The sequence below is a fragment of the Symsagittifera roscoffensis genome, chromosome 4 (assembly GCF_963678635.1).
Source record: "Symsagittifera roscoffensis chromosome 4, txSymRosc1.1, whole genome shotgun sequence".
Taxonomy (NCBI): Eukaryota; Metazoa; Xenacoelomorpha; order Acoela; family Convolutidae; genus Symsagittifera; species Symsagittifera roscoffensis.
In genome coordinates, this window is record NC_087065.1 from 56562225 (window position 1) to 56634313 (window position 72089).

General features: G+C 34.5%; 3 protein-coding genes across 4 annotated transcripts in view; 2 read left to right on the forward strand and 1 right to left on the reverse strand.

Moving 5' to 3' along the window:
- The first annotated feature begins 7831 nt into the window (after positions 1-7831).
- Positions 7832-11682, forward strand: LOC134844330 (solute carrier family 7 member 14-like). The gene is made up of 2 exons (XM_063860965.1): positions 7832-8714; positions 10379-11682. Exons 1-2 carry the CDS (start codon positions 8204-8206, stop codon positions 11569-11571), a joined length of 1704 nt encoding a protein of 567 aa, XP_063717035.1. The 5' UTR covers positions 7832-8203; the 3' UTR covers positions 11572-11682.
- Positions 11683-17635: 5953 nt separating this feature from the next.
- On the forward strand, positions 17636-49850 carry LOC134844173 (solute carrier family 7 member 14-like). 2 transcript variants are annotated; one of them, XM_063860725.1, is made up of 2 exons: positions 17636-18518; positions 48547-49850. In XM_063860725.1, the coding sequence occupies exons 1-2, from the start codon at positions 18008-18010 to the stop codon at positions 49737-49739; spliced, it is 1704 nt and encodes a 567-aa protein (XP_063716795.1). In that variant the 5' UTR covers positions 17636-18007; the 3' UTR covers positions 49740-49850. The 2 variants fall into 2 exon arrangements, with proteins under 2 accessions (XP_063716795.1, XP_063716796.1); XM_063860726.1 differs by having other exon boundaries at positions 17636-18365.
- An 11542-nt stretch (positions 49851-61392) lies between these two features.
- The window catches only part of LOC134843648 (elongation factor 2-like), a 13574-nt gene continuing 2877 nt past the window's right edge, over positions 61393-72089 (reverse strand). Inside the window, 6 exon segments of the mRNA XM_063859841.1 lie at positions 61393-61877; positions 62579-62894; positions 68981-69740; positions 69907-70171; positions 70174-70345; positions 70816-71270. Of these exon segments, the coding sequence (XP_063715911.1) occupies positions 61636-61877; positions 62579-62894; positions 68981-69740; positions 69907-70171; positions 70174-70345; positions 70816-71270 (2210 nt within the window). The 3' untranslated portion in view covers positions 61393-61635.

Consider the following 72089-nt stretch of genomic DNA (forward strand, 5'->3'; position numbering starts at 1 on the left):
TCGACTATTCTTCGATGTATGGCCGGGATTTTTTGAACTTCTGTTCAAATTAACATTTGTAATTTCTGTTTGAAATATGCTTCGAATTCGAGGGCGAGACTAAGTTTTTCCGGACGAAAGTTTTTTGGCCGAACAGCAATCATCTTTCATCAGAGTGATAGAACGCTTCAATTGACAACGTAAGCGGCAAACCTTCGTCTCTGCTGTGTCGTCAGTTTTCATAATCATTATTTATCAAAAGTTTTCTTCTCAAGGTGAAACTTGAATACTCTCACTGCCTTTCAACGTGTTTGATAGAATTTTTTGGTTAAAAAGGTATGCAGTTTTGAAACGAAGTTTTCCAATGAAAATTTTTTTGATGGAAATATTTCAGGTTTTTTGACAATATTTCTCCTGAATCCAATGATTATTACAAAAAGATAAATTTTGCCCCTTGTTGCGAATCTTACCATTCGTCTTATTTCATTTATTTAGTCTTAAAGTATCTTAACTGGTTAATTTAGATTTGACCTTGTTATCTTCATTCTCTCCGACGGAGATAATGACCGCTCACTTTTTAATGTTTTAATTTAGAGATTATTTCACTTTTTAAACATATATTATTTGTAACTAAGTAGAATTATCCGTAACAAAGAAACATTTTATCATGGCGCAGTCAAACAGCAACGAATCAAACGTGAGAGGTATACCTTCATTTTGACAAAACCACACAGTGGACCCACCAATTCCATGGGAAGAGTGGAGGGATCTATTCCAGCTAGCAATAATCGCAAAGGAGAATATCGATATCGAAAATCTCTTGAATCCATCGGAACGATATCAACCACTTCCCCCAACATTGGAAAATCCGCCGGAAAATGAATCCGACGCTCAAAAACATCTCGCATCGAGAGGAATATTCGAGAACAAAAGAGATTCGATGATGAAGAAATGGCCTCAATAAAGTCAGAAACCAAGAAATTCAACAGCATGAGACTGGAAGAGGCGGAAAAAAAACTCAGATCCATACTCTATCTAGCCCTCGGAAACGAAGGAAAGAAAATTTTCGGCCAAAAGTTCACGAGAGTTAAGGTTTTACAAGTTTCTTTCAAAGAATTTTGGGAAAATTTGTCCGTAGCTTTTGTGAGAAAGACAAACATAACCTTCGAAAGACACAAGCTATTAAACAGAAAACAGAGGGACAGAGAATCATTAGAACAATTCTGGGGGGCACTTGCAGAAATGGCAAAAAGATGTAATATTCCCACAGGAGAAGATGAATGGATTCGAGATATTTTTATCAATAACATGAAGAACTCGGACATCCAACGGAAACTTCTCACGGAAACCCTACCTCCACTAGAAGCCTTAAATGCAGCCCTGAGTGACGAAAAAGGAATAACAAACCACATCAAAATGACGAGTACTTTTAAATCCAACGGATATTCTTCCAAAAAATATTTTAATCATTTTAATGTAAAAAGAGAACCCACCCTAAACATCGAAAGAACTAACACATGTATGAAATGCGGCGGAAATTTTACAAAAGGACATCTAGTGGTTTGCCCCGCTAAAGATACGACTTGTACGACTTGTAAATATCGAGGACATTTTACTAGACTCTGTAAATCACGCCGTAAAAATGTAAATATTGTGGATAATACAAATTGTAAATAATACAGATCATAATTATCCTTCGGAACAACCGGATGTACATATCGACCACGCTAATAGAGAATGCTGTGGAATAATCAACGCATGGTCGGAGTCCGGACAGAGCGATAACGATGTTAACTCTGTATTAAACGTAACAACTATCTACGACGATCAAAGAAAGGAACTGAAGAAACTACTAAATATCCGCTTAGGAAATGAAAACCGAGAAATTCTCAATATACAGGTGGATTCAGCAAGCCCTATAAGCTTCCTTAAACAGAATGTGTTACACGAGTTGAAGTTACGAGACCCTTATGTGAAAATATATCCAGTGGATGAAGCGACTAAAGAACTCTATTGCGGATTTACGAACAATGCAATAAATATCACTGGAAAGGTAATCGTCCCAATTTTCTCAAATGGATGGTCCCACAAGGAATGCAACTTCTTCTTAACTCAAGGCCATGAAAGAAACATCTTGGGAAACGACAATTTACCAAAAGTCGGAATCGAAGTTTCACAAAAACAATACACAACACTCACCAACAAGAGAATTTGTAAGTCTATCAATTCAGTTACCTCACTTGACCCAGATAATGAAATAGAAATGATTTCCAAAACCTTCAAACAATTATTCCTTCGGATTGAAAAAATAAAAAATCAAACAAAAATAACACACTTTCACGAACCACTAAAGCCAATTCAACTAAAAGGCAGGAGGGTCCCCTTACACTTACTGGATTCAGTAAAATCAGAATTATACAGACTTAAATCTGAAGGATACATCAAAAAATTAGAAAACTGTGACGAGGACAGATTTTTTAGTCCGATAGTTATCACTTGTAAAAAAGACAAATCGATAAAGATAGCTCTAGATTCAAAATTTATCAACAAACAAATTTACAAGAACAAATATCAGATGCCCAAAATACACGAATTAGTGGATAACGTAGCGGCTCAAATTTCAAACAATTCCGCCGGAGAAGTATGGTTTACAAGTCTAGACCTAAAGAATGCATATAGTCAACTCCGCTAGACAATTTTACTAGCAGCCATTGCAATTTTAGCCTAGTTGGCGGAGATATAACAGGCACTTATCAATTTTTAACCGGTTTTTACGGACTCGGCGATATGCCAAACGAGTTTCAAAGAGTCATGGACTCAACTCTGGGAAATATTCCTTTTACAAATTGTTACCTTGACGACATATTAGTCGCTTCCAAAGGAAGTTTTAACGATCACAAGAAAATTGTTCATAAAATTTTATCAACGCTAGATAGTTACAATTTCGCAGTTAAATGGTCGAAATGCAAATTCTTCCAAAAAGAAATTGAATGGCTCGGCTTTAAAATATCGAAATCCGGAATCGGCCCACTGTTCGATAAAACCAAGGCAATCAAAGATATTCCAATTCCAAAGAATCTAAAAGAATTAAGATCATTCTTCGGGTCAACTAATCAGTACATTAAATTTGTACCAAATTTAGCATCCCTCGGAAGCCCGCTTAGACCTCTTTTAAACATGAAGTCAATTTTCCTTTGGAACGAAGATCACTCAAAATCATTCGATAAGATTAAATCAGAAATAGTAAATATTACTGAAAACACCCACTTCGAGGTAAAAAAAGCCCACGAGAGTAAAAATCGATGCTTCACATAATGGGTTAGGTACATCCCTTGAACTCCATGAGAACGTTTGGAAAACAGTGTCATTTGCTTCAAGATTTTAAAATCCTCATGAATCCAAATATTCAACAAACGAATTAGAGTTATTAGGAGTTGTATGGGCGGTGGAACATTACAAAATTTATCTCTACGGCTCCGAATTCGAAATTATTACCGACCACAAAGCTCTCCTTTCCACTTTTTCACCTAATCACGGAAACAAAACGTACCATAGCCGATTGACAAGATGGGTAGATCGTCTTCTACCAATCAATTTTACTATCAAGCATTTAGCGGGAAAAGATATGGGTTTTACCGACTTAATTTCAAGAACTCCTTCGGGTAAAGCAATTCCCCCATCACATTAAGACGAAGAATTCGTAGTTGCAACTACCAAAAAATATATAATGCACTCAATCCTTTGGATAATGAAAATCCATTACGTAATTCAATTAATTCAATTTCGGAAAGTTCCCAGTACACGAAATTACGAAATCACGTAATAATTACAGCATTGAATTTCGTCAATTCTTCCATCTCAATCTGCAATCAAAAACACTATAGAACAGAATTTTGTAACTCTAAATGTATTCCCTCGGATTTCTCAAGTTTCCAAATTTCCTCAGAGCACAAAAAGTTAGTAACTAAATTTCGAGAAAACCTCAAGTTACCTGAAAGACCTTTGGATTTAAATACATTATTCAATGCAAAGTTGGTTGCTTTATTAACGGAAGATGATGAGATGTTAAACCCAATTGTGAAGGCTTTACAGAAAAAAGTAAAAAACATCAACGCCAATTCCCGTTATTTACACCAATTTTCGAAAGACCTTCATGAATCCGACGGACTATTATATATGGATGGAAAATTGGTTATTCCGTTTACACTTAGAAACGCCCTTTCAAAAACTTTACATGAATCTCACCCTAGCCAATTCGGTATGAAATACCTGGCACAAAATCTTTGGTGGCCACATATAAACCGGCAAATTTACTTCCACGGGATTAATTGCACACAATGCACCCAAACCGGTAAGAATATAAAAAGCATCATACCAACTACACAAATTAGCGAACTTCCCGCTTTATTTGAACCTAATGAGGAATTAAACCTAGATTTTGCCGGCCCATTAGATAACAACTGGGGAAACAATAAATACATCTTATTATGTATAGATCGTTTTTCAAAATTCCCATCAGCAAAAATTACATCTTCAACGTCATCAAACACGGTAATCGAATTCCTGCAAGATTATTTTTATCTCCATGGGATTCCTAACTCTATTTGTGTTGACCACGCATCCTGTTTTACTAGTCAGAATTTTAAATGATTTTGTAATTCTCTTAATATCAAATTAATATTTTGTACAGTTGGGGACCATCGTTCTAACGGTCTTGTAGAAAAACTTGTTCATACTGTAAAAATCAAGTTATTAGCAATGTCTTTAGAACAACAAAAACCTACATTACAAACTGCCATCTCGAAAATCATTTGGAATTTACGATCTTCCTTTCAATCAAAAATAAAACGCTCACCGTTCGAAATACACTTTAATAGAAAACCGAACACGATCTGGAAGCAATTGGCATCTAGTAAATTATCCGGTGGATTTTTAGACAAAGGGAAGTCGATCTTAAGCAGAGAAAGGGCCCTTGACTGGAACGCTGACGATCGGATAGAGGACGGATACAAAGACTTTCTTGTACCGAAAAAGAACCAGTCACCATTGGAGAAAGTCTACGATTCAGACCTTCCTACAACCTCAAAACCTTCATCTTGTTGAGTGTCCTTAAACAGTCCGTTTAAAGGTAATTTACTACAAAAAACCAACGGAAGTATAAACGGAAATCCCTTCTATAAACAATTAGGCCAGAAAAAAATAAACTCAACAAAATCCACGGTTGAACTATCCGACGGAAAAATCATTAGAAAATCGGACATCGCCATCCCAAAGTCTAAACCCTCTACAATCCGTTCATTCAAAGGAAATATCTCTTTTCCCTCTTTTTCTAACAGTGATTTACAAGTAGGTCCAAGAAAGACAAACAAATCGAAGACGCGGAAACTAGTCACTAAGACAGGACGACACACAGAGTCTTTCACCCCGGTCACCACCAGATCTAGAGGAACGAAACAGCCTACTAAATTCAACAAATCGAAGCGAAACCGAAATAAAGCCTCGACTTCGAACACAGGATACTTAGCAGGTGATGAATCCATGTTCATTCCGTCGGATACGTCGGACATTAGTGATTGGGAATGGATTGCGGGAGGTTTTCCATGCAGAGAAATGATAAAAAAACGCTTCATTTCAGATAACCTCATTTTTAATGAAGAACCTATCCCATCATTAGATCCTCAAACATATCAAACTAATATAAAATCTGACATTTTAGACGAACAACTTCAATCTACAGATACAGCGGAATGCCCAATTAGTATAAAGCCAGCACCTCAAACTACCTCACACCCACCTGGCGAATCTTCTACCGCTACGACAACAGAGGGCCCAAACACTCCTTCGGATTCAACAAAAGCATTGGAAGGAGAAAATCCGGTCGAATTTCGAGTCTTTGAGATAGAGGACCCCTTTGACCAAATTGCAACTAGTGAGGAAAAACATCCTAAAGAAATCACTATCACCGGTAATGAATTTAAATTAAGTCGTTCAAGTCGAAATGTTTGTCCCCCACAATTCCATGGCAAGCGATATTACATAGATATTATAGATGAGTTCGAAAACCAACCAGGCTCCGCTAATAACCCTATATCTCTGGACGAGGGTAACAGCTCGGGCTCCCCCACACAAACCTTCAGAGAGAATCTCTCGGATAACCAGACCCACATTTGCGACACTCTACCGGAGGACCGTGCACCGGGCCCAGCGTACCCTCCATCTCCTGATCAATTCTCCATCGCCTCTACTGACGAATCCCTAAAGATGCGGTGAATAGTTTCGACAACTACATCGACTTAGACAGTGAAATTTTTAACGCCGAGCTAGAAAAATTCATGGAAGGGGACAACTAAACTCAATCAAAAACTTGAAAACTCGCATTTAGTCATTTATAATCGTACTAGTATTTTGTTTCAGCGCAGTTAGAGTTTACCTATTTATAACTAGGGATTGTAATCCGCCGGAATTAGGAATTATATCATTCTTTCTAATTCAGTCATTCCTTCGGAGCACTAAAATTTCATTTGTTATATCGTGCAGTATTTAATTTTCAATCCTTGTTGGACTTCTCGAGAGGGAGAAAAAGGGTTAGATAACATGTTATGTATCATGGCGCTTGGTACTTCAATTTTTTTCCCACTAAGGGGAATGTTGCGAATCTTACCATTCGTCTTATTTCATTTAATTAGTCTTAAAGTATCTTAACTGGTTAATTTAGATTTGACCTTGTTATCTTCATTCTCTCCGACGGAGAGAATGACCGCTCACTTTTTAATGTTTTAATTTAGAGATTATTTCACTTTTTAAACATATCTTATTTGTAACTAAGTAGAACTATCCGTAACAAAGAAACATTTTATCACCCCTAAAAATGCAATATTTGAATCACTTAGCTGGTCATAATTTTGAGCCGTCTACGTATTGACAGAAAATTGGAAACTGTGCGAATTATATATTTCATTTAGCAGCTTTCAAAACAATAGATTTACAAAAAAAGTCGCAGATGAAATGAATTTTGAGCTTAGGGCTTTTACTCTTTTAGACGAGGCAACAATTTGGTCAATAAATCGAGCAAAAAAAATTGGCAAAAAAACAACGAGCACAAATCCGTCTTTTATTTCGAAAGTCGGACCGATTACCAAATTATTTGGAAATAAAATGGAGCTGTTTCAACTAATGTTTTAAAAGCAGAATCGGTGCTTAAGTGGTCTCAACAATTTCAATTTTCGAGCGACCAGTTATGGAAAAAAAAATTTCGGTGAAGTGAATCGAAAATTTTTGAAAAAAAAATCGGTCCTTTTTCTGGTGAAAACGTTTTTGGTATACGAAAAAAATAGCTTCAGCCTAAAAAAGAGTATTGGACGTTATGGAGAAAGTGGCAGCCTGAGTCGAGCTGGGTTGCGGCGGTGACCACTCCCCTTTCATGAATTTATAACACAAAGTATTTCAAATGGTTGCAAAACTCTTTGATTGGCATAAATAACAATTCCAATTAATAAATAAGTAAATAGCTCAGTAAGTTTAAGTCGACGTTCATTCTTGGAACAAAAATTGATTTTTTTTGCGAAAGTCAGCTTGTTTTTTTTTGTACTTTTGCTTTGACCTCACCTTCGATTCGGGGATATCAATGGTTGATTTTACTTATCATTATTATCCATTTCCTGGGACCAAATTTTGCTTTTCCGTTTCCTTAGCACTCGGAAATCCTTAATGTGATTGTTGGCCACAATAAACAACAACCAGCCCTTAGATATTCAATTATCAGAGAACATGGACAGCAAATAAACCAGCAATTTCCATTATTGTTTTACAGCACTTTTTAAAAAGTTATCGGCGATAAAGTTTAACAGCACGATTCAACAGCAGGCTGAAAATAAATAGATGAAAAGTTTTAATGCTTTTAACTACCACTTTCAGCTATCAGTTTATTATGTAGCTCTTGAAAAATCGTTTCAATAAAATGTGTGCGACATATGGTTAACACGCATTGTTTTATTTGAATGAACTATTTTTTTAAAAGATAGCTGCATGCTGTCAAAACATCATTCCATGATAAATACATTGAAGCAGACGTCACTTGAAGCCTCAGAGATTGAAAAGCCATGTTTTGGAAATTTTATTACAATTGCCCTAGATTTTTCAATATCTGTTTATAGAGAAAGAAAGTATTTCATTTAATTTTCTAGTCTTTATTCCAATATCAGTATTACATACCAGTAAAATAAGTATGATTTCGGCGCTCGGATCGAGGTTGTTCCGGCGGAAAACACTCGAAGCCGACGTTATGAAAACCGAGCTGAACCGATGTCTGAAAACTTCCGACTTGGTTCTAATCGGAATCGGATCTATGGTTGGCAGTGGAATGTACGTTCTAACCGGGGAAATCACTCACACTACAACCGGACCTGCAATCGTCCTCTCGTTCCTAGTCGCCGGGCTCGTGTCGGGTCTCTCGGCTTGGTGCTATGCCGAGTTCGGATCTCAAGTGCCGAAGGCTGGTTCGGCATATGTCTACACGTACTTGACAATCGGAGAGTTTGCGGCTTTCGTGATTGGCTGGAATCTCATTCTCGAGCACGTGATAGGTGCGGCAGCTATTGTTCGGGGGTTAATGGGTTACATCAATGAGATTTCGAACGAATGGTTTGAGAACTCTCTTCCAGAAACTTTTCAGGATCAGAAGTTTGATCCCTATACAAGCGTTATTGTTCTGGTCATATGCTGTCTAGTTTGTCTAGGTGAGTCCTGAAAAACTTTAAAATTTGTTGATTGATTTCATTAAAACTTAAAAGATTTAGCATTTTTCAAAGTCACAATTTGAAAATACATAATCAAAATTCCAAAGTTCAAAAAGACAAGAGCGCATATAGGACTTTCTTGAAGGGCATTTTAAGGGAAGTTTAGAAAAACAGACAAAAGCAATGTTTTTAAGCTTTTATTGGAAGGTTTTGACTAACAAATTGTGTCAGGCGAGGGTTCAAATTCTTGAATAGAGATGCGTACGCCTTTTCTCTTCACGAAATTGGCTACTGCAAAGGAGAGATAACAAGAATCATAATAAATTGTTTCCCAACGATATCAAATTACAGAATTATTTTTAAAAAAATACAAACACAAATCTGAATCGTAATGGCAGAACACCATTAAATACGGCCCGTTTTCAGGTGTCTAATCGAGCGGAAAACAAATAAATAGTTAAATTCTTAGATCCAATTGATTGTTCTACGCTTTTCCTAAAAAACAAAACACTTTTTGTTTTCTTGGTCAATCAGAAATTTAAAAAATATCAGAGCCTGCCCAATATGGTCGCATTTCCTAGAATGTAGTTTTCCAATAACTTCTGAATAAAACTCTTCAATTGAATCAAAGAAGCTCCTATCAAAAAACTGACCCAGGTGAGAAAAAGTTTCAAACAATATTAAACATTTTTCGAACTTTAGCTCTTTTCGACCCTCTGGTGACTTTTTTTTCTATTTATAGCTAATGTTTGATTTGGTTTAGACTTTGTATATATGGTGTTTATGAGATACTAAGTCGCTGATTGTCAATCAAAAGCCCGGTAATGTGAGTCTCCGTCAAATTTCGTTCCTTGATTGTGGAATCAACGACAATTTTTTTTGCTTTTTTTGTAATCAAATTCATCCCTATTCTTGATAATGTGGACTTAGAGATTGTTTTCATTCGATTCTGTAGGTAATACAGCATCACTTGAAAATTGGATTGGAGATTTCAGAGATAATATCTCCGAGGAAAAAATATTTTTGTTCCCTTCAATAAAAATGGGGAGGACCCTGCATTCGGGTGTGTTTTAGTTATTTTTTCCTTTTTCTTTTTTTTTTGTTTTCCACGTAAAATCAAGTACCACAAATGAACATCGGAAAGTGATATATCATAATAAAGACCTTTCAGTTGTGATTCGAAGGACAATACAAAATTTGAAGATAAATATCTCAATGTCGGAAACAAACCATTTGAAATTTTTGATTTTTGATCTGGTTTAGAGTGAATAAGTTGAGCGAGCGTGCTTAAAATAGCTATTTATGCTTAATTCTAACCGCGAAAACTTAATTTTACTGGAATAAAGTTAGTTTTTAGAGTTAGTTTGCGACATTTTTGGAATCAAAATTTCCAAAAAAAATTTTCAAAACATTTCTGCTAAAAAATGGAAAAATTTTAAATTTTTTTTTGATTTTTTAATGATTTTTTGTTTTCTGACTCTATTCATTTTTTTTCAAATACTGTTTTCCAGTTTGCCTTTTTTATCATGACTGTCGAATATGCCCAAGTTCCAGAGAACTTAGCTTGTAAATCTTAAGACTATGATCGGAACATTCTGTGCTATTGGCTATCCTTGTTCCTAATCGTTTTCATATCAATTTCTTAAACGTCAGTATTGTTTCAGGCGTAAAAGAGTCAGTCTTGGCCAACAATTTCCTCACATTAATCAATATCTCAGTCGCTTTCTTCGTCATCTTCGGAGGTATCTATTTCTTCAACTGGTCCAACTTCTCCTCGCCAGATGGATTCTTTCCTTTTGGTGTGGGGTCTATTCTAGATGGAGCAGCCCAGGCATATTTCGCCTTCGTTGGCTACGACTCAATTGCAATAGCAAGTGAAGAGGCTCTCACGCCTTCGTTTTCGATTCCGTTCGCACTCGCTTTCGACGTCCTGTTTGTCGGCTCGTTGTACTGCGCCGTATCCTTCTCGTTGATTCTTCTCGTGCCGTACGATAAAGTCGACGAAGACGCCGCCTTCGCTTCGGCTTTCAAGTACAATGGGTGGCAGTGGGCAGCGTACGTCGTGTCTATAGGGGCCATAGCGGCCATGACTTGCGCTATGCTTGGAACTGTGTTCACGATGCCAAGATGCATTTACGCTATGGCCAACGACGGTCTGATTTTCAGATCCCTCGCCAAAGTCAGTCCAAAAACTCAAACTCCAATTATAGCCACAATTCTGGGTTCTCTTGGGATTGCAGTTTTTGCGTTCTTTTTAACCTTGAACGAACTTGCTGAATTTATGTCAATCGGAACTTTACTCGCCTATATAATAATCGCCCTGGCTGTTATTGTGCTCCGTTATTCGCCAAACAGTTTGCTCAAACATTCGGATTTGGACTTGAGTATAAATGAAGGACCTCGCTTGGGAAAGGCTCAAATAAACAGTCTTTCACTTTTTGTAGTTATGGTTATGGCCACTAATCTTTTTATTGCATGTGCTTCTTGGGTCTCTGACGAGTATTTATGGCCGATGGTTGCTGTTATTTCCATTTCAAGTATTATAACCTTTGTTATTTTGATTTACTTGGATGCTATTTCAACGGAAAACCCTAATTTGAATGAGTTCAGGGTTCCCTTTGTTCCTTATTTACCTGGATTGTCAGTATTTATTAACTTTCAACTCATGACCCGGCTGAACTATTTCACGTGGATTCGCTTTGCCCTGTGGATGCTGGTCGGTTTTGTAGTTTATTTTCTATATGGAATGCGCAATAGCTCTTTGTGTCGAGAAAAAGTGGAAAATAATCAAAAAGTTTATGGATCGACGGATGAAACCAAACATCTGCATGAAGAATCTTCGATTACGAGCGAGTAGAATTAATGCTCACGAGAGCTGCAAAATCTAAATTGGTGCACTTGATTCCAAATCAAATGACCTTAAATTGTATTTATTTAATTAATTCTTGAAATAGAAACGTATATTTAATTTTCTACTTCTAAGTTAAACATAAAACAAAGGTCTTTTCATATCTGACATAATGAATTCGAAGCAGTATTTGAAATTGTTTTCAGCGGTTTCAAATCAACAAGTTTTGTGTTTGAATCAACCTCTGCTGTTTTGAAGTGAATATCTATACCCCCACATGTTCGCATATTCTTTAAACAATCACCCGATATACTTGTATACCCACCAACACTTGCTATTTTTGCATATTTTAAGGCTGGCCTTCGAGACATTAAACTCGGGGTAATGCAAGGGTTTTCCTCAGCATTTTTATTGAGTTAATTGAAGGCGGAAAATAGAAACTGAATAAAAACTTTGTTAAATCAAAATTTTTACATGTTTTCTATATCAAAACTCTAATACTACTCTCGGTTGATATGCTGCAAATGTTTGAAGGTTTTCATCTGAAAATAGATTTTGACATTTTTTTCGCGCATGGCTTGTCTTTTTGATGAAATCCGGTTCCGTATTCTTTGTTTTTGACCTAACCTGCCGCAAAAATTCATAAAACGACTGACCAGCTGCACTTTAAGCAAGCTGCTTGTTGAGGGGAGGAGGTGCATCAGATGGCTGCGGCGCATAGGCAGTTGGAGTTGCGAGTTGCGAGTATCCAGTGTTTCCACAGTGTCCAGAATGATACTGTGGGTATGCTCCAACGTTTGCATTCCTCATCCTAAAACTTTTGTCAAGAGACAATTTAGGCAATAAACAAACAATCATATTACATAATTGTTTAATTAAAAACGAACTGTACAATCTGGTAATTAAACCTCACAAATAAACAATAGGATATATCAGGTCGAAAAGACAAACACGCAAGAAGACAATAATAACAAAACAAAATCAAATTATCAAAAAACGAGTTTCAAAAATACGAAACGCAGTTTCAGAATCAGATACAAACACGATACCAGAACTTCAGGTAATAAAAGACTCGATAAACACGAAAAAACCGCTAGAAAAGCAAAGACATATTGAAAGTTACACATTAACAGTCTAAAGATACAAAAAATGATCGAATACAACAAAAATATCGAAGACAAATTAATACTCCCAATTTTTATTTTACTTAATTATAAATTCAATTGAAAAAGGTTACAGCCCATGTAAACAGGAATTTCCCGAAATGAGAATAAAAAGACAAATCCTTGACCACTACCTCAAAGCAATATGTAATATAACATCCCAATATGGTATATTTACAATAGAAATATTTTCACCAAAACCAAACCATCCTATACATCAAATACAAACAGATGACATAGATGCAGAATTCTCAAAAGTTTTCACAGAATATATAAAAAATATAAAACACCAAAATTCACAAAGAGCAAATTTAGTCTTTACAAATGATTTCTTTTTACTTATTTACAGCTATATATTTATATTGGAATTGAAAGAAACACAGAGTCTATCACCACTTCAAACATCTGGACATTCAATTGTAAGACATAAAATGAATATTTTCTCAAAAATTCTAGATCCAAACCGTGAAAATTTTTTAAAAGAAATTCACAAAATGTCAAACACGACCTACAAAAAATCTTAGCATGGTTTATAATTGATTACTTTTTTCACAATATCGATTTCATAAGGCAACCAAAAAAAAATTTTCGATAAAAAAACTCAGATGACGAAACGGTATTAGCAGATGAAACAGATTAAGTTTGGGACCCTGATTGTTCTCATCCATCAATTATTAAAATAACAACAGATGAATAAATTGCAGCAATTACAACTAACTCCGTAGATAGTAATACGTTAAATTAACTCCACTAACTTTTGATGCAAACTATTTCAAACTTTAATACGATAGTTAACGATAGGACAGGAAATAATAGTCTAAACTCCACATTTATTAATACACAAAAAAATTAAATGGAACAAGGAAATTTACACAAAAAGGTATTCAAACTCCATCACACTTTGTTAATGAAGAAATAGTAGAAACAATGCTAACGACAACACAACAAAGCATTTCTCCTATTCACCTCGGATTTCAACACAACAAAGTTTCCAAATTTCCTCAGAGCACAAAAAGTTAGTAACTAAATTTCGAGAAAACCTCAAGTTACCTGAAAGACCTTTGGATTTAAATACATTATTCAATGCAAAGTTGGTTGCTTTATTAACGGAAGATGATGAGATGTTAAACCCAATTGTGAAGGCTTTACAGAAAAAAGTAAAAAACATCAACGCCAATTCCCGTTATTTACACCAATTTTCGAAAGACCTTCATGAATCCGACGGACTATTATATATGGATGGAAAATTGGTTATTCCGTTTACACTTAGAAACGCCCTTTCAAAAACTTTACATGAATCTCACCCTAGCCAATTCGGTATGAAATACCTGGCACAAAATTTTTGGTGGCCACATATAAACCGGCAAATTTACTTCCACGGGATTAATTGCACACAATGCACCCAAACCGGTAAGAATATAAAAAGCATCATACCAACTACACAAATTAGCGAACTTCCCGCTTTATTTGAACCTAATGAGGAATTAAACCTAGATTTTGCCGGCCCATTAGATAACAACTGGGGAAACAATAAATACATCTTATTATGTATAGATCGTTTTTCAAAATTCCCATCAGCAAAAATTACATCTTCAACGTCATCAAACACGGTAATCGAATTCCTGCAAGATTATTTTTATCTCCATGGGATTCCTAACTCTATTTGTGTTGACCACGCATCCTGTTTTACTAGTCAGAATTTTAAATGATTTTGTAATTCTCTTAATATCAAATTAATATTTTGTACAGTTGGGGACCATCGTTCTAACGGTCTTGTAGAAAAACTTGTTCATACTGTAAAAATCAAGTTATTAGCAATGTCTTTAGAACAACAAAAACCTACATTACAAACTGCCATCTCGAAAATCATTTGGAATTTACGATCTTCCTTTCAATCAAAAATAAAACGCTCACCGTTCGAAATACACTTTAATAGAAAACCGAACACGATCTGGAAGCAATTGGCATCTAGTAAATTATCCGGTGGATTTTTAGACAAAGGGAAGTCGATCTTAAGCAGAGAAAGGGCCCTTGACTGGAACGCTGACGATCGGATAGAGGACGGATACAAAGACTTTCTTGTACCGAAAAAGAACCAGTCACCATTGGAGAAAGTCTACGATTCAGACCTTCCTACAACCTCAAAACCTTCATCTTGTTGAGTGTCCTTAAACAGTCCGTTTAAAGGTAATTTACTACAAAAAACCAACGGAAGTATAAACGGAAATCCCTTCTATAAACAATTAGGCCAGAAAAAAATAAACTCAACAAAATCCACGGTTGAACTATCCGACGGAAAAATCATTAGAAAATCGGACATCGCCATCCCAAAGTCTAAACCCTCTACAATCCGTTCATTCAAAGGAAATATCTCTTTTCCCTCTTTTTCTAACAGTGATTTACAAGTAGGTCCAAGAAAGACAAACAAATCGAAGACGCGGAAACTAGTCACTAAGACAGGACGACACACAGAGTCTTTCACCCCGGTCACCACCAGATCTAGAGGAACGAAACAGCCTACTAAATTCAACAAATCGAAGCGAAACCGAAATAAAGCCTCGACTTCGAACACAGGATACTTAGCAGGTGATGAATCCATGTTCATTCCGTCGGATACGTCGGACATTAGTGATTGGGAATGGATTGCGGGAGGTTTTCCATGCAGAGAAATGATAAAAAAACGCTTCATTTCAGATAACCTCATTTTTAATGAAGAACCTATCCCATCATTAGATCCTCAAACATATCAAACTAATATAAAATCTGACATTTTAGACGAACAACTTCAATCTACAGATACAGCGGAATGCCCAATTAGTATAAAGCCAGCACCTCAAACTACCTCACACCCACCTGGCGAATCTTCTACCGCTACGACAACAGAGGGCCCAAACACTCCTTCGGATTCAACAAAAGCATTGGAAGGAGAAAATCCGGTCGAATTTCGAGTCTTTGAGATAGAGGACTCCTTTGACCAAATTGCAACTAGTGAGGAAAAACATCCTAAAGAAATCACTATCACCGGTAATGAATTTAAATTAAGACGTTCAAGTCGAAATGTTTGTCCCCCACAATTCCATGGCAAGCGATATTACATAGATATTATAGATGAGTTCGAAAACCAACCAGGCTCCGCTAATAACCCTATATCTCTGGACGAGGGTAACAGCTCGGGCTCCCCCACACAAACCTTCAGAGAGAATCTCTCGGATAACCAGACCCACATTTGCGACACTCTACCGGAGGACCGTGCACCGGGCCCAGCGTACCCTCCATCTCCTGATCAATTCTCCATCGCCTCTACTGACGAATCCCTAAAGATGCGGTGAATAGTTTCGACAACTACATCGACTTAGACAGTGAAATTTTTAACGCCGAGCTAGAAAAATTCATGGAAGGGGACAACTAAACTCAATCAAAAACTTGAAAACTCGCATTTAGTCATTTATAATCGTACTAGTATTTTGTTTCAGCGCAGTTAGAGTTTACCTATTTATAACTAGGGATTGTAATCCGCCGGAATTAGGAATTATATCATTCTTTCTAATTCAGTCATTCCTTCGGAGCACTAAAATTTCATTTGTTATATCGTGCAGTATTTAATTTTCAATCCTTGTTGGACTTCTCGAGAGGGAGAAAAAGGGTTAGATAACATGTTATGTATCATGGCGCTTGGTACTTCAATTTTTTTCCCACTAAGGGGAATGTTGCGAATCTTACCATTCGTCTTATTTCATTTAATTAGTCTTAAAGTATCTTAACTGGTTAATTTAGATTTGACCTTGTTATCTTCATTCTCTCCGACGGAGAGAATGACCGCTCACTTTTTAATGTTTTAATTTAGAGATTATTTCACTTTTTAAACATATCTTATTTGTAACTAAGTAGAACTATCCGTAACAAAGAAACATTTTATCACCCCTAAAAATGCAATATTTGAATCACTTAGCTGGTCATAATTTTGAGCCGTCTACGTATTGACAGAAAATTGGAAACTGTGCGAATTATATATTTCATTTAGCAGCTTTCAAAACAATAGATTTACAAAAAAAGTCGCAGATGAAATGAATTTTGAGCTTAGGGCTTTTACTCTTTTAGACGAGGCAACAATTTGGTCAATAAATCGAGCAAAAAAAATTGGCAAAAAAACAACGAGCACAAATCCGTCTTTTATTTCGAAAGTCGGACCGATTACCAAATTATTTGGAAATAAAATGGAGCTGTTTCAACTAATGTTTTAAAAGCAGAATCGGTGCTTAAGTGGTCTCAACAATTTCAATTTTCGAGCGACCAGTTATGGAAAAAAAAATTTCGGTGAAGTGAATCGAAAATTTTTGAAAAAAAAATCGGTCCTTTTTCTGGTGAAAACGTTTTTGGTATACGAAAAAAATAGCTTCAGCCTAAAAAAGAGTATTGGACGTTATGGAGAAAGTGGCAGCCTGAGTCGAGCTGGGTTGCGGCGGTGACCACTCCCCTTTCATGAATTTATAACACAAAGTATTTCAAATGGTTGCAAAACTCTTTGATTGGCATAAATAACAATTCCAATTAATAAATAAGTAAATAGCTCAGTAAGTTTAAGTCGACGTTCATTCTTGGAACAAAAATTGATTTTTTTTGCGAAAGTCAGCTTGTTTTTTTTGTACTTTTGCTTTGACCTCACCTTCGATTCGGGGATATCAATGGTTGATTTTACTTATCATTATTATCCATTTCCTGGGACCAAATTTTGCTTTTCCGTTTCCTTAGCACTCGGAAATCCTTAATGTGATTGTTGGCCACAATAAACAACAACCAGCCCTTAGATATTCAATTATCAGAGAACATGGACAGCAAATAAACCAGCAATTTCCATTATTGTTTTACAGCACTTTTTAAAAAGTTATCGGCGATAAAGTTTAACAGCACGATTCAACAGCAGGCTGAAAATAAATCGATGAAAAGTTTTTATGCTTTTAACTACCACTTTCAGCTATCAGTTTATTATGTAGCTCTTGAAAAATCGTTTCAATAAAATGTGTGCGACATATGGTTAACACGCATTGTTTTATTTGAATGAACTATTTTTTTAAAAGATAGCTGCATGCTGTCAAAACATCATTCCATGATAAATACATTGAAGCAGACGTCACTTGAAGCCTCAGAGATTGAAAAGCCATGTTTTGGAAATTTTATTACAATTGCCCTAGATTTTTCAATATCTGTTTATAGAGAAAGAAAGTATTTCATTTAATTTTCTAGTCTTTATTCCAATATCAGTATTACATACCAGTAGAATAAGTATGATTTCGGCGCTCGGATCGAGGTTGTTCCGGCGGAAAACACTCGAAGCCGACGTTATGAAAACCGAGCTGAACCGATGTCTGAAAACTTCCGACTTGGTTCTAATCGGAATCGGATCTATGGTTGGCAGTGGAATGTACGTTCTAACCGGGGAAATCACTCACACTACAACCGGACCTGCAATCGTCCTCTCGTTCCTAGTCGCCGGGCTCGTGTCCGGTCTCTCGGCTTGGTGCTATGCCGAGTTCGGATCTCAAGTGCCGAAGGCTGGTTCGGCATATGTCTACACGTACTTGACAATCGGAGAGTTTGCGGCTTTCGTGATTGGCTGGAATCTCATTCTCGAGCACGTGATAGGTGCGGCAGCTATTGTTCGGGGGTTAATGGGTTACATCAATGAGATTTCGAACGAATGGTTTGAGAACTCTCTTCCAGAAACTTTTCAGGATCAGAAGTTTGATCCCTATACAAGCGTTATTGTTCTGGTCATATGCTGTCTAGTTTGTCTAGGTGAGTCCTGAAAAACTTTAAAATTTGTTGATTGATTTCATTAAAACTTAAAAGATTTAGCATTTTTCAAAGTCACAATTTGAAAATACATAATCAAAATTCCAAAGTTCAAAAAGACAAGAGCGCATATAGGACTTTCTTGAAGGGCATTTTAAGGGAAGTTTAGAAAAACAGACAAAAGAAATGTTTTTAAGCTTTTATTGGAAGGTTTTGACTAACAAATTGTGTCAGGCGAGGGTTCAAATTCTTGAATAGAGATGCGTACGCCTTTTCTCTTCACGAAATTGGCTACTGCAAAGGAGAGATAACAAGAATCATAATAAATTGTTTCCCAACGATATCAAATTACAGAATTATTTTTAAAAAAATACAAACACAAATCTGAATCGTAATGGCAGAACACCATTAAATACGGCCCGTTTTCAGGTGTCTAATCGAGCGGAAAACAAATAAATAGTTAAATTCTTAGATCCAATTGATTGTTCTACGCTTTTCCTAAAAAACAAAACACTTTTTGTTTTCTTGGTCAATCAGAAATTTAAAAAATATCAGAGCCTGCCCAATATGGTCGCATTTCCTAGAATGTAGTTTTCCAATAACTTCTGAATAAAACTCTTCAATTGAATCAAAGAAGCTCCTATCAAAAAACTGACCCAGGTGAGAAAAAGTTTCAAACAATATTAAAAATTTTTCGAACTTTATGAGTTATGACCGATGGGTATAACTCATAGAGTAATTTCGGATAGGGTACACCGTCTGCTCGTCACGCTATCTTATTTTCGGCCGGATAGATTCGTGCAACTTCTTAGTCTAATACCGATCCTAATCTTACTCTTATACTATCTAGTCTCAGGTTGTTTAACTAGTCTCTGCTAGGCTCAATAGATCTAGGGTATACTGGTTTATTGCGGTTGCTGAAGTCTTCTTGGAGAGTCAACTAATTTCTAAGTTAAATTCAAATCTCTCTGGTGCTGAAATTACAAGTAATTCCAGCACTTACAAATAAGTGGGTTGTTAGTTAGATGGATCATGATTGGTTAATATTAAATACTTTACATTGGTAAAATATCTAATTTATCCAATCATAAAATGTAGTTTAGATCAGGTTCCACCCATCCGGGTTTTACAGAGTTTTTTAGAATAGTCTTTCTGCAATTCAAAGGATGGATGATGGACGTTGGTATTTGGCGAACATCATATTTCTTCTGGGTTCTTCTTGTTAGAGAAGTTCCAGGTTCGATCGTTGTGTCATCTCATGACAACGACTGGGTTTTCGCAACAAACTCAAATCTGATTTCAGAATGGTTGGCTATGTCAGGTTTTTCTGTTTCATTGATGAGAACTTCTTTGTGTTTTATCTTGTCTGGGAATGGCGTGGAGATTGTGCGTGGAGGGGATGCCTGGTTACTCGGATCTGTACGTATACTTGAACATCGAGGTGGTCATTGGTCTAGTTCAATGAAGTCCTTTTCTGCGAAGTCAAGTCGTACTCTAAATCCTTTGAGTTGTGATTGTGGGCGGCATATTGATTGTGGTTGGCCATTCTTTTTCGAGTGTAGTGGGGTCGTTTTGTCTTTGGATGTTCGTCCTTGGTGTTGTGTGCTGATCTATATATTGCATAATATAATTTACATTTTATAAAACTTTTATTAGTTTAATATTTTTTAATTATGATTTAGTTAGTTGTTTTCACAAAAGCTTTTTGTTTTAGTTCAGTTATTTTGAAGAGTTACTCACCCTTGAGTAGCTCTTATTAAAAATAGGAGTGTGGTCACAAAGCGTGGATGTAGCGCGGTGGGTTAGGCCGGCTATAGAGCATGCTCAGGACGTCCTTCCTGGTGGGTTAGGCCAGGAGTGGGAGTATGATTGCATGCGGTTTTTGTGAGAGGTCCTGTTATGTGACAACGTTTTATGTTGGGTTTGTTGTGGTTTTTCTTATGTTTTGTTGGTTGTGTCCTTTTTTCAAAAATCAAATTGTTTGTGGTATGGGTTTGTCTTTCGACTTTTTTTGTGTTTTATTATTTCTTTCTAAGACTTTATAATAGTCTTCAAAAGAATAAATTATCCAGTTTTAAACTGGGTTAATCCGGTTTGGGTACCGTTGGTTTCCTTTTCTTAGTCATGCTGTTATGCTATGTGTTGTGGTGTTTAGTAAGCTGCATTGGTTAGTTTTGTTTAGTATATAATTCCTTTCCAACCGGGTTAAAGGAAAGTTTGAAACTTGTTATCGTGTGTTAGAGTTGTTGAGTTGTGAAAGCTTGAAACTGAAAATCATTATTTAAACAATTCTTCGTGGGCGAGCTGTGCGAGTTTGGATAGAATTCTTGTGCGAGTGAATGAAAATATATCAAAAGGTTAGTACTGCATTTGCTTCTTATTAATTTACTACATAGAACTTTTAATTTTACTGCTAGTTGTTGGGGAAAATTAAGTTACAAATTTTCATCATTTTTAGATTTACTGCTTGTGGGGGGAAAATTTATAAATTAAATTACTGCATTGGTATTATATTTATTTAATTATTTGGTGTAAAAATTAATAGAGTTTTAAACAGTTTGAAGAAGTTTTCAATTTTTATTGTCTTTTGTGAATTTTTCAGATGATCGTTGGGTGAAGGCTAAAATTCTAAAGAATACATGGATAAAGAATGGTGAGTTTCTAATATTTTAATTAGTTAGTAATATGTATAATTCATACTTAGCTGTTAGTCGTCGGGGAAGAAACCGTGGGGGAAGATGTCGTGGATGAGATCTGAAGTTGTTAGTAATTTAGCTAAAATGCGGATGATATTTTTAGTTTGAAGTAGTGGCCAAAGCAATTGAAGTGCTTTAATGGTGGTTAGTTCTTCAGTGCCAACTGCAAATTCATAAGGTGTGTTTTGGATTAGATTATATAATTTGTGATTGAATTTAGTGTTATGGATGAATTCTAAAATGGGGATTTCTATAGGTTGTACAAACTCGTGTGGGATAAGGAAGGGTCGGGATTCTTCTGCGTTGAAGGTCTTGGTGATGGGACAAAAAATATACATTTGGGTTATGGGATCATAATTTCGAAGAATACCATGAAGATTAGTATCTTTAATGCAATATGTGAAGTTAAGAAAGAATGGTGAGGTGTATTTGGAATTGATGAATTGAAAACGATGGTGTGGTTGTCTGGAGGGAGTGTGTAGGTCAAAGTGATTTTGGATAAAACGATAATAAATATATGTGTGTGTTTGTTTAGTGCGCAACATAATATCGTGTGAGCAGTGCAAATCTCTTTCATGTGGTGCAAGGAAATGAAAGGTTAGTGAAAATATTTGGAAGCGTTCTTTAAAACTTTCGTAGGCTTGTGTGTCTGTTAGTGCTTCTGAAATAATGTGGTCAAACTTACGATCGAAGATATTTAGTGTAAATACATATGGTGTTTTAATGAAAAATTTCTCGGTGATTTGTGGGTTAGCGAAGCGATCGTCGTCTAAGAATTGATCTTGGTTAGTTCTGATGATGTTATGATCGTAATATTCTAGTGTATATTCATTTGCTCGGGGTGCAGTGTGTGTTTTTAGTGATTTTTTATATCCAATGTAAGTAAATTGTCTAGATGTTAGTGGTGTAGTGAGTCGATATAGCATGTCCTTATTTCGTTCTATATCGATGTGAGTGCTAGATAAAGGTAAGCAAAGGGGATTAGTAAAATGATAATATGAGGTCCAAGGAAGGGTAGGCATTAAAACGTATTCGTCTACAAAGTTACGTGTTTCGTTAGTGTCGTGAGGGGTGTTTAGGGTGTATTGTGGAAATGAGGGTAAGGTGATAGCTAAAAATTCTTTTGTGTTAGTGTGTTTTGGATGGTTGATATATTCACGGGCTGTTCCTGGTTTCGCTGGGAAAGGATGGTTGGGGAACTTTCTTTTAAAAGTGCGGTAAGCTCTATTAGTGCTGAGTGAAGATTCAGTAGTTGTGGATGATGGTGCTAATGATTCAGTATAAATTGAAGAGGCTGTAGGGGTAGGAGGGTTGGATGAATCTATTGTGGATGAGATTTGGTTTATGGTTGGGATGTCAAGGTGATAGGGTTGTTGTTGTAGGGTAATGAAATTATCTAGTTCTGGGGAGATTTGGGGGGTGTCTGGAGAATTGGATGATCGGTCTGAATGATGTGAAGAATAGGTTGGAGTCACTTGGGAAGCATAAGAGGGTGTAGAATTGGTGGGGACGGGGTTATTTGGTAGCATTGGTTGAAAAGGGGGGTGGGAAAAAATTGAGGGGTTGGTGTGAAAATTATTGGATGGAGATGGTTCAGAGTCGGCAAATTCATCGGGGGTTTCAATATTCGGGTTATTGAGTTGTGATGTGCAATATAAAACTGAGATGTGTGAATTAGTATCGGAATTCATGCCTGATGTTACATTACTGGTTGGGAAATCGGGTGGCGGGAAAGCAAAAAGTGGTATTATTGGGATTGGAGTGGTGAGGTTGGTTGGGTGGGAATTTGAACGGTGTAAGGATCCAAGTTGTCGGCTCATCGTGGGCTAAAAAAATTATTATTTTGAGACTGAAAAGCGGTGGTATGGGGTTGTTCTATAATTTGTTCATAAGTATTTTCATCTTGTGAGTGGTGTGGCATTATATGTCGGATGGGACTTTGTGATATGGTTGGTCTAAAATTTTGATTATGTGTTATGGCTAAATTTCGAAAATTACGTGGGACTAGGGATAATGGATGGTTATGTGGTAGGGGTGGTAACTGTGGTGCTGTTGGTGTTGTGTCTACATTGTTATGTTCTTCGTCGTATGTGTTCTGTCTTGTTGCTATTTTTGTGTTATATTCTTTTATTTGTGCATCTAAAAGATTTTTGTTTATAGATGTAGAAAAGATTCCAAAAAATCCTGCAAATAGTATGCGTGCTACACTTGCTTGTCTATTGACTTGTGTGTGTATAGCACATGTGTTATAGATTCCTTTTAAGAGTGAAAAAAGAAATCCAATAAAGTTAAACATTGCGTATAAAATAGTCAGTTTTTCTAAGATTTAGTAGGGCCATCCTAGAAAATCAAGAATTTCATTCTTGAGTGTAACAAAGCTAAAAATATTGATAGGTGATATATCTTGGGGACGGTATTTTTCACCGTTTAGATATATATAATCTTTAATGTCTTTAAAATATCCGCTATAGTCTTGCGTATAGATGTCTGCAAATCCTGCGGTTTCGGCAAGTTTGCGTAAGTTTTGGTCAATTGATTGTCTTTGTATTGTGTCCATTTGTGTTAACAATTCTTGGAATTGTTGTGTTCTAATGTGATGTTGAATATCTGATTTTGAATATATTCCTATTGATTGTAAGTCTATATTTGGGTTTCGAGCGATAGCGCGAATGCTTTCTGGTGAAAATCTTTTGAGTGATTGCATTAAAGTGGGATATGGGGTGAGAAGGTAATATTTATCTTCATCAGGGTTTAGTTGTACTACGTTGTGGCTATTTTCTGATCCACATGGGACTGCGGTATCCCAGAAATAGGTTCTTCGTGAAAGTGTGTCAACGAAATGTACTTTATTCTTATAAAAGATAGGGATTCTTTTATAGCATCGTTTATCTTCAAAAACGTATAGTGGTGATACTTTTTTAGTACAAGTATAAAACCATAAGATGTTTCCTTCATAGTCTAAAAAATTTGATCTATTTCCTGATAGTAAATATCCTGCGTAGGGTATTTTTAATACTGCTAGTGCAAGTGATTGTAATATTTGTGTTCTTTCTAATTCGCATAGTTGGTATAGTGTTTCTAATTCGGAGAGTGACATTTCTTGAAAAATTCGGCTAATCGTGTAGTCTAGTTTCATATCTAAGTGAATATCATAGTGGATATTACCAAAATATGTACTATTCATTAGTGATAGTTCTTGTAAACGTGTGCTTTGAGCGTCTTGGGGTTTTAGATGTCCACCAGGTTGACCTGTATTCTTTTGAAAATTAACTGGTATGTATGATGTTCCTTCATTTAGAGGATGACTTGTGGCGTATGGGTCGACTTTTATTTTTCCAGTGGTCATGTCGAATCCATTTTCGTATTCAACTAATATTTCAGAGTATTGTGTTTTGTGAAGTGGGTTTCTGTATTTACATGCAAGTTCTGTTTCTTGATATATTTGAAAACGTGTTAATTTATTTTCTATATTATGGATGTTTCTAAAATTAGAACTTATTTTTCGTAATGGATTTACTTGTTCATATGGTATTGATTGTATAAAATATTTTTCGTGAAATTTTATCATACGAGCGTGTATTTTTGCTACTTGAAATGTTGTACATGTGTCTTCGGGGAACCAAACAATTGTTGCTTGTGTTCTTGTTGTAGGGTCGCAATAACCTTGGTCGTTTTTACAAGGTAATCTAATTCCTTGATAGATCATTGTGTTGTCTGATAAATCTCGTGTGAGTTGAATTTTTTCGAGTTGTATTTTCCAATCGAAAAACATTATTTCTTGGTATCCTTTATTTTTTGTGTCTGCTTTGCAGTTTGATGGGTCATTTATACCAATTTGTGGTATCCAGTGTTTATCGTGTATATCATAAGTTAATCGTCCGTGTGCGCCGTTATATGGGTATTTTTCATCTAGTTTTATATGTCCTTGATATCTTTCAAGTTCTGCTTGATGTACAGAATCTGAAAAAACTTGGAAATATACTAACTTTCTATCTGTGTTTTTATTTTTTGTGATGTTTAGTCGGAGTAACTCGTTTTTACAATCTTCGGGATTGAGATGTAAAAGTCGTTCTATATTACTCTGGTAGAATGATTCGTGGTCAAGTCGGTTTTTGTTTCCGTTTGAGACTTGTGAACAATGTACTTTCTTTTCAGAAAATGTTGCTGTGAATTTATATCCTATAACTGTAGTTGCTCGGGCTTTTGAATAAAGTGTTGCTATTACATTCGTAGTTTCTATGGCTTGGGGTTCTGTTTCGCATTGTGATACTTGATTTATTGCATATTTGTGTAGTGTTTTTTGTTCGTTTTCTTCACAATCGTAATGTGTTACTAATAAATCTTGGGGTCTTGTGCGGGGAGAAGGGTTTATGTTTTGATTTGAGGTTATCAGAAAAAGGAGTTGGAGAAAAATTAAAATTTTTAGAATATACATGTGTATGACAATCCTGAGTATGGGTTATAAAATGTGATGTAACCAATCGTCTTTTTGGTATATCTGTCGTATTTGTATATTACTTCAGTTGTTATAAATGGTGGTGGTAGGGATTGAGCTGTTATATTTGGTGGATTTAATGGATAGGGATGTTGAGTAATGTTGTTTAATTTAACCGTGATTTCAAATTTTAATTGTAAACTGTTTTGTTGGAGTATTTGGATATTGTGATCACGGATATCGTCGTGAATGTCTTGTAGGTATTGTAATCTATTAAGTGCCCAGTTGTGAAGGCGATTATTTTCTAGATGTTGTCCAAATAATGGTGGAGGGGCTGTAAATGTATTCCAATCTAGTCTTAAAGGGATATTTGTTGATGATTGTTCTCGATATCTGGCGTCGAGATTATTTGGAAAATTTAAGTTAAAAGGTGGTGGTGAAATCTGGCTTATTGATGGTGTTGATGGTAGTGATAATGTTTCTGGTAGTGATGAGGATGTTGTTGTATCCGTAGAAATATCTATTGGGTCATTGACTAAATTTAGTTCACCTTGTGTAAATGAATGTGTTGTCCAATATGGTAGTCGTGATGCCTGGTTTGGGGGGTTAAAGGGATTTTCACGTATTTGTTCAGATGTTGGTGTTGAACCTAAGTAATCTGATGGTAGGCTTGAGGTGCTACGTTGTGAAAGAAGCGTAGGGGTTTCTGGTAATATACCAATGGGGTTTTCTGGAGTGTTTTGTGATGGGGATTGAGGTATATCAAAATGAACTCGGGGAGTTTGAAAATTTCTGTTTCGTCGAGGATGTATAATTTGTCTATTTATTTCGACTGTATTTTGGTTTTGACTAGGATTTCTTATTCTACTTAACTCTTGTGGTAGTGTTGGGTATAAGTTATATGTTGGTTCGCTTAGAGGTGCTTGTCGTTGAACTGGTTCTAGTGGTTCTGATAAGCGAGCGTGTCGTTCTTCAAAAGTATATGGGTTATCTTGAAAAGAAATTCGTGTAGATGTTTGGGGGTTTTGGGTAGTTGAAAGTGGTGTCGGGTTTTCTTGGGATGATGTCGGTGAAGACTGACTTTGTGACTGTTGGGTAGCAATTTTTGATAGCTTTTTGGTCGATTCTTTTAGTGAAAAAGTTTATGTTTATTATAGTATTCTTCTAAAAAAAGAATTAGGAGGATTGTTGCTAGAGCGAATGTGATGATTGCTTTCTTTATACATTTGCATATGGTCAAAATGAGGGATGATAGAAATGTTATGAAAATTACAAATAGTAGAAAAATATCAGTTCTACTGAAAATAGTTCGTATCATTTAGACAAGTTGTATAAATCGTACCTGTGGATATAATCAAGGGTTTTTGAAAGTTGGAGAAATAGTTCGAATATAGTGTAGAAAATTAAAAAAATATTACAAAAAATGATTAAGATTATTGGAAAAGATTCAAGGATATCAAAAAGAAATATTATGAAAGTTTTAAGTATCGTAAAAAATTGTTTAGGTTTGTGATAATTTTAGTGACTGTTTGATAGAAGAGCATTTAAGAAATGACTTCGTGATCGAATATTTTTTGTTGTTTGGGGCAATTTTCAAGTGTGGTCGGATTATTTATTAGTTTTTTGACAAGTGGGTTGAGTTTTGTAAAAAATTGTTGGGGGCAATTTTTATGGTGATCGGGAGGTCTTCTTTGTCTTTATTTTCATTTGTCAAATGATCTGGGGTATTTTTGAGACTTTTATACTTTAGGCTAATTAAAATGGTCGTTCTTTTACTTTAGGCTAATTTAACATATTTGTTTGGGGGGTATTTGAGGTCTGAGTTGGGGAAATATTGTTGATCTTTGGTTTATCAGATAAGGGAGGGTTATGATATTATGGTGATATTTATTTTAGTTGTCAAGTTGGAGTGGTTTGCTTATTTTTGACCTGGAGGTCGTAAAGTTATAGTTATAGATATGCCTGGAGTTTAATATTTTTCGTCTAGTTGGTTTGTGTTAGAGTTATAGAAGGTGACGGATTGGATGAATCCTATTGGCTAATTTTGAACTAGAATCGCTGCGTGTTTGTCAGCATGTTATTTTGAAAAATGAAAGTGTAAAATGTTTCAGAGGTGCAAAGATTATTAAATGTAGAATTAAAGTTGTTTTTGAAATTCAACTTTCTTTAATATTTTAGATTGTGGGATGAATAATTTATAATTTTTACGTGGTTGGTTTCTAAGTCGTGAAGACTCTCTATGTTCTGATTTGTCGATTTGTTCTTGGGGTATTATTTGTTCTGTCAATTTTCTATTTTTTCTTTCTTTTTGAGATGTATTTTGATCTAGATTTTTTGTATTGTTTTTTGTGGTGGTTGATTTTGTATTTTGGTTTTTGAGGTGAAAATCTTTTTGTTCCTTTGTTGTATTTTCCGTATGTGGGTCATTTTGATTAACTTGTAAACCTGTAAAAGAATATAATTGAGTTAGTTCGCGGAGTGCGTATTCTTTTGGATAATAAGGTAATAGGTTATTTCGGTGTTGAACGATTTCTTTTTTGTCTGAGTCGGTGATTTTATATGTGACATCAGTGGGTTTTGCAATTATTTGGTATGGTCCTTTACGAAGGGGTTGTAAATTTTTTGAAATTACTTTTTGAGTATTAAAATTGGGTATTAATACAAATGTTCCAATTTTTAAATCGGAGGCTGGTGTAAAGCGTGAATTTATTTGTTCATTAATATTTTGCCTTTGTAACAACTTTTTTGTTACTTTTTGGTAAATTTCATTGTGTTTTTTTATCTCTGTTTAAAATCCATTCGGTGTGTGTACCGGAGGTTAATTTAAGAATTTGTGGGTGATGAAAATGATCTTCATCGTGTGTATGTAAAGGTAGGTTATAACAGATTGAGTCTTTATTTGGTTGACAATAACCTTGTGCGTTTTTATGAGAGTTTGCTGTAAACATTATTGGTTTGCGTGGCTTTTGGTTAAAAACCATTTCATATGGTGACATTCCTAAAGTTGTCGTGATTTGTGAATTATATGCTAAGGGAAATAGTTTTACATCTGCTGACCATTCGGTATATCTTGTATCATTGCCATTGATGATACATCTGAGATATTCTTGTAATGAACGGTTCATACCTTCGACTAAGCCGTTTGTCCAAGGTGCGTGAGATGTACGTGGTTTGTGTTTAATGTTATATAAATGACATAGTGTGATGATTTCATTATTTATGAATTCTGTACCGTTGTCTGTAACTAAAATTTCTGGTAGTCCGAATTTTGCTATCCAGTGTTCATAAAGCGTTGTGTAAGCATAATAAGCGTTACAATGTGGTACTGGGTTAAGTGCTACATAATGTGTAAATGCGTCAACAATTACCATAATGTAGGAGTTTCCTTCGGATGAGGGTGAAATTGGTCCTTTAGTATCAAATGAGATACGATGGTTAAAGTACAAACTTTTTCCTTTAAAATCTTGTTTTTGTGCTATTTGTTTTTGATTTGGATAAGGTTTATTTAGTTGACATACTATACTATCATTGCATAGTACTTTTATCCAAATTGGTGCATTTGGGAAATAAAAGTTTTGTATAAAATTTGAATATGTTTTCTCTGATCCAGAGTGTCCTTTAATATTTTGTGTATGTGAAATATTAAAAGCTATGAGAATCATACTTAGAGGGAGACAGGGAACTGTAGATTCATTTAATTTGTATTCTAGAAGGTCTGTGTTTTCGTTAATTGTTGTATTATTGAATTTTCGAAAATATCGGAGGAGTGTTTTATTTCCTAAAATAGTTGTATCTGCCTTGACGGGTTTAGTTTTATATTTGTGCCATGATTTTAGTTGTCTAATTACTGGGTCAAGATTTTGGTATTGTTTCAATGTTGAAATTGTAATTGTTTCTGTTGGGGGGAGAAAAATGTTTTCTATTTCTAATTTAGATAAGGGTATTGTATCAAGTGGGTCATGGAGGTCAAAAACTTGATTTATTGTGTATTTTGAATCGTTTGTTTGTGGTCCTGATAAGTTTATTTTATCAGTTAAATTTTCTTTTTCAATTAGTGGAAAATGGTCTTTCTTAGACGGTTGTTGCTTTATTCTTTTTTGTTGGGTGTTATTTTTTATCCATTGTGAATATGGGATTGGTTTAAAAGTTGATGTTCCAAGTAGATCAACTTCATAGTGATTATTTTGACAATCTAAATAAAGTGGGAAGTGTTGTAGATTGTTTATCTGTGATTGTTCAACGTCAGTTTTTACTGCATATTTGCATTCTAGTCGGGGTGATGTTTCGTTTTTTGCAAGGTAGAATTTTATATTTTTGGGTATTTCAACTGTGGTTTTACGTGTAAGTAATTCAGGTGGTGTATTTCGACTTAATGTGTCTGGTAATGCAAGATTTTTTCCTGCGGTCCAAACTATTTGTAAGTTTGGGAATTTCATTAAAATTAATTGAAATCTATAAACTCGGTGATTTGGATTAGATTTTTGTGTAAAGAGAAAAATGATTGGTTTGTGATCTGTGAATAGAACTGTTGGATGTTTTGATCCAAGTATCAGAAATTCATATTCTGTAAGTGTATAGATTATGGCTGTACATTCTCTCATTAGGGTTGAGAGTCGTAGCTCTGCTTGAGTGAATAATCGAGAATTTGCTGATATGAGGTTCATTTTATTTGTACCATTATGTGATTGTAATAATGCTGCGCCGATGCCAAAGTTCGAAGCATCGCACATTGCATAAAATGGTTGATTTGAGTCTGGAATTGTGTTTGAAATTTGTTCAGTTAGAAGTTTTTTAATTTCTTCAAATCGTGCTTGATGTTCTGTATTTTATTCAAAATTATTTTGTTGTCTAAGTATGTTATAGAATGGTCGTAGATATAATTGCATTTTATAAACATATTTGCTTAAAAAGTTTAACATTCCAAGGAATTCTTGGATTTTCTTTTTATTTGTTGGTGGTTGGAGTTTTTGAATAGCGTCTATACGTGATTTCAATGGAGTGATTGTTTTGCTTTCTATATTATGTCCTAAGAATTTTACTCTTGTCAAAAAGAAGTGTGATTTATCGGGGGCGGCCTTCAGATTTTCGTTCTGAAGTATTTGGTGATATTGTTCTAAAACATTGAACATTTCCATTTTGTCTGTGATTGCATAAAAACATCGTCTAAATAGGTGATTGCGTTTTTCTTGAGTATTAGTGGTCGAAAAATTTTGCTCATAAAAGCTGAAAATGCTGCTGGTCCTATGGATATTCCATAGAATAAGCGGTTGAATTCGTATTGTTGGTTTCCAATAACAAATTGTGTTAAACGTCGTGATTGTTCATCTAATGGCATTTGATTGTATGCACTATTCATGTCTGCGGTTGTGAAATATTTTCCGTTTATTTTTGTTAAAATAACTTGTATTGGTTCAATAGGCCAATTACACTTTGATTCATCTATGAGTGAGTTGAGGTATCTAGCGTCGAGAACGATTTTTAATGATTCTCCTTTGGCTAGAATGATAACAGGGTTGATAAATGTGTTGCCTTTTGGTTGTTCTTCTTTGTTTACTGGTGATATAATGTTGTATTGTTCTAAAATGTCGAGTAATCTGTTCACTTTATCGTGTAAGTGAATTGGTACTTTACTTGCTCTTTGTTTTTTGAAAACTGCGTCTGGTTTTAATGGGAGATGTAGTGATGAGCTGATTTTGCCAACATCAAATTTGGATGTTGCATAGACTGATGAATATTTAATTAGCTGTTTGGCTAATTTTTCAAATTCGTCTTGTGTTATTTGTGAATGTTGGAAATTAAACATTGTTAAAAATTTCTGTTGATTCTCTGTGTAGTTTTTTATGTTGAATGTCGGTTTGAAATATGGGGTTTTTGTGAAATAATCCGTATTTCTTTTTTCGTTACTTATTATATTATTTATAGATAATTCTTCATTAAGGATTGTGGATTGGCAAATATCTAGTAATTGGAGTATATTATTTACACGATATGCTTTTTCGTGTATTGGTGATATTGTAGCGTTGGTTTCGCAATAGCCTAAAAGTCCTAAAGGTAATGTTACTTGGTAAGGTGTATTGTTGTATACATGTAAGGAAATAATATCTGAATTCGAGTTTTTCAAATATTTTATTGATGAGATTGTGATTTTGAAAAATTTATGAATAGGTTTGAATTCAAAATCTGACATATAAAATTTTTCTTTGTTTTGTTTTTTATCATATTGGTGAACTTGTTTGATTGAAAAATTATAGATGTTTCCTGATAGTGGTTTCAGGTGTTTTCTTTGTTGGTTATATATTGGATAAAATTTTGAAAAGAATGGTGGTTGTTTATTTAATCTTTGAAAAAATGTTAGGGATGTATCTTTTGCTTTTGTATATTTATCTTTGATTAATATTTTACTATTCAAGATGTTGATTGTTGGTATATATTTAGAGATAAATGGTATTCCAATGATATTGTGTTTAATATCAGTGATATGGAATATTTGTTTAAATGGTTTGGTTAAAATTTTGTTTTGCTCCATTGTTCTTGTGGGGAGAAGAAATAATTGAATTTTTCCGTAGTTTATTAATGTTGATCCTTGTGCTGTTGCTAGTTTGCTGGAGGTTTCGAGAGGTGTTAGCTTTGGGTGTAAGGTTTTTATTTCATTCCATGTGGGAATGTTTATTATATTTGATTCTGCTCCTGAATCAATTAGAAAATCAATTTCAAGATCTGGTGGTTGAAATTCTTTGCTTCTTGGACTTTCTAAAAGAAATGGTATTGTCCAAATTTTTTCTTTGGGTTGTTCTTTTTGTATGTTTTGATAGATGTGATTTGTATTCAAGCATTTTGTTTTGTCATTTTCATTGGGTTGATTTGTAGTGTTAATTTCATTAGTTTTTTGCGTCGTCGGTGTGGAATGGATGGGTTCAATATAATAATCGTGAAGGAGTTCTGATTGATTCTCATATATGTGTGATGAAAAAGGTTGTTCATATATAACAGGTTCATAGTCATTTTCGACTTTTATCATATTGATGGAGAGAGTGTTTTCTGCATCGCTTTCTGAATCTGATGATCCACAGTTTATTTGATTGAGTTGTAACGTATCAGTTACTGTGTCATCAATACCTGGAGGGTCTGATGTTGTTTCTGGATTAGATTGTACTTGAAGAATTTTGTTTATAGATGTAGAAAAGATTCCAAAAAATCCTGCAAATAGTATGCGTGCTACACTTGCTTGTCTATTGACTTGTGTGTGTATAGCACATGTGTTATAGATTCCTTTTAAGAGTGAAAAAAGAAATCCAATAAAGTTAAACATTGCGTATAAAATAGTCAGTTTTTCTAAGATGTAGTAGGGCCATCCTAGAAAATCAAGAATTTCATTCTTGAGTGTAACAAAGCTAAAAATATTGATAGGTGATATATCTTGGGGACGGTATTTTTCACCGTTTAGATATATATAATCTTTAATGTCTTTAAAATATCCGCTATAGTCTTGCGTATAGATGTCAGCAAATCCTGCGGTTTCGGCAAGTTTGCGTAAGTTTTGGTCAATTGATTGTCTTTGTATTGTGTCCATTTGTGTTAATAATTCTTGGAATTGTTGTGTTCTAATGTGGTGTTGAATATCTGATTTTGAGTATATTCCTATTGATTGTAAGTCTATATTTGGGTTTCGGGCGATAGCGCGAATGCTTTCTGGTGAAAATTTTTTGAGTGATTGCATTAATGTGGGATATGGGGTGAGAAGGTAATATTTATCTTCATCAGGGTTTAGCTGTACTACGTTGTGGCTATTTTCTGATCCACATGGAACTGCGGTATCCCAGAAATAGGTTCTTCGTGAAAGTGTGTCAACGAAATGTACTTTATTCTTATAAAAGATAGGGATTCTTTTATAGCATCGTTTATCTTCAAAAACGTATAGTGGTGATACTTTTTTACTACAAGTATAAAACCATAAGATGTTTCCTTCATAGTCTAAAAAATTTGATCTATTTCCTGATAGTAAATATCCTGCGTAGGGTATTTTTAATACTGCTAGTGCAAGTGATTGTAATATTTGTGTTCTTTCTAATTCGCATAGTTGGTATAGTGTTTCTAATTCGGAGAGTGACATTTCTTGAAAAATTCGGCTAATCGTGTAGTCTAGTTTCATATCTAAGTGAATATCATAGTGGATATTACCAAAATATGTACTATTCATTAGTGATAGTTCTTGTAAACGTGTGCTTTGAGCGTCTTGGGGTTTTAGATGTCCACCAGGTTGACCTGTATTCTTTTGAAAATTAACTGGTATGTATGATGTTCCTTCATTTAGAGGATGACTTGTGGCGTATGGGTCGACTTTTATTTTTCCAGTGGTCATGTCGAATCCATTTTCGTATTCAACTAATATTTCAGAGTATTGTGTTTTGTGAAGTGGGTTTCTGTATTTACATGCAAGTTCTGTTTCTTGATATATTTGAAAACGTGTTAATTTATTTTCTATATTATGGATGTTTCTAAAATTAGAACTTATTTTTCGTAATGGATTTACTTGTTCATATGGTATTGATTGTATAAAATATTTTTCGTGAAATTTTATCATACGAGCGTGTATTTTTGCTACTTGAAATGTTGTACATGTGTCTTCGGGGAACCAAACAATTGTTGCTTGTGTTCTTGTTGTAGGGTCGCAATAACCTTGGTCGTTTTTACAAGGTAATCTAATTCCTTGATAGATCATTGTGTTGTCTGATAAATCTCGTGTGAGTTGAATTTTTTCGAGTTGTATTTTCCAATCGAAAAACATTATTTCTTGGTATCCTTTATTTTTTGTGTCTGCTTTGCAGTTTGATGGGTCATTTATACCAATTTGTGGTATCCAGTGTTTATCGTGTATATCATAAGTTAATCGTCCGTGTGCGCCGTTATATGGGTATTTTTCATCTAGTTTTATATGTCCTTGATATCTTTCAAGTTCTGCTTGATGTACAGAATCTGAAAAAACTTGGAAATATACTAACTTTCTATCTGTGTTTTTATTTTTTGTGATGTTTAGTCGGAGTAACTCGTTTTTACAATCTTCGGGATTGAGATGTAAAAGTCGTTCTATATTACTCTGGTAGAATGATTCGTGGTCAAGTCGGTTTTTGTTTCCGTTTGAGACTTGTGAACAATGTACTTTCTTTTCAGAAAATGTTGCTGTGAATTTATATCCTATAACTGTAGTTGCTCGGGCTTTTGAATAAAGTGTTGCTATTACATTCGTAGTTTCTATGGCTTGGGGTTCTGTTTCGCATTGTGATACTTGATTTATTGCATATTTGTGTAGTGTTTTTTGTTCGTTTTCTTCACAATCGTAATGTGTTACTAATAAATCTTGGGGTCCTGTGCGGGGAGAAGGGTTTATGTTTTGATTTGAGGTTATCAGAAAAAGGAGTTGGAGAAAAATTAAAATTTTTAGAATATACATGTGTATGACAATCCTGAGTATGGGTTATAAAATGTGATGTAACCAATCGTCTTTTTGGTATATCTGTCGTATTTGTATATTACTTCAGTTGTTATAAATGGTGGTGGTAGGAATTGAGCTGTTATATTTGGTGGATTTAATGGATAGGGATGTTGAGTAATGTTGTTTAATTTAACCGTGATTTCAAATTTTAATTGTAAACTGTTTTGTTGGAGTATTTGGATATTGTGATCACGGATATCGTCGTGAATGTCTTGTCGGTATTGTAATCTATTAAGTGCCCAGTTGTGAAGGCGATTATTTTCTAGATGTTGTCCAAATAATGGTGGAGGGGCTGTAAATGTATTCCAATCTAGTCTTAAAGGGATATTTGTTGATGATTGTTCTCGATATCTGGCGTCGAGATTATTTGGAAAATTTAAGTTAAAAGGTGGTGGTGAAATCTGGCTTATTGATGGTGTTGATGGTAGTGATAATGTTTCTGGTAGTGATGAGGATGTTGTTGTATCCGTAGAAATATCTATTGGGTCATTGACTAAATTTAGTTCACCTTGTGTAAATGAATGTGTTGTCCAATATGGTAGTCGTGATGCCTGGTTTGGGGGGTTAAAGGGATTTTCACGTATTTGTTCAGATGTTGGTGTTGAACCTAAATAATCTGATGGTAGGCTTGAGGTGCTACGTTGTGAAAGAAGCGTAGGGGTTTCTGGTAATATACCAATGGGGTTTTCTGGAGTGTTTTGTGATGGGGATTGAGGTATATCAAAATGAACTCGGGGAGTTTGAAAATTTCTGTTTCGTCGAGGATGTATAATTTGTCTATTTATTTCGACTGTATTTTGGTTTTGACTAGGATTTCTTATTCTACTTAACTCTTGTGGTAGTGTTGGGTATAAGTTATATGTTGGTTCGCTTAGAGGTGCTTGTCGTTGAACTGGTTCTAGTGGTTCTGATAAGCGAGCGTGTCGTTCTTCAAAAGTATATGGGTTATCTTGAAAAGAAATTCGTGTAGATGTTTGGGGGTTTTGGGTAGTTGAAAGTGGTGTGGGGTTTTCTTGGGATGATGTCGGTGAAGACTGACTTTGTGACTGTTGGGTAGCAATTTTTGATAGCTTTTTGGTCTATTCTTTTAGTGAAAAAGTTTATGTTTATTATAGTATTCTTCTAAAAAAAGAATTAGGAGGATTGTTGCTAGAGCGAATGTGATGATTGCTTTCTTTATACATTTGCATATGGTCAAAATGAGGGATGATAGAAATGTTATGAAAATTACAAATAGTAGAAAAATATCAGTTCTACTGAAAATAGTTCGTATCATTTAGACAAGTTGTATAAATCGTACCTGTGGATATAATCAAGGGTTTTTGAAAGTTGGAGAAATAGTTCGAATATAGTGTAGAAAATTAAAAAAATATTACAAAAAATGATTAAGATTATTAGAAAAGATTCAAGGATATCAAAAAGAAATATTATGAAAGTTTTAAGTATCGTAAAAAATTGTTTGAGGTTTGTGATAATTTTAGTGACTGTTTGATAGAAGAGCATTTAAGAAATGACTTCGTGATCGAATATTTTTTGTTGTTTGGGGCAATTTTCAAGTGTGGTCGGATTATTTATTAGTTTTTTGACAAGTGGGTTGAGTTTTGTAAAAAATTGTTGGGGGCAATTTTTATGGTGATCGGGAGGTCTTCTTTGTCTTTATTTTCATTTGTCAAATGATCTGGGGTATTTTTGAGACTTTTATACTTTAGGCTAATTAAAATGGTCGTTCTTTTACTTTAGGCTAATTTAACATATTTGTTTGGGGGGTATTTGAGGTCTGAGTTGGGGAAATATTGTTGATCTTTGGTTTATCAGATAAGGGAGGGTTATGATATTATGGTGATATTTATTTTAGTTGTCAAGTTGGAGTGGTTTGCTTATTTTTGACCTGGAGGTCGTAAAGTTATAGTTATAGATATGCCTGGAGTTTAATATTTTTCGTCTAGTTGGTTTGTGTTAGAGTTATAGAAGGTGACGGATTGGATGAATCCTATTGGCTAATTTTGAACTAGAATCGCTGCGTGTTTGTCAGCATGTTATTTTGAAAAATGAAAGTGTAAAATGTTTCAGAGGTGCAAAGATTATTAAATGTAGAATTAAAGTTGTTTTTGAAATTCAACTTTCTTTAATATTTTAGATTGTGGGATGAATAATTTATAATTTTTACGTGGTTGGTTTCTAAGTCGTGAAGACTCTCTATGTTCTGATTTGTCGATTTGTTCTTGGGGTATTATTTGTTCTGTCAATTTTCTATTTTTTCTTTCTTTTTGAGATGTATTTTGATCTAGATTTTTTGTATTGTTTTTTGTGGTGGTTGATTTTGTATTTTGGTTTTTGAGGTGAAAATTTTTTTGTTCCTTTGTTGTATTTTCCGTATGTGGGTCATTTTGATTAACTTGTAAACCTGTAAAAGAATATAATTGAGTTAGTTCGCGGAGTGCGTATTCTTTTGGATAATAAGGTAATAGGTTATTTCGGTGTTGAACGATTTCTTTTTTGTCTGAGTCGGTGATTTTATATGTGACATCAGTGGGTTTTGCAATTATTTGGTATGGTCCTTTACGAAGGGGTTGTAACTTTTTTGAAATTCCTTTTTGAGTATTAAAATTGGGTATTAATACAAATGTTCCAATTTTTAAATCGGAGGCTGGTGTAAAGCGTGAATTTATTTGTTCATTAATATTTTGCCTTTGTAACAACTTTTTTGTTACTTTTTGGTAAATTTCATTGTGTTTTTTTATCTCTGTTTAAAATCCATTCGGTGTGTGTACCGGAGGTTAATTTAAGAATTTGTGGGTGATGAAAATGATCTTCATCGTGTGTATGTAAAGGTAGGTTATAACAGATTGAGTCTTTATTTGGTTGACAATAACCTTGTGCGTTTTTATGAGAGTTTGCTGTAAACATTATTGGTTTGCGTGGCTTTTGGTTAAAAACCATTTCATATGGTGACATTCCTAAAGTTGTCGTGATTTGTGAATTATATGCTAAGGGAAATTGTTTTACATCTGCTGACCATTCGGTATATCTTGTATCATTGCCATTGATGATACATCTGAGATATTCTTGTAATGAACGGTTCATACCTTCGACTAAGCCGTTTGTCCAAGGTGCGTGAGATGTACGTGGTTTGTGTTTAATGTTATATAAATGACATAGTGTGATGATTTCATTATTTATGAATTCTGTACCGTTGTCTGTAACTAAAATTTCTGGTAGTCCGAATTTTGCTATCCAGTGTTCATAAAGCGTTGTGTAAGCATAATAAGCGTTACAATGTGGTACTGGGTTAAGTGCTACATAATGTGTAAATGCGTCAACAATTACCATAATGTAGGAGTTTCCTTCGGATGAGGGTGAAATTGGTCCTTTAGTATCAAATGAGATACGATGGTTAAAGTACAAACTTTTTCCTTTAAAATCTTGTTTTTGTGCTATTTGTTTTTGATTTGGATAAGGTTTATTTAGTTGACATACTATACTATCATTGCATAGTACTTTTATCCAAATTGGTGCATTTGGGAAATAAAAGTTTTGTATAAAATTTGAATATGTTTTCTCTGATCCAGAGTGTCCTTTAATATTTTGTGTATGTGAAATATTAAAAGCTATGAGAATCATACTTAGAGGGAGACAGGGAACTGTAGATTCATTTAATTTGTATTCTAGAAGGTCTGTGTTTTCGTTAATTGTTGTATTATTGAATTTTCGAAAATATCGGAGGAGTGTTTTATTTCCTAAAATAGTTGTATCTGCCTTGACGGGTTTAGTTTTATATTTGTGCCATGATTTTAGTTGTCTAATTACTGGGTCAAGATTTTGGTATTGTTTCAATGTTGAAATTGTAATTGTTTCTGTTGGGGGGAGAAAAATGTTTTCTATTTCTAATTTAGATAAGGGTATTGTATCAAGTGGGTCATGGAGGTCAAAAACTTGATTTATTGTGTATTTTGAATCGTTTGTTTGTGGTCCTGATAAGTTTATTTTATCAGTTAAATTTTCTTTTTCAATTAGTGGAAAATGGTTTTTCTTAGACGGTTGTTGCTTTATTCTTTTTTGTTGGGTGTTATTTTTTATCCATTGTGAATATGGGATTGGTTTAAAAGTTGATGTTCCAAGTAGATCAACTTCATAGTGATTATTTTGACAATCTAAATAAAGTGGGAAGTGTTGTAGATTGTTTATCTGTGATTGTTCAACGTCAGTTTTTACTGCATATTTGCATTCTAGTCGGGGTGATGTTTCGTTTTTTGCAAGGTAGAATTTTATATTTTTGGGTATTTCAACTGTGGTTTTACGTGTAAGTAATTCAGGTGGTGTATTTCGACTTAATGTGTCTGGTAATGCAAGATTTTTTCCTGCGGTCCAAACTATTTGTAAGTTTGGGAATTTCATTAAAATTAATTGAAATCTATAAACTCGGTGATTTGGATTAGATTTTTGTGTAAAGAGAAAAATGATTGGTTTGTGATCTGTGAATAGAACTGTTGGATGTTTTGATCCAAGTATCAGAAATTCATATTCTGTAAGTGTATAGATTATGGCTGTACATTCTCTCATTAGGGTTGAGAGTCGTAGCTCTGCTTGAGTGAATAATCGAGAATTTGCTGATATGAGGTTCATTTTATTTGTACCATTATGTGATTGTAATAATGCTGCGCCGATGCCAAAGTTCGAAGCATCGCACATTGCATAAAATGGTTGATTTGAGTCTGGAATTGTGTTTGAAATTTGTTCAGTTAGAAGTTTTTTAATTTCTTCAAATCGTGCTTGATGTTCTGTATTTTATTCAAAATTATTTTGTTGTCTAAGTATGTTATAGAATGAACGTAGATATAATTGCATTTTATAAACATATTTGCTTAAAAAGTTTAACATTCCAAGGAATTCTTGGATTTTCTTTTTATTTGTTGGTGGTTGGAGTTTTTGAATAGCGTCTATACGTGATTTCAATGGAGTGATTGTTTTTCTTTCTATATTATGTCCTAAGAATTTTACTCTTGTCAAAAAGAAGTGTGATTTATCGGGGGCGGCCTTCAGATTTTCGTTCTGAAGTATTTGGTGATATTGTTCTAAACATTGAACATTTCCATTTTGTCTGTGATTGCATAAAAACATCGCCTAAATAGGTGATTGCGTTTTTCTTGAGTATTAGTGGTCGAAAAATTTTGCTCATAAAAGCTGAAAATGCTGCTGGTCCTATGGATATTCCATAGAATAAGCGGTTGAATTCGTATTGTTGGTTTCCAATAACAAATTGTGTTAAACGTCGTGATTGTTCATCTAATGGCATTTGATTGTATGCACTATTCATGTCTGCGGTTGTGAAATATTTTCCGTTTATTTTTGTTAAAATAACTTGTATTGGTTCAATAGGCCAATTACACTTTGATTCATCTATGAGTGAGTTGAGGTATCTAGCGTCGAGAACGATTTTTAATGATTCTCCTTTGGCTAGAATGATAACAGGGTTGATAAATGTGTTGCCTTTTGGTTGTTCTTCTTTGTTTACTGGTGATATAATGTTGTATTGTTCTAAAATGTCGAGTAATCTGTTCACTTTATCGTGTAAGTGAATTGGTACTTTACTTGCTCTTTGTTTTTTGAAAACTGCGTCTGGTTTTAATGGGAGATGTAGTGATGAGCTGATTTTGCCAACATCAAATTTGGATGTTGCATAGACTGATGAATATTTAATTAGCTGTTTGGCTAATTTTTCAAATTCGTCTTGTGTTATTTGTGAATGTTGGAAATTAAACATTGTTAAAAATTTCTGTTGATTCTCTGTGTAGTTTTTTATGTTGAATGTCGGTTTGAAATATGGGGTTTTTGTGAAATAATCCGTATTTCTTTTTTCGTTACTTATTATATTATTTATAGATAATTCTTCATTAAGGATTGTGGATTGGCAAATATCTAGTAATTGGAGTATATTATTTACACGATATGCTTTTTCGTGTATTGGTGATATTGTAGCGTTGGTTTCGCAATAGCCTAAAAGTCCTAAAGGTAATGTTACTTGGTAAGGTGTATTGTTGTATACATGTAAGGAAATAATATCTGAATTCGAGTTTTTCAAATATTTTATTGATGAGATTGTGATTTTGAAAAATTTATGAATAGGTTTGAATTCAAAATCTGACATATAAAATTTTTGTTTGTTTTGTTTTTTATCATATTGGTGAACTTGTTTGATTGAAAAATTATAGATGTTTCCTGATAGTGGTTTCAGGTGTTTTCTTTGTTGGTTATATATTGGATAAAATTTTGAAAAGAATGGTGGTTGTTTATTTAATCTTTGAAAAAATGTTAGGGATGTATCTTTTGCTTTTGTATATTTATCTTTGATTAATATTTTACTATTCAAGATGTTGATTGTTGGTATATATTTAGAGATAAATGGTATTCCAATGATATTGTGTTTAATATCAGTGATATGGAATATTTGTTTAAATGGTTTGGTTAAAATTTTGTTTTGCTCCATTGTTCTTGTGGGGAGAAGAAATAATTGAATTTTTCCGTAGTTTATTAATGTTGATCCTTGTGCTGTTGCTAGTTTGCTGGAGGTTTCGAGAGGTGTTAGCTTTGGGTGTAAGGTTTTTATTTCATTCCATGTGGGAATGTTTATTATATTTGATTCTGCTCCTGAATCAATTAGAAAATCAATTTCAAGATCTGGTGGTTGAAATTCTTTGCTTCTTGGACTTTCTAAAAGAAATGGTATTGTCCAAATTTTTTCTTTGGGTTGTTCTTTTTGTATGTTTTGATAGATGTGATTTGTATTCAAGCATTTTGTTTTGTCATTTTCATTGGGTTGATTTGTAGTGTTAATTTCATTAGTTTTTTGCGTCGTCGGTGTGGAATGGATGGGTTCAATATAATAATCGCGAAGGAGTTCTGATTGATTCTCATATATGTGTGATGAAAAAGGTTGTTCATATATAACAGGTTCATAGTCATTTTCGACTTTTATCATATTGATGGAGAGAGTGTTTTCTGCATCGCTTTCTGAATCTGATGATCCACAGTTTATTTGATTGAGTTGTAACGTATCAGTTACTGTGTCATCAATACCTGGAGGGTCTGATGTTGTTTCTGGATTAGATTGTACTTGATTAATATGTCTTTGATGTTTAGGTGTACTACTTCTGTGGCGATTATTAGAATTATTATAGTTATTATTATTCCGGTGTGGTGATTGGGAATAATTTCTAAAACGATTATTATAACTTGAGTGTCGATTTTGTGAATTATTTCGCGATCTATTCTGGTAATTATTATTTGGTCTGTTATAGTTCGATCTATTATATGAATTATTCCTTGATTGATTGTTCGGGTAATTCTGGTTTCGGTTGTTTGAATAACTTCTATTCCGATTATTGGAGTAGTTTCTATTCCTATTGTATAATGAATTTCGTGATTGATTGTTTGGATAGTAATTATTTCTTAATTGGGAGTTAGATCTAGAAACAAATCGTTGTGTATTTGAATTTGATCTGGAATAGTTATTTCGACTATTTGGTCTATTGTAGTGATTTTGTGATGAATTTTGCGTGTTTCTTCGTTCTGGTGATCTTCCTCTATAACTTGAGTTATATGGTGATTGATTTCTTGTATAATTTGTATTGTTCGGGAGTGGTTTTCCTGAACTGTTGTTGCTGTACACAGTTTTGTTCGGTAGATTTTGATCTTTTTGCATGTATTGATAGAATGATTTATTTGGTTCTTTATATTTTTGAGGTTTATTTTGATTGTCTTGCTGTTTTTGTCTACATTCAGAAATACTATGTCCGTATCGTCGGCAATAATTACACCATTTTTTGAAAGATGGTTTGCCTTTAAAGTTTGGGTGTTTTTCGTAAATATTGAGTATTTCAGTGATTTTTTCAACGAGGTCTGTATCTGATTCCTGTATATTGTTTATATTTGTGGAAGCTGTTTCAATTCTGTTAACGTATTGTAATTTCAGATTTTCCGTTTCTTCGAGTTTCATTGTGATTTCTGCTTGTTCTAGTTTGTCTACTAGTTTTCGAAAATCTAAATCGGGTTCTCGAATTGAAGAAGGATGGGATGCTCTCTTTTTTATTGCTATTTTTCTTAATTGCGGTGTTAAGGTCATCATTAAGATTTCTGTCATCTTTGTGTTTTTATAGTCGTGTGTATTTAATGAATATGCTTTTCGAACTAGTGTTTCGATGCGTACTGCTAATTGCTTGATGGTTTCGTTTGGTAATCTGCGAATTTCATTACATAAAACTCTTTGTTGTTGTTTGTTTCTTTCGGAGTCAAACATTTTTGAAAATTCTTGTGTAAACCTTTTCCAATTTGATTTTATTTCTATAGGCATTACTGAAAACCATTTTTGGGCTGCGCCATCTAAAGTTGTTTGTATCAACGCTGTGCGTCGATGTATCCAGTTTTGATGTAGGGGCGTATTAATTGGTTCAGGTCCTATATTTAAAATCAAATTTGCTGTTACTGCATTTAAATAATCTTCTACAGAATATTCAGGGTCTGTTCCTGTGAATACCATTAAAGGTTTATTTGATGTTATTGATGATCCACCCATAAGGTATGGATTCATTGTCATTTGTAATGATTCTGCTGCATTTGGCATTTGAGAAAAATTTGAAAGTTGATTTCTTGTTATTTCGTGTTGTTGAAGATAATATGGGAGTGGTATTTCATTTTGCATTTGTGTTGGTTGGTACGAGTTTGCAATCATTGGGTTTTGTTGCTGAATTGGTTGAAAAGATTGTGTATTAATTGGGTTTTGTTGCTGAATTGGTTGTTGATTTTGTGTATCTATTGGTTGTGGAGAAAAAATTCTATTATATGTATGTGGTTTCTGTATTCCTTGTCCACGATATTCTTGATTATAGGGTGCAAATATATCTGGTTGTAAGAAATCATCATCTGAGGACAAGTAATCCATTTGATAAGATGTTTGTTTTTTATTTTTATTTTGTTGAAAAAATGGATAGTTTTCACTACGATCCTGTGGAGGATGTAAATTTGTTTGGAAATTTACTGAATTAGGTGGTGCCATTGAGTTATCCCAGTTTCGAGATCTTGTATAATTACTAAAATTTTTTCGTGGTTGATAATTTGTTTTTGATGGATGTGTGTAATTATAATTATGGTCTGCAAAATTGTTTCTAGTGAACGTTTTGCGTGTTTTTGGCGGTATTGTCATGGGTCTGTATGTTTGGTAATCCATGTGTGAATATTTTGGGGCAACCGAAGGTTTAACGGTTGATTGTAAGGTTACCTGTGTTTGTGAAGGGTTTGTATTTCTTGGTGTTGTTAAGTTGGGACGTATTGGTGAAATACTTTGTTGTGTAGTTGTTGTGTGTACGATTTCTTCATTTATGAAGTGTGATGGTGTCTGGATATCTTGTTGAGTGAGATTTCTAGTTCCATTGAGGTTTTCATTGTGTATGACTGTAGAGTTTAAACTATTATTTTGCATATCGGGTAAAAATGTATTATAGTTTAATGGTGTTGCATCAATGGTTAATGGTATTACTCTTACATAATCTCTTACATAAGATATCGTACTTATTGCTTGACTTGAGATTGATTGTGGGAAGTTTATGAATACGGGATGAGACCATTCGGGGTCCCAAACATAGTCTGATTGTTCTGTGATGGCAGTATCATCGTTTGAGTTTTGGGGTCTAAAATTCTTTCTTGCTTGTGAAATTAAATCAATATTATGTGTGAAATAATCTATTATGAACCATGCCGAAATTTTTTGTAAGTCGTGTTTTGTATGTTGGGAAACTTCATCTTTCGTGAAATTTTCTTTAATTATATTTAGAAAACTAGAGAGTAGTGTGATTTCATGTCGTACTCTAATATGTTTAGATGTTTCTGTAGGTGAGACATTTGGTATCTGTATTTCGTTTTCTAATATCGATATATAACTATATATTATTGCAAAAACTTCATTGGTGAATATGGAGTTTGCTCTTTGTGAGTTATGATATTGGATGCTTTTTATATATTCTGAGAATACTTTTGAAAATTCTAAATCAAGGTCGTCTGTTTGAATTATATATTTATTGTGATTCTGGTTTGGTGAGCTGAATTCTATGGAGTAGATTCCGTATTGTTGTGTTAGGTTACATATATCTTTTAGATAGTGATCGATAATTTGTCTTTTGATTTTTACATCTGGGAACTCTGTTTTACATGGACTGATTCCGGGTTCAAACAAAATTAAGAGTAAATTTTTGCAAAATATATGCTGTCCTATATCAGTGGTTGCATCTACTATAAAGGGGAAGATATCATCATCATCTGGACTTTCTTCACCTGGGGTGTGCGTTGAGCTCATTTTTTCGTTTGATGACTGTTAATATGTAATTATCAATGTGTCTAATTGGTTGATTCCAATTGTATAAATGTACTGGTTTGTGTTTATATTGCTTTTTTATTCTTCTTTTTCCTCTTTTTGATGAATTTGAAGTTGTTTCTGAGTCAGAGAAATATAATTGATCGTGAATTGGGCAATTTTTATCTATTGATTCTTTTAGTTTATAAAGTTCGTCTAAACTGCTGGTTTCTGATTCTGAAAATGCGTTGCGGTTTTTGGAAAATCTTTTTCGTGTAATTTGTCTTTGTTTGGTTATTATTTTTCTTTTTAGTGTTTGTCGTTTTGTTCTGATATATCCAACTGTTTGTGTGTGTGGTGTGATTACAAGATCGTATTTTTTGTTATCTATTTCGCAATTGTGTAAAACGATTGTTTGTTTATTTCCTAGGTTTTTAAATGACATAAGGTTTAGGATGACGGGTGCAAAAGGTTGTTAAATGATTTCTATTTGCTTAAACTGTTAGTCCTTACGATTTTTTTGTTAGCCTAACTTGGGTCTATTTGTTCAGGGTTGGGGAGAAAAGTATATCGATTCCGAAGAATGATTTTATACTTTCTCGTGGCTAGTATAAGCTAAGGTGTTAACTTACTTAATCTTACTTAAGGGTAGTGATTGTGTTCAGGGTTGGAGAATAGTAAATCGATCCACAAGGTTCAGGTATAATTAGAACGCGAGTAGTTCGTTAGATACTATTTTAAACTTACTAAGTCTAAGATTTATCCTGGGTCTGGTAAGAGGGGGGATCAAGTGAAGGATGAATAACCGAAGTTCTTCACTGTTTATCCTAATTTGAATGATTAGTTTTGTTCAAAAATTTCTGTTAGTCCTGGGTTTTTAGAAAGGGTTGGATTGTGAATCGACGTTTGAGGTCGTTAGACACTAGTTAGGTGGGTGGGGGAGAACAAAATTGTTCTTTTTGATCCAAGGATAGGCCTTGATGATCAAGTTTTAAATTTAATTAAATAGAAAATGATTTAAGATCCAAGGATAAGCCTTGATGATCTGATTTTAAAATTAAGTGAATTTAAGTTTAAAATGATTTAAATTTGTGTAAAGAAAAGATTTAGTGTTTTTATGATATTAGTGAGCTTATGAATGCTGTTATGTTTAGGTGATGAAGCTGGAACAACAGGATGATTTATAATTACTAACCATTTATTGTCATGCTACTAATTTTTATTTTGATTTTTCAATAAATATTTTTCAAACATGTTTTGTATATTACTGCAGAATTTAGGAAAACGATCTGAGATCTTTTTATCAATCGTTATTGTATATTAATAATTTTGTTTAGCGCCTGAAATGATTTTGAACATTGACTTCAAAATTTTATGTTTGCAAATGAAAATCTAAATTCATTGCTAGTAGTATTCTAAATACAAAAGTTTGTCTTGGCTTTTGCCGAACTATCATATAACTATATGGTAAGTTTCTACTTTGTCGTATGTCGTCTCTGGTTCGAGGTCTTCTTGCAATTCCGGGTAGTTCTGTTATCGTTCGGAATATTGGCTCTGATCTATTGAGTCGTAGAGACATTTCGATTAAATTATCGTCGTATAACATTTTAAAAATGTTTTGTCTAAATTCTAATCTATTATTGGTTAATTCTAAGCTATTAAGGTCTTGTTCGAGACTTATGGTCGCACCAGATGAGTTATGACCGATGGGTATAACTCATAGAGTAATTTCGGATAGGGTACACCGTCTGCTCGTCACGCTATCTTATTTTCGGCCGGATAGATTCGTGCAACTTCTTTGTCTAATACCGATCCTAATCTTACTCTTATACTATCTAGTCTCAGGTTGTTTAACTAGTCTCTGCTAGGCTCAATAGATCTAGGGTATACTGGTTTATTGCGGTTGCTGAAGTCTTCTTGGAGAGTCAACTAATTTCTAAGTTAAATTCAAATCTCTCTGGTGCTGAAATTACAAGTAATTCCAGCACTTACAAATAAGTGGGTTGTTAGTTAGATGGATCATGATTGGTTAATATTAAATACTTTACATTGGTAAAATATCTAATTTATCCAATCATAAAATGTAGTTTAGATCAGGTTCCATTTAGCTCTTTTCGACCCTCTGGTGACTTTTTTTTTCTATTTATAGCTAATGTTTGATTTGGTTTAGACTTTGTATATATGGTGTTTATGAGATACTAAGTCGCTGATTGTCAATCAAAAGCCCGGTAATGTGAGTCTCCGTCAAATTTCGTTCCTTGATTGTGGAATCAACGACAATTTTTTTTGCTTTTTTTGTAATCAAATTCATCCCTATTCTTGATAATGTGGACTTAGAGATTGTTTTCATTCGATTCTGTAGGTTATACAGCATCACTTGAAAATTGGATTGGAGATTTCAGAGATAATATCTCCGAGGAAAAAATATTTTTGTTCCCTTCAATAAAAATGGGGAGGACCCTGCATTCGGGTGTGTTTTAGTTATTTTTTCCTTTTTCTTTTTTTTTTGTTTTCCACGTAAAATCAAGTACCACAAATGAACAACGGAAAGTGATATATCATAATAAAGACCTTTCAGTTGTGATTCGAAGGACAATACAAAATTTGAAGATAAATATCTCAACGTCGGAAACAAACCATTTGAAATTTTTGATTTTTGATCTGGTTTAGAGTGAATAAGTTGAGCGAGCGTGCTTAAAATAGCTATTTATGCTTAATTCTAACCGCGAAAACTTAATTTTACTGGAATAAAGTTAGTTTTTAGAGTTAGTTTGCGACATTTTTGGAATCAAAATTTCCAAAAAAAATTTTCAAAACATTTCTGCTAAAAAATGGAAAAATTTTAAATTTTTTTTTGATTTTTTAATGATTTTTTGTTTTCTGACTCTATTCATTTTTTTTCAAATACTGTTTTCCAGTTTGCCTTTTTTATCATGACTGTCGAATATGCCCAAGTTCCAGAGAACTTAGCTTGTAAATCTTAAGACTATGATCGGAACATTCTGTGCTATTGGCTATCCTTGTTCCTAATCGTTTTCATATCAATTTCTTAAACGTCAGTATTGTTTCAGGCGTAAAAGAGTCAGTCTTGGCCAACAATTTCCTCACATTAATCAATATCTCAGTCGCTTTCTTCGTCATCTTCGGAGGTATCTATTTCTTCAACTGGTCCAACTTCTCCTCGCCAGATGGATTCTTTCCTTTTGGTGTGGGGTCTATTCTAGATGGAGCAGCCCAGGCATATTTCGCCTTCGTTGGCTACGACTCAATTGCAATAGCAAGTGAAGAGGCTCTCACGCCTTCGTTTTCGATTCCGTTCGCACTCGCTTTCGACGTCCTGTTTGTCGGCTCGTTGTACTGCGCCGTGTCCTTCTCGTTGATTCTTCTCGTGCCGTACGATAAAGTCGACGAAGACGCCGCCTTCGCTTCGGCTTTCAAGTACAATGGGTGGCAGTGGGCAGCGTACGTCGTGTCCATAGGGGCCATAGCGGCCATGACTTGCGCTATGCTTGGAACTGTGTTCACGATGCCAAGATGCATTTACGCTATGGCCAACGACGGTCTGATTTTCAGAACCCTCGCCAAAGTCAGTCTAAAAACTCAAACTCCAATTATAGCCACAATTCTGGGTTCTCTTGGGATTGCAGTTTTTGCGTTCTTTTTAACCTTGAACGAACTTGCTGAATTTATGTCGATCGGAACTTTACTCGCCTATATAATAATCGCCCTGGCTGTTATTGTGCTCCGTTATTCGCCAAACAGTTTGCTCAAACATTCGGATTTGGACTTGAGTATAAATCAAGGACCTCGCTTGGGAAAGGCTCAAATAAACAGTCTTTCACTTTTTGTAGTTATGGTTATGGTCACTAATCTTTTTATTGCATGTGCTTCTTGGGTCTCTGACGAGTATTTATGGCCGATGGTTGCTGTTATTTCCATTTCAAGTATTATAACCTTTGTTATTTTGATTTACTTGGATGCTATTTCAACGGAAAACCCTAATTTGAATGAGTTCAGGGTTCCCTTTGTTCCTTATTTACCTGGATTGTCAGTATTTATTAACTTTCAACTCATGACCCGGCTGAACTATTTCACGTGGATTCGCTTTGCCCTGTGGATGCTGGTCGGTTTTGTAGTTTATTTTCTATATGGAATGCGCAATAGCTCTTTGTGTCGAGAAAAAGTGGAAAATAATCAAAAAGTTTATGGATCGACGGATGAAACCAAACATCTGCATGAAGAATCTTCGATTACGAGCGAGTAGAATTAATGCTCACGAGAGCTGCAAAATCTAAATTGGTGCACTTGATTCCAAATCAAATGACCTTAAATTGTATTTATTTAATTAATTCTTGAAATAGAAACGTATATTTAATTTTCTACTTCTAAGTTAAATATAAAACAAAGGTCTTTTCATATCTGACATAATGAATTCGAAGCAGTATTTGAAATTGTTTTCAGCGGTTTCAAATCAACAAGTTTTGTGTTTGAATCAACCTCTGCTGTTTTGAAGTGAATATCTATACCCCCACATGTTCGCATATTCTTTAAACAATCACCCGATATACTTGTATACCCACCAACACTTGCTATTTTTGCATATTTTAAGGCTGGCCTTCGAGACATTACACTCGGGGTAATGCAAGGGTTTTCCTCAGCATTTTTATTGAGTTAATTGAAGGCGGAAAATAGAAACTGAATAAAAACTTTGTTAAATCAAAATTTTTACATGTTTTCTATATCAAAACTCTAATACTACTCTCGGTTGATATGCTGCAAATGTTTGAAGGTTTTCATCTGAAAATAGATTTTGACATTTTTTTCGCGCATGGCTTGTCTTTTTGATGAAATCCGGTTCCGTATTCTTTGTTTTTGACCTAACCTGCCGCAAAAATTCATAAAACGACTGACCAGCTGCACTTTAAGCATGCTGCTTGTTGAGGGGAGGAGGTGCATCAGATGGCTGCGGCGCATAGGCAGTTGGAGTTGCGAGTTGCGAGTATCCAGCGTTTCCACAGTGTCCAGAATGATACTGTGGGTATGCTCCAACGTTTGCATTCCTCATCCTAAAACTTTTGTCAAGAGACAATTTAGGCAATAAACAAGCAATCATATTACATAATTGTTTAATTAAAAACGAACTGTACAATCTGGTAATTAAACCTCACAAATAAACAATAGGATATATCAGATCGAAAAGACAAACACGCAAGAAGACAATAATAACAAAACAAAATCAAATTATCAAAAAACGAGTTTCAAAAATACGAAACGCAGTTTCAGAATCAGATACAAACACGATACCAGAACTTCAGGTAATAAAAGACTCGATAAACACGAAAAAACCGCTAGAAAAGCAAAGACATATTGAAAGTTACACATTAACAGTCTAAAGATACAAAAAATGATCGAATACAACAAAAATATCGAAGACAAATTAATACTCCCAATTTTTATTTTACTTAATTATAAATTCATTTGAAAAAGGTTACAGCCCATGTAAACAGGAATTTCCCGAAATGAGAATAAAAAGACAAATCCTTGACCACTACCTCAAAGCAATATGTAATATAACATCCCAATATGGTATATTTACAATAGAAAAATTTTCACCAAAACCAAACCATCCTATACATCAAATACAAACAGATGACATAGATGCAGAATTCTCAAAAGTTTTCACAGAATATATAAAAAATATAAAACACCAAAATTCACAAAGAGCAAATTTAGTCTTTACAAATGATTTCTTTTTACTTATTTACAGCTATATATTTTTATTGGAATTGAAAGAAACACAGAGTCTATCACCACTTCAAACATCTGGACATTCAATTGTAAGACATAAAATGAATATTTTCTCAAAAATTCTAGATCCAAACCGTGAAAATTTTTTAAAAGAAATTCACAAAATGTCAAACACGACCTACAAAAAATCTTAGCATGGTTTATAATTGATTACTTTTTTCACAATATCGATTTCATAAGGCAACCAAAAAAAAATTTTCGATAAAAAACTCAGATGACGAAACGGTATTAGCAGATGAAACAGATTAAGTTTGGGACCCTGATTGTTCTCATCCATCAATTATTAATATAACAACAGATGAATAAATTGCAGCAATTACAACTAACTCCGTAGATAGTAATACGTTAAATTAACTCCAGTAACTTTTGATGCAAACTATTTCAAACTTTAATACGATAGTTAACGATAGGACAGGAAATAATAGTCTAAACTCCACATTTATTAATACACAAAAAAATTAAATGGAACAAGGAAATTTACACAAAAAGGTATTCAAACTCCATCACACTTTGTTAATGAAGAAATAGTAGAAACAATGCTAACGACAACACAACAAAGCATTTCTCCTATTCACCCGACAATTACAACACCACAGAAGAAAAACACAATATTTCCACAATCAACTATACATTCAACAGAAAAACCTTCTGTTGTCCCAAAATAATCATACACGGACTTTCGCACACTTAGACCATTAACGAAATCACGACAAACAAACAAATAAAAAACAAGTAACAGAAATAATTTTTCAGACAATAAATATAATTTCTTTGCAAATAAAAATATAGCAAAACCTCCCTATAAAGGCTACCCAAACCGATCAAAAGCACAGAACTACAACCATCAAAAACAGCAACAAGTTCATCACTCATTTTTTTTCAACGATACAGTCGATCATAGCGAAAATATCCCGTTTTTTCAACAAAATAAAAATGAAACAAATAAACATTTCACAAGAAACCAACCACATTATTCAGAAGATGAAGATTATTTCAGTCAAAACCAACAACGATTTTCTACAAATCAACAAAACAATAACTGGAATATTGATCAACCAGATCCGATTTATCAAGCAGATCTTTTTGAACACCCTACAAGAAATGAACAAACATTACAATCAAAAACATTTTTTTACCCAAGACAAAACTCAGTATCAGACAACCACAAAAACAACTTTCAATCACAAAATCCGATAAATGCACAGAGTTATCAACCAACACAAATGCAAAATGAAATACCATTACCATATTATTTACAACAAAACGAAATTACAAAAACACAACTTTCAAACTTTTCTCAAATGCCAAATGCCGCAGAATCACTTCAAATGACTATGAATCGATACCTTATGGGTGGATCGTCCATATCTTCAACTAAGCCACTGATGGTATTCACATGAACAGACACTGAATATTCAGTAGAAGATTATTTAAGAGCAGTTACAGCTAACTTAATTTAAAATAGAGGACCTGAACCAGTAAATACACCACTCCATCAAAATTGAATACATAGAAGCACAGCTCTAATCCAAACCACGCTTTACGGCGCATCATAAAACTGGTTTTCAATTCTACCAATAGACATAAAACCAGACTGGAAAAAATTCACACACGAATTTTAAAAAATGTTCGACTCTGAACAAAATAAACAACATCAAAGAGTGTTATGTAATGAAATCCGTAGACTCCCTAATGAAACAATTAAAGAACTTGCAGTAAAAATCGAAATATTGGTAAGGAAAGTATATTCACTTAATACGCATGATTACAAAAATAAGAAAAAACAGAAGTCTTAATGATGACTTTAACACCACAACTACAAAAAATAGCAATAAAAAAGACAGCTTCACATCCAACTTCAATTCGAGAACCTGACATAGATTTCCGAAAACCAGTAGAAAAATTAGAACAAGCTTAAACAACAATGAATTTAGAAGAAACTGAAAGTTTAAATTTACAATATAAAAACAACATCTATACAAGACTCTGACACCGAACTAGCTGAAAAAATTACCCAAATATTAAATATATACGAGAAAAATCCAGTTTTTAAAAGCAAACCATTATTCAAAAAATGGTGCATTTATTGTCGTAGGTACGGACATAGCAGTACTGAATGCAGACAAAAACAGCAAGAAAATCAGAAAAAACCACAAAAACAGAGAAATTTTTTTTTATTAATACATGAAAAAAACTCAAAACCTAACAAACAAGAAGCTTCACAGTTATAACAGTTCAGGAAAACCACTACCAGACAATTACAGTAATAAACAAGAATCACCTGACCAATATAACTATCGCGGAAGATCTCTGGATCGAAAAAATTCACAAAATTTTTCAAAAACAGATAAAGCAGATCAAATAGTCAAAACAATTAGTATGGAAACAATTACTCAAGATCAAGCTCAAAATGAAGTAATTACTCAAACTATAACAGAACTCGTTCAAACTGAAAATCTTGAAATAAATATTATTCGAACAATCGATTCAGAAATTCTTCTTATAATCGAAACAGGAAATACTCAAAAAAATTGAAATAGGCAATATTCACACAATAGATCACGAAAACATTCAAGCAACAGATCAAACTATAACAACAATTACCGCACAGAAATAATACACAAAACCAAAATTCACAAAAAAAACTATTGGAGTAGTACACCTAAGCATCAAAGACAGATTAACCAAGTACAATCAACTGAAGAAACTCAATCAAACCCTCCCGGTATCGATAACACAGAAAACACAGCATTACAACTGAATCACATAAAATGCGAATCTACAGACGACGAAGGCGAATCAGGAATTACACTTCCGATAAACATGCTTCACAATGAAGAAGAATACGAAGTACCAATTGAATCGATTCTGACAAACAGAACAACACACAAAAAATAACAGACTATACGAAACAAGAACTCGAAGATGGTGCAAGTACGAATAGCATATATCAAAATACAACAAACAAAGACCTGATTGGTCTCATCCACCAATTATTAACATAAAATCAGATGTATCAATTGCAGCAATTACAACTATCTCCGTAGATAAAGAATACGTTAAATTGACTCCACTTACTATTGATGCAACTACTTTAAACTTTAATGCGATTTTTAACGATAGATCAAGAAATAATAGTCTAAACTCCACATTCATTAATACACAAAAAAAATTAAATGGAACAAGGAATCTTACACAAAAAGGTATTCAAACTCCATCATATTTCGTTAATGAAGAAATAAAAGAAACAATGCCAACGACAACACAACAAAGCATTTCTCCTATTCACCCTAAAATTACAACACCACAGAAGAAAAAACGCAAAATCTCGAAATAGATATTATTCAAACGACGGATCCAGAAATTCTTCAAATAATCGAAACAGGAAATACTCAAATAAAAGAAATAGACAATATTCACGCAATAGATCACGAAAATATTCAAACAACAGATCAAACTATAACAACAATTACCGCACAAAAATAATACACAATACCAAAATTCACAACAAAAGTATAGAAGTAGTACACTTAAGCATGAAAGACAGATTAACCAAATACAATCAACTGAAGAAACTCAATCAGACCCTCACGGTTTTGATAACACAGGAAACACGGAATTACAACTGAATCACATAAAATGCGAATCTACAGACGACAAAAGCGAAACAGAAAAAACACTTTCGATGAACATGCTTCACATTGTTCATTGAGTCGGTTCTGACAAACAAAGCAACACACAAAATATAACAGAGTATACGAATCAACTCGAAGGAAGTTCAAGTACGAATCACATATATCAAAATACAACAAACAAAGTACAACTACCTAAATAATAAATTTGGACACTTACACGTTTTTTAGAAAGTCCAAAAAACTAACAATTTTCAGTCACCAGACCTTGAAATTGATTTTTTTATAGATTCAGGAGCAGAATCAAATATCATAAACATCCCCACTGGGAATGAAAAAAAACTACATCCAACATTATCACCATTAAAAACATCAAGCAAATTAGCCACAGCACAAGGATCAAGTTTAACAAACTATGGAAAAATCCAATTTTTCCTCCTTCCCACTTGAACAATGGACCAAAAAAATTATTTCAAAAAATCCTTTAAGCAAATTTTTCAAATCACCAATATAAAACACAATATAGTCGGAAAAACTTTTGTAACTAATTATATACCGACTGTTAATATTCTAAATTGTACACTACATATAAAAGATAAATACACAAAAAAATGATACAACAATAACATTCTTTCAAAGAATAAATGAACAATCTCAATTTTTGTCTTAATTTTACTCCACATACAGTCAAGAACGAAAAAACCTCAAACCATCATCAGGATATGTAGATAACTTCTCAATAAGTCAGGTAAATCAATACAATATTGATCAAAATAAACAACGACTGTATATATCAGATTTTGTAATTTGAACCAATTCATAATTTTTTTCGAATAACAATTTCTTGTTTCAAATACATAAAAAACACAAGTTCCGTTTCATTTCCCTACACGTCTACAGCAACTCTCCCTATACAATCACACTACCCTTAGGACTATTGGGTTATTGTGAAACAAATGCAACAGTTTTTCCCAGAATAGAAACAGCATATAGAGTAAACAGTATTCTAAAATTATTAGACATATGCCAATCAACAAATCTTAATGAAGATTTATCAAGTAAAAATATAAATAGTGATTCAAAACTAAACACTGATTACTTAACAAAAACACCTTATTTGAAACCAACATTCCAAAAATCACAATAAACATCAGAACAACAAAAGTTACTCACGATGTTCAATTTTCAACAATCGCAAATCACACAGCAAGAATTTGAATAATTAGCAGAACTACTACTTAAGTACCCAATGGTTTATGCCACATCTAAATTTGATGTTGATAGAGTAAATTCATATTTACGCCTACCACTAAAACCTGACGCAGTTTTCAGAAAACAACGAGCAAGTAAAGTTCCTACAGGATAAAGTTAGTAGATTACTAGATATCTTAGAACAATGCAATATGAAATAGCAAAAAAAAGAAAAAAAACTTATTCATGGGTTCTCCTGTTGCTTACAGTAATTTCAATTTTATTTTAAAAATCTGCTGAAATACATTCAAGTCAACAACAAGGAAGTTTTTTTGTTATAAAGTTTCGATGTTGAATTATCACGAAAAGTCGTTACGTAATTCAATTAGTTCTACAAACATTTCCAACGCTGGCGAAACTGAAAATTCGTTTTTTTTCGCGAAATTGCAGAACACTGAGAAACTAATAATTATTCGAGTTTTCAAAAAACAAAGTAAAGTTTTCACTGCAGTTTTGAGTGAGTTCCAAAAATTTTGAACGAAAGAACCTCAAAAAACTTGTCTAATTTAATAACAAGAAAAAAGGCGTTTTAAATTTCACCACAGACTATCAAGGTCTTTGTTGTGAATTCAAGATCGTTTACACTGACTTGTGTTCAAATAAACCAGAGTTTTTCTTCGATGGTACATTTACCTCTTTAGTTTCATCTTATAGACGAGGTAGGGAAAAAATACATATTAGCCATTTAACGAGCTAGAAAAATCAAATGCGATTGAAAAAATGAATATAAATAGTAATCCCGGAGCAGATGGACTCATTTCGGCTTATGTATGAAGTTTAATGATGACCATTGTAGTATGTTCGCAAAGTTTTCATAATTTACTCTTCCACTTGCCAATTAACTGTTAAAAAAACTTGCAAAAATAACTGTTGCCAAAAACAGGAAATGCAAATATGATGCAAGATCTTACACCCATAGGTCTATTGAACGGTGATGCTACGATTTTTCACATGTGGTAAGCAAACGCGTAAAAAAAGATCAAAATCATCAAACAACACAAATATACTGATATAACTGGCCGCCAGATGCATACAATTTTTACGAAAAGTTGAAAAGTCAATTACTCCAGAAAAATTAGCAAAAAAAATATTGTGTGGTAAAATTTGCCTTTTTGAATACTTTCGACAGAGTCGATGGATCGCTACTATCAAGTGTTCTCAATTATTTAAATCTGCATTCCTCTGCAATTACAGCCATAAAAGTTTCATACCTGAACACAAAAGCAAAAAAAAATTAACGGGTTCCTGACATTCAGCGTATGTTAGTTCGTACTATTCTCACGTTTAAATTGTGCTTTTATTTCTTTTAGAGTGAAGCACGCATTAAGTATAATCTAAAATAGATGCTAAAAATTTGGACATTTTTGCAGCAGCAGAATTTCTAAACAATTTGTTATGAGCCAGTGCCTTTAAAAAAACGGCAACGCTTGGAATGAAAATAGAGAGCCTAAAAGAACTTCCTCAAAAAGAAACCGAACATCAAAAAAGAATCAAAAACAACACAGAAAAATCTAAGTAGATGGATTGCGAGATTGATGATGAACGGCTGGGTATAGGACTGGCTGAATCAGTGGGTTGACTGCAGGATGGTTAATTGCTGGCTGAGATAGGTGGATAGTTGGATGGGTGAAAATATGGCAGGATTGATGGAGTTTTATATTGATAGATGGAAGACTGGTTAACAGGACGGATGGATGGCTGGTTAGATGGATGGCTAGATTGATAAGCCGATTAATGAAGACTGGCCTGATGGTTGATTGGATGGATGGATCGCTTGATGAAAAAAAGGCTTGATCAATTCGTTTACGGCTTGATGGAGGGATTGCTAAATGGGAGCATCGCTAAAGGAGGGATGGCTTGTTTGATGTATGGATGGCTGATTGGATCTGAGACTACTGAAAAGTTCTGAGCAGTCGAATTTAGACAGCACATCTGCAACTTTTGTGAATAACCTCACATCAACCGCCATTGGTTCAAAATATTCAAAATCTCGACAAGTAAAACATTTCAGCAATCATTGTACGTAAAACTTGCAATGACTGGGATTACCCTGACCTCCCACCACATCATCAGAGAGTCAATTTTGGAGGCAAGAAGATTTGCAAACCCTGGGAGTGCCCTGACAGAACCCGAGTAGAGTTGGCATTTTCAATTTTGTCATGTGTTGTAAATATAATATTTAAAAAAACTTCAAACGAAAAACATAAAAATCGGCATATTCCGATACCTACAAAACTAGATTTTCATACTCGTAGGCCAAATTCGCATCCCTTGGGAAAATCACGAAAACCCCACCAAAAAGTAACCAACTTCAAACTTGCTGAAACGAAAAAAGCACGGTACATCATGTATAGATGAACGAATCCGACCTTTACTCACAGAGGCGAAGCAAAGCTTTGCAACAATTGCGATGCAAACCACATTTTGAGGTACAAAATACTGAATGAAAAAAAGACAAGAAACAAAAATGTTCTGATAAATTGCTGGTACAAATTAACTAGGTAAAAGTTGTTAAATTACCGCAACAAAAAATTTAAATTTGTATCAGATCAAGTTCGTTAACAACCCTTAAAAAATAGAAAGCATTTACCGAGCGGCAACAAAAACGAGAAACTTTGAGGCGAAAACTGCTCAGCCAAAAAAAAAACTGTTGTCATAAAAAATATCGACGACCCATGCAATTGAAACACATAATCCCAAACAGATATATTTTGCCCTCGAAATGACGCCAACCAAGTCGATATAGCATAATCTGAATCTGATTGAATGTTTCCAAAAAATGGAAAAAAAACTCAAAAAAAGACATGGTAAATTTAAAAGTTTGTGAAACTCAGTTATAGTAAAGATTGTTTACATTGGAACAGAAGCCATGCTTTAAAAAGAAAACCAATAAAAACCCTAACAGATAAAAAAGGCGTTTAAAAAACGGAAAATGAACCAAAAGGAACAAGGACAAAAACCACGAACCCCGAAAAAATTAAATGTTCTTGCAAATATAATTAGAACTGAGACGGGCTCGAACTAATTTCTACTTAGGTGATAGTTTCATTTAAACTTGAAAGATGGAAGATTGTGCATTTAAAAAAGGATAAACCTTATTAATTTCTCATGTAAGGCACTCAAAAAAACTATTTGCTGGTCAAATGAAATAATGCGAGGCCGCAAAGCCGATATAATATAGGACTAAATCGATCAAGCCAAAACACTTGAGAAAAAAGCTGAAAATTATTCAAAAAAATTTAAGACTATAAAAAATTTATCAAATCCCTCAAAACGAATACACTCACACACAAGTTTTATCCGCTCTTCGAAAGACTCAATGAGGGGCCAATAAGCCGATATAATAAAGGTTAAGACCCATCGAGCCAAAAAACAGAAAAAAAAACAGTGGAAAAAAATGTTCGTGAAAACTTTACCCTAATTTTCTTTTACAATTTTTGAATTTTTGTGCGAATTATAGGTGAGCATTATAATATGTTTCAATTGAAATTACTCAAAATTGGTTCACTGAGCAGATAAGAAAACAGCCGATATCATTTGGGCAAATAAAATTTATACCAAAAATAATATTTCATAGAAAAAGAATACAAAGTCAAGGTTAAGAAAACTAAAAACAGCAATATATCAGAACACTAAAAGCATTTTTTTAAAATAAAGTAACTTGCAAAAAAACAGTTCTACAATATGGCAACTATGCCGAAGAAACATGAGCATAAAAAACCGAGTTTTTTTCTGAACAATTTATTTACCGTTTGAAAAACGGTCCCGTCAGACTGAAATCAAAAGTCTTTGCCGTCCAAAGTGCATTCTCATTCACAGATCAAGAGTGCCGGAGGCAAAAAATATTGGAATTTATTGTGAACTGAACCTTAATTTAAAATTTCTAATTTTGACCATTCTGCGAACAAAAACACTTATGGGAAAAAAGTATCCGATTGCAATTAAATTTTTAAAATAATTAAATTAAAATTAAAAAAAAAACGAAATTACATAAATCATACTGAAAACACTTTCGAAAATTAGGTAAGGATAGCCGGTTACGGTGCAACTAGCACAAAATTTTTCAACCTAGTCTTTAAAAATCTACCAGTTTTTTTTAAATTTAGTGTAGTTTTTTCTGCGTGTTGTGATAAAATGGCATAAAAATTTTATTTAGGCCAATTTGACAGTCATATTAATTTAGGCAAACCGGACGACAGTTTTCGAAGAAAAACGACTAGAAAACAAATCAAAATGTTGGGAATTTTTCAATGTGGTTCGAATTTCGACTGAAAGGGCTAAATATGATATATCACTCAACCCAGTCAAATGATTATTTATGGGACCTGATTTGGAACGAAAAAGAAAAAAAAGAAAAAACCAAAACACCTCGAATACCAAATTCCTCCCAATTTTCAATGGTCGAATAATAATAATAACAACACCGAAAAAGGTCGGTCTTATTTGACCTACTGAGGATAGGCTACAGCATTATTACTGAACTTGACAGTATTTTCAATGGAACAAAAATTTTACAAGGAGGCGAAGCTGTGCTTCTCAAGCACTAGTGAGATAACGACAAAAAGCAGTTCTACAAAGTGCAAAAGATTAAGTAGAAATAAGCCTCGAAGTAGTAATAATTCGGCTAGATCTTGGATTCGCTCTGCGACCTAGAGATAGTAAGTCTCACGCATTAACCCATCAGTCACAGACAGACGCTTACTAAATAACAAACACTATCCACTAATGGAGCATTAAACAGACGTTATAAAAATTCTGATGCTTAAGATCATGATTATAGCTAAAGAGCCACCAAATTAATGAATAATTTTATTTGCCAGTTAGATAAAATTCAACAAAGATAATAACCGCGAAAAAATACATGAGCCTAAATTTCCAGATTTTTCCTAAAAAAACACGAAAAAATCATCAGGACCTAGATTAGTTTGAACTGCATCAGTCAATGACAAAACTTTCGAGAACATTATTTTATTCCATTTTAGATTTTTCAATTTAAAAATACGTAGAAATATTTGTTTTCTAAATCATGTTAACCCTGCATATTGCAATTTATTGTTCAAAATCAAGCTTAAAAAATGAATTAGTTATCAGAATTTTGCATCATGACTGCTTTTGTTCTACAGAATACTTTTTATATCGTGAAAAAATCGTGATTATAGAGTCGCTTGTGCAACTACTAATTAGTTTACTTTGTTTTTTTGTCGAACAATGTTTAGCTCAAAACAATTGCGTCTGAATACTTAAATTAAGCTTCGTTGTGATGTTGTAAATTAAAATGAAAGTATCGCATATTCAAGCCTTCAAACCCAAATATGAGTAGCACCTTCAACAATCACCAGTTCAGATTCAGACGAGGTCCATTCATCAGGTTACCTAATACGAACAACTGTCAACTGACGTCACAATTTCATTATACAGTTCATACTGATGTTGGCCCGCTCTTGTTCTCTGTTAGCCACCCACACCACATCACATCCTGTCGAAGTAGTCATCCAACTTCGGCTGTTCCTCTTTCAAGCCCCGTCGCTTCCTGATCTTCATCATGATTTTGTAGGCCTGGTTGTTATCGTAGAACTGTTTGACCTTGGCCGGGTCCTTAATGTCTTGGGGATGCACCGCAAGAGGATCGTAGTTCACCACCTGCCAGTGGTCAAATACACACTGAGGGAACGCTTGTCCGCCCGTGGCTTTCCGTAAATCTCCAGTGAATCCTACATGAGAGACATTGTGTTTTATCAATGAAAAAAAGTCATGCAAACGCTCTTTAGTCTGCAACATTTTTAAATACAATATTTTTGATAGGATTAGAGTTGTACTTTGTGGGCAATAGTACAAAAATACTAAAGAATAATACCACGCACCTTAAGATCAGAAAACAATATCATAACCAACAAACAGTTGGAAAAAATTAATGAACGCAAGCAAACAGAAAAACGAGTTACCATTTAACAAGTTACCATTGGTACTTTTTCGATAAAATTGACCTAATTTGAGAAAACTGGATCAAAAGGAAAAAAACTAATCGCTGGGAAATCTGAAAATTAAATTCCCTTTCGAAGCAAGAAGTCGATCACGTTTTTCGTTTTTGCTGTCAATCCGCGAAATAAAGCATGGACAAATTAAGATTTTCCTGAAAAAATCATCCTTCAGACCTAAATAAGAGTATGAAGTACGTTCATCGACGGCTCTTTCTCTCTCCCCCCACCTGCGAATTTTTAGAGCAATTTTTCTTTTCACATTTGGATTTTTAAATAAAAATTGGCATGCGGACTAATTAGGCCATGACAAACATATTTGGTATTCATGCTCAGTGTAAAACCACTCGTTAAACCATGAAATCGATGCTTATGTGAGGTTGGGGAAACGGAAGAAGAGCCTCTTAATCGACTGTTAAAGCCTGCTTTCAAATTACCGAATGATCCCAACACAGGCAGATGGGCCTTGACTTGGTACTGTGGTGTGCCTGTGATGGGATTCTGCTCGAAGATATTTCCCCTCCTGGCATTCATGGCACTGCTCACTCCAGACAAAACCTCTCCTGGGCACTGGATCTCAACCAGGTACACTGGCTCCAGAAATCTGGGCTCTGCCATCATCTGCGATGCATAGAGCACCCTCCTGGCTGTGGGAATGATCTGACCACCTCCTCTGTGGATGGCATCCGTGTGCAATGTTACGTCGTTAATTCTCCACCTGATACCTCTGCAGTTTTCGTTCGCAATAACACCCTACAAAATTCACGATGAAACTAACTAAATAAACACAAAGCCGACAGATAGTTATGTGTCAATGAACGAGCAAAAAAGTTATTTACTTTTCGAATTTTTTAATTCGAATTTCTGGGCGAAAATTCATCGCTTTAAGCCTCTTTCAATTTCCAGAATCTTAAATAAACAATACTAATTAGATACAACTATCGCATTCGAGAACTTTCAATTAATAAATAATTAAAATGCACTTTTCATCCTTTCGCACCATTTCCCTTAATTGGAGAGAGCAGTTTGTCTTCCTTTTAGAGACCGAATTTTACTTGAACTTGAAAAAAAATTAAACTGCGGAAAACTTATGAATCTTAACGAATTGTAAGAAAAGTCTTCAGTACAATCGCTGACACTTCGAAATCAAACATTGAAACCTATATCAAATACCAAAGCAAAATCGAATTAAATTTAAAAACATGACAAATCAGACAATTAAATGTAAATTTAGCATCGAAAGAAAACTTGAAATTGAAAGGCTCAACCCATATAGATCAAACATTTTAGCTAATCAAACCACGCAATATGATGCCATTAAGCGGAAAAAAATTCCGAATCATTTCAAGCTGAAAAACCAACAGGAAAAAGACTCAATGAACGCATTAAAAGGGAAAATACTTTTTTGAAACTCAAAAAAGTAGACGCACTTAAAGCTCGTTGAATTTTTAGAGCAAGTTTAAAAACACTTTTTTTTTTGGATAAAACTAACCCAATTTGAGAAAACTGGATTAATAGGGAATTTTTTTTGCTGGAAAATATGATAATTAAAGTCTAATTCCGAAATAAGAAGTCGATCGGGTTTTGTGTGACCTTTACACTTATGCTGTTGGGTAATGGAGTTTTCTTTCCTTGAAACAAAAGACATGAATTGAACTAAAAATAAATCATAAGTCAAACCACGAAAAAGTAAATTTGAGTATGAACAAAGTTTTTTCCAGAAAAAAAAAACAAAAAATCATCTTGAACTATTCTGGGCGACATTGAAAAAACATCATCAAAAAAATTCAAAATTCCAGCTTTATATCTTTTCTTTTCATTCCAACAGCATGAAAAACCTGACTACTTTTTAAAGAAAACTGAAACACAGGGGCGGATCTAGGATTTTCTCGAGGGGGGGGGGGCGAATTTTGACGACCTTTTTTTTAGGTCGACCAAATTAATTTTTTTGAGCTCTCCCAAAGCACTGTTTTGCTCCTATTTTGGCAAAATTTTCTGCGCCGCAGGCAAATTGTCAAAAAAGGCGTTTTAGGCACTTATTGCAAAATTTTGACCAAAAAATTGCGTTTTTTCGGCGCGCGCTCCCCCCTCAAAATTAGTAAACATTGGCGCCTTTAGAAAAATTTTAGGGTCGGTCGGCCAAAAGTGGATTTCTTAAAAAGTACCAAAGGGGGGACCCTTTGGGTCGGCAGGGTGTCGAATCCCTAAGGGGGGGGGGGGGGGGGGGCGTCCGACACCCTGCAGAGGGGGGGGACCCAATCGAGCATCTTGGGAATTATATGAACCGAAAAACACAGGCAAACAAAATCTAAGAGAACTGCCTTATTCTATTGCTAATGTTTGGTTGAATGCACTTAAAGGCATACTGCAAACTCAGTTTTTTCAATGCAAAGACGCATAAAATAATGTATTCAGGCAACAGGAGGACGCACAGTACCAATTGGTGAAAGAAATGGTTCACTTGAACATGTATTTGCTAAAAGAGTTTTCTTACATTGCCTTTTCAATGTTGCGCATTTCAGTGTATATAAAAAATGCCCTACCTTCATTCACTCTCACAAAAAAAAACGAAGCAAAAACTGGGATATAGCCTGTTAGGCAATTTTTTGTTTTTAATCATTTTTGGAGATAACTGTTGTCGATGTCTGATTTACCATTTTTCTTTATGATCCTATAATTCTCGAATTAGACCGCCCACTTAAAACGACAGTGATAAGAAAAACTAAAAAATTCGATTGAAAAATTCAATTTTTTTCAAAACTTTTAATTTGAAGTTTTTGATTCCAAGTGGGCGCTAAAAAACTCCACTAATTTTACTCAAATAAAAGTCAGTTTTCATGGCTTAAAATAAGTATATACACAGAGGCGAAGCTGCGCTCCGCAAACACTAGGGAGAGCACGACAAAAATCAGCTCTATAAAAGGCAATAAGAAAAACAAGAAAATAAGCCTCGAAGTAGTAAAATTCGACTAGGTTGCGAATTCTATCTGTGACTTAAAGAATATGAGTCTCAAGCACTTATCACTCAGAAACGGACGCTTAATGCATCACAAACACTAGCCCTAAATAAAGCAGAGAACAGATGCTATGGAATTTCGAATGCTGCAGATTGTTATTATAGCAAAAGTACCACCAACTAATGAACTAGCGTTTAACGCACCTCCAGTGCTTCGAAATTTTTCGACAACTCATGAAAAACCGCATATATTGGAAACAACAACTGCTAACTTTTAGTGTATCCTGAACTCTGACTGCACCCAATTACATTTAAATTCCCATTTTGAAAAAACCATAAAAGCGTCATCTCGAGAAATTAATGGGCCTCTAGAGAAATTGGAGGCCAGATTTGCAGCCACTGAGCGTCCCTGAGCGCACCCTACTACGCTGACAATAAGTTTGCGTCTTCATCAAGTTGGTAGTTTGAAATTTTGTGAATTTCTTTGTAGATAAGTTTTTTGAGAAACTTTGAAAAAATCGAAAAAACATCACATCTCGGATACTAAAATCATTTGAGCAGTCGAATGTGGCAAGAATTTTAAATGCTGAGAGTACCCTGACAGCACTCAACTACAAAGTTGAGAATTTCAAATCAAAAAAAAAAATAATTTGAGTTTTCTGAAAATTTTTGAAAAAATCACAAAAAAACGTCATATCTCGAAAACTACAAGGCTTCGAACAACCATATTTAGATGTAAAACTTGCAGCTCCTTAGATTACCCTGACAGCGCGCATCTACAGTGTTGGGAATTTCAAAGTTTGAAAATAAATAATTTAATTTTTCTTAAAATTTTCGAAAAAATCACAAAAAAACGTCACATCTCGAACACTGCAAGGGTTTGATCACTCATATTTGGAGGCAAGATTCGCAATCCTTGATAGTACTATGACAGTACCCAACTAAAGGGTTGGGAACTTCAAGTTTTATATATTATTTTGTAATTTGAGTTTTCTTATCTCTTTAACTTTAAGTATTTGGGCACTCAAAAATGGAGGCCAAATTTGCAACCCCTTGGGGAATCCAACAACATCCGAATTTTGGGCTGCTCATTTTAAACTCGGTGAAATAACCACAAATCAAACTGGACAAAAAACATGCAAAACTGTAAAACTAATACGTTGAAAAAGCTTAAACATGGCGAGATAGTGGAGCCCGCATTTAAATATATAATAGGTTTGCCACCAAATGAACACTTTTATTTGCCAGTTAGGTTAGAAAGAAAAAAGTTATTTCCCCCGAGTATTGTAACAAACTCACCAAAATCGAAATGACAAGCAAATAATTTAGCGCTGGAGAGGATAGCCAAAAGGCATTTAAAAGGCCCACTGATAGGCTACCCGTAAACAAAACTAAATTGAACTTAAATATCAAACATAAAAATTTGAAAAAAAATTCTTCAGTGAAAATCTATTTATCGAATATAAACAATTCTACAAAGAGGCTAAGCTGCGCTTCGCAAACACAAGCGAGGAAAATGCAAAAAAGATCTCTAAACAGGCAAAACAAAGAAAAGGTTAAAAAGAAACCTTTTGCAAGACTTGGGAGTAACACGTTCTCACATCTGCTCCATGACCGCTTGTAATTTTACTAACACTAGGCACCAATAAAGCAGCTGCAGTTTCTATCAAATTACCATTGCGATGCAGGAAAAGATCGACCAAAAAAACTAACTATTTCAATGTTCCGGATTTGGATCTCCTACCGGTTGATTAGGATTTCCACTTCTGCGCAATCGCGCCACCGACGCTTGGAAGAAACACTAGTAGCCCAGCTTATGCTAGATTCACATGTTTTATTATTTTGATCATATTCTGTACTGATAACGAAATGAAGTTTCAAAAATGAACTTGACGCAAAACCCTAGTGATTTTTCTATTTAAGTAGCAGATTAGCTGTATATTTAAAGAAAAAAAATCTAATCGATCTTTCAACTGAATTCTTTATCACGGATTTGGCTGGGTAGTCTTCGAAAAAAAAATTGAAAAAGATTCCAAAAAACAGTCGAAAATTGCAAAAAAAAATTGGTTTTTCCTAAATTCACAAAAAAATTCTCAAGTAAAGCATGGGAATAGTCTGGTTTGCAGGAAAAATTTCCACACCCTGCTTTTTAGATTGATTCCTTAATATCGGCTTTAGCTAGTAGCTTTCGAAAGCAGTGATGAAATTTCTTTAAAACGGTAAAAACTTCATAAATTCGATTTTTCCGATCGGCTTTTCTTCAAAACAAATAAGGCGAAACAGATTACACGAAAAATTTAAGCACAATTTTTTTCCAATGAAGTATCAACCTCAGAATCAGCAGATTAGTTTTTGTAGAAAAAAAGAACTTTCCAACAAAGGGTCAAAGTTTCAAAAATTGTACCTTTTTAAGGCCATTTTATTCCAAACGCAGGGCATAGCCGCTTGCGCAAGGAAAATTCGCACACCATTTTTTTCTTCCGATTGAACTCTTTTTCTCCGATTTGGCAAGATAGTTTTTGAGAAAAGTCAAAAAAATTTAAAAACTAATCAAAATGTCAAAAAATGGGCTTGTTTGAGGCCATAACTTTTTTCTTCCGAATTTAGGGAATAGCTGCTTGAGAAGGAGAGATCCCAATGATAAGTTCTTAAGTTTAAACATTCATCTCAGATATTTGCTTTTATTAGTTGAGAAAATGAACAAATTTAAAATCAAAAATCCCCCTACTGAAACTTTCGAAAGCCGTAGAACGTGTAAACTGAAAACAGCTAGCAAAATAAGCAGGCACATAAAAAAGCAGCCAGTTTTCCAATGACACCATCGTTGTGAAAGTTTGTTCAGTAGTTTGAGAAAAAATTTGCTAAAAGTTTTCCAAATGGTCGCAAAAAACCAAATTTAACAAATCCCAAATATTTTCATAACACAGTGTTTTCAAACAGAACCTTACACTAGCTAAAACTAAACCAGCACTATATGCTAGTAAATTACCTATGCTTAAATACGCTTTAAAATGATGAAATTGAATTATACCAAAATTGTAACAATGAACAATTTACAGCCGCTGATACTGCCATGATATATAGTATATTGGAGAAATAGGTTCTAACAGAAAACACACACGAAAATACATACCAAGAAGAACCGAAAAGCAAACCAAAAACAAAATTTTTTTTCCTCTATTTTCTTTTAACACTAGGAACGAGCCTTGTCTAGAAATGCTAAGGATTCTGACTGCCAGATTTTCAATCTCACAGCTCTAACTTTAACATCAAAGCGCGAAATCATTTCAAGAAATTAAGTGGAAATTTAATTTTAAAAAAAAAGAAAGTTCACATTAATAAACTAACGCTCGCAATTTCGCTGATGTAACAAGCTATTGTAAGCATGCACGCTCACCTTATTAGCTCAAATTAAGGTCAAATTTTTTAACAGTTTTTTTGTCGCTCGAATAGCAACTGAAAGGGTTTAAAATGATACCTCACTCGGCCCATTCTTATGACTATTTGTGGTACCTAATTTTGCGTGGATAACAAGAAAAATAAAACACACCCGAATACAAAGTTCCTCCGATTTTTATGATCGGAATAAAAAGTAAAACTATGCTGAAATCGGTCATAGGAGATAAAACACAGCAAAACAAAAATCAGAAATTTACAATGCAAGCATGCTACCAGTATCTGTTGGCTGATTAAATTACACATTTGCAGATGACCATCAATTTCAGAATTCATGTGAACAAAGTAAATTACGGGAAAAAGTCTAGTACCCTGCTGCAATACATTTGCTTACCGCAGGGCTTGAAATTGCATTTTTGGGTAGCATTTAATGTTGAAAAGTTTTGATCCATATGGCATCACAGAGACATTCCATTAAAAGCCTTACCTCTTTAGATGCCCATTGGAAGCCAGAGACAAAACTGTCTTTGATTTCATGCAGGTATTGGACAGCTCTGGTGGCATCGCACAAGAAATTGGGTCCGTTGGTGTCAGGACCAAAAGCCCAGATCTTTCTCAGAAGATCTGGTTCCCACTGTGCATCGAGGTACTCTTGCATCTTGTCCGTGTCTTTAACCAACGATTCGTAGATGAACTTAGCCCTCTCTTTAATTTCATCGTTTGCCGAAACCTCTCCTGAGTCGATCTTCTCAGCTAGGCCCTCAATGAACGGATCACAGGTCACGAACAATCTGTTGAACTTGTTGGGTGACTTGCTCAACGCTGGTTTCTCACAACAAGCCGTCACAGTCTCTCGGAAGGACACCACTGGGTCGCTCTTGATCAGAGGAACTCCAGCATGATCTTCCTCCAAATCCTTCAGACAGATCTCCAAGTGAAGCTCTCCAGCTCCAGCAACAACGTGATCACCACTCTCTGGGATCTCACACAGCACCATAGGATCAGACTTAGCCAAGCGCTTTAGACCCTCGACAAGTTTCGGTAGGTCCTGAGGGTTTTTGCACTCAACTGCGACTCGGACGACTGGACTGACGCTAAATTTCATCACCTTCAGGTTGAATGCCTTTTCGTAAGTTGAAATGGTTCCCGACTTGACCAGGTACTGATCCACTCCCACAAGTCCACAAATATTTCCACACGGTACATCATCAATTGGCTCAACATATCGTCCCATCATCAGAATAGTTCTGTTAAACAAATACTATGCTACCTTCATCTTGCAAAATAAAACAATACACTATATTGAGCTTCCAAGACACTTGGTATAAGATGCAAAATTACAGCTGATATTTCTCATTCAGTAACTTTCTCACTAGATGCTACGCATAGATTTCTCACTAATGTTTTTTTTACCTCTGGATAGACTTCAGGAAGAGATCTGTCTTTGTTCCTGGTTTGTAGTTGGGTCCCATGATCCTGGCTTTGAGCCCAGTGGCGATCTTACCAGAAAACACTCTTCCGAAGGCATAGAAGCGTCCCTTATCAGTGGTGGGGACCATTTTTGAGATGTACATCATAAGTTCACCGTCTGGGTCACAGTTCTTGATAGCTGTGGCGCAGGGATCATCGAAAGGACCTTCGTACAACATCTCCATTCTGTACTTTTGGGCCTGAGCAGGTGGAACACAATCATCTCCAATAGAGTTTCTCCTGCTGGCAGCCATTTCCTCATGATCGTCTTCAGTAACTTCTTGCCCAGCTCTTCTTTTTCTTGGTTCACCAATTCCACATTAATAGTGGCCAACATCTTTTCCAGCAGATCTTTCTTGTCGTTCATTGCTGCGTCAAATACCTGAAATTCCAATTCATATCACCAATAAGTTGTTTCACCTTTTGAATTGCCCAATATTTCAAGGTTGAAACATATTCCCTGTGCCATTCCCACAAGCCTTCATTAACAAGAAAAGCATATCGGGTTCAAGTAACACAGAATGCTTCAATCAGTCATATTTGCAAAAAAAGCGTTTTCTGGCGAGGAAGGCGTGGTAAGCCGTTAAATTTAACTTCACGGTTGGATACAAAACCTTCCTTCAAAACAGTTTTAACTAGTCAAGTTTAACTACCGAAAAATACCAAGGATTAAACTCGAGATTAAACGATGCAAAAAATTCAAAATATTTCTGGGTTCCGATTTGACATATCACGGCCCCATCTGACAATTACTTTCATTTTGCGTGGCCAAAAAAGCGCCGCAACCCCAAGTTCTTCCACGCCTTCAAAAATGCCTATGTAATTATTGATTGTGTGGGTGATTTTTTTAACCTTGTATATGGGGTCTAGAATAAACTGACAGAAAGCTCGTGGGCATTCTTCGCTTGGACTGTCATTCTTCTTCCATTTTTTCTCTTCTTTGACAAAGCACCAGTTACCCCATAGTTTCGACATCAACTTCTTCGGGTCTTTACCGCCCATTTTCTTGGCCAACATGTCGGCAAACTGCTTCAGGGTGAATGCCCATCCGTGTAATCCTGAGCCGAAACCTACGGTTCCCTCGATGGGATTCACTTCCAGCGGTCCCATCTCTTTCACCTCGTCACTTGTGTAGGTGGCCACGATCACGTTCACACTTTCGATAGTTTTCTGGAAGTTCTGGTAGAGGTCCTCTTGAGCCAGCTGCAGCTCCAACAGAGCACGGTCCATCTTGTTCATGAATAGAACAGGCTTTATTCGCTCTGCGATAGCCTGACGCAGCACTGTCTCGGTCTGGACGCAAACACCTGAACATGACATAATTTGTGTACTTCACTCTTAATTGCAATTAAGAAAAACACATCGCATTGTTGCTTCGGCGAGCAGGAACATAATCAACACGAAGAACATAGCCAACAGAGAAAAAAAATCGGTGAACAAGAAAACTCAAGGGACCTACTGTTATTTTTTAAAATCGTTCAAGATAGTTTTCAAAACAACTGATCCATGCTCTTTCATTTTCAGGAATCGTTCATGATAATCTTTTTTTGATTATGATACATTTGTTTGATAAAACCATACCGCGATCTGAGAAAACTCGATCAAGAGATAGTGCTCATTTGCCTATGAAAACTAAAATCATCACGTATTTTCGGGCCATTTACCTTTTCATTAACAAAGTCGAATTCTCCTTCATTTTAAGTGAAAAACAGCCTTCAAACTCTTTAATGTTCAAGAAAAAATTTCTAGATGACACGTTTTTGATTAAGTTAAATCAATTTGAGACACAAGCGAAGCTGCGCTTCGCACCACTTGCGATACAAAACACGAAAGCCGCTAAGTCGAAAAAAACTCAAAAACTTCGACCTAGATCTATCGATAAGTCTAGGTTTGAAACAACGAGTCGAGTCAATAAAATGGGAAACTAGCATCGAAAGAAAAGTTATCACGCGGTAACAAAGCCGGAAAAACCTTAGAAACCCTTTAGGCCGAAAATTTTTTCAGAAAAATTATCAAGTCGCCCACACCTCAAACAAACACAAACACACACGCACACACACACACACACACACAAACTTTATTCTTGCGTCATATGAAACAATATGCCGAAATCAACCTATTAATCC

Bases quoted from the DNA above. Each gene is read 5' to 3' on its own strand.
- LOC134844330 (XM_063860965.1), top strand. From the start codon at position 8,204: ATGATTTCGGCGCTCGGATCGAGGTTGTTCCGGCGGAAAACACTCGAA. The intron at 8,715-10,378 runs GTGAGTCCTGAA...GTATTGTTTCAG, and splicing joins ATGCTGTCTAGTTTGTCTAG to GCGTAAAAGAGTCAGTCTTG.
- LOC134844173 (XM_063860725.1), top strand. From the start codon at position 18,008: ATGATTTCGGCGCTCGGATCGAGGTTGTTCCGGCGGAAAACACTCGAA. The intron at 18,519-48,546 runs GTGAGTCCTGAA...GTATTGTTTCAG, and splicing joins ATGCTGTCTAGTTTGTCTAG to GCGTAAAAGAGTCAGTCTTG.